Raw genomic sequence first — 72089 nt, forward strand, 5'->3', positions numbered from 1 at the left:
GCATTAAAAAAAAGTTTGAAAATTGTTTTGACATGTAATGGGGGGGGAAGGGATTGGAAAGGAGGGTAGTAGGAAAATGTGAAAGGAATTCAAAAGCTTACAAAAGGATTTTGTAATGTAATTAAGGAAAAAATGTTTGGAGTCATTAAAAAAATAAACTTAAAAAACATAACTGGAGAAAAATAATGCATTATTTTTAAAAATAGCTTTCTTCTTCCATTTTAGAACGTTGAATTGACTACTCCAAACCAAACCTAGGCTTTGACTTAACCAGGACTTTAGATAACTGTCACATATATCCCCATTTAGACTTGTCCTTACTTCCCTTAATCACTGGTAAGCCTCTGTCACCATTCCATTAGTGAAATTTCTTCCCAATTAGAAGTTTTATCCTAAAGCAATTTGAGAGTATTATTCTAGACTAATCATGTCTTCCTATCAACCTATAAAGTTTATGAGAGCCCACATAAATGAACTCAGACTGAACCAGCCCACCCCTCCTTTTCAAGGTTAGTGAAAAGGTCTTCTAATTGGGGACAAAACAGTCATCTTCAAATAAGGGATCTAGCTCAGAATTTGGAAAATTATTATTTTATCAATCTGGAGAAAATTAGAATTTTGGAAATATGCTATATAACTTGATGATATTTAACAACAAGGCCTTCCTCAGCATTGAACCAACTTAAATAGACTCTTCAATTTTTTAAAGCAATTCAGAAAAAGTATCATCGATTGGGAAATGGCTAAACAAGTTGTGGCAAATGAATGTGATGGTATATTATAGTGAATTAGAAAATGTGAAGAATTTAGAGATGCAGGGAAGATTGTATTAATTGAATCCCAGTGAAGGAAGCACAACTAGATAAACAAGGAATAGACCAGGTACAAAAGAGACAACTTCTGGGATGAGAACTTGCTCTTCAATAAAAACTGCTGGGAAAACTGAAAGATAGTATGTCGGAAACTAGGATTAGACCAACATCTCACACCCTTATCTAGAAAGGTCAAAATTGGTGCAGGATTTAGCCATAAAAGTTAATATTTAAGTAATTTAGGACAACAAGGAATAGTTTACCAGTCAGATCTATGGATCTGGGGAGCAGTTTATTTCCCAAAGAAGAGATAGAGAACATTATTAAAAAAAACTGGATAATTTTGATTAAATTAAAAAGTTTTTGCACAAACAAAATCACCGCAACCAAGATTAAAAGGAATGTAGTAAATTGGGAAACAATTTTTACAAAGAGTGTTTCTGACAAAGGACTCATTTCTAAAATATAGAAAGAAATGAGTCAAATTTATTTTTTTATAAAAAGTCATTCCCAATTGACAAATGGTCAAAGGATATGCAAGGGCAATTCTCAAATGAGAAAATCAAAGCTATCTATAGTCATGTGAAAAATTTCTCTAGATCATTATTGATTACAGAAATGAAAATTAAAATATCTCTGAGGCACCATTTTACTCCTCCTCAGATTGGCCAATGTGCCCAGAAAGGACAATGATTAATGTTGGAGGAGATGTGGGAAAGCTGGGACAGTTAGTGGAGTTGTGAACTGATCCAACTTTCTGGAGAGCAATTCCAAACTATGCCCAAAGAGTAATGAAAATGTGCAACCCCTTCCATCCAGCAATACTGGATCTATACCCTGAAGAGATCATGGATAAGGGTAAAAATCCCACAAAAATATACATAGCAGCTCTGTTTGTAGTAGCAAAGAAATGGAAACTGAGGGAATGTTCATCAATTGGGAAATGGTTGAACAAATTGTGGCATATGTATGTGACAGAACACTCATGTTTTATAAGAAATCATGAGGGATGGGATTTCAGAAAAACCTGGAAAGACTTATATGAATTGATGCTGAGTGAGATGAGCAGAACAATTTGGGGGGATCTGTGATGGAGAATATCATCTGTATTCAGAAAAGGAACTGCAGAGTGCAAAGACCAAAGATTATCTTCAATTTTTAAAAATTATCATATGTATTACATAATCTTACTATCTCTAATGTTTTCTTTCTTCCTTTTATATCTGATTCTTCTATCACCGCATTCAATTTTGACCTATGCATATCATGGATACAAATATAAAGATTATATTGGATTGCCTTCTGTTGCGGGGGGGAAGAAAGGGAAGGAGGTAGAAAAAAATTGTAAAACAAAACTTTGAAAAAAAATGATTGGTAGAAACTACCATTTTGTGATTGGAAAACAATTCATTTATATAATAAAAAAATAAAAGTTTAAAAAAAGAATACAAAGACTATATTAATTTAAATTAGAACCACTTTTAACACCCCACCCCACTCCTCTAAAAAACCCTAAATTTGCCACTTTGTAACTTTGACCTGCAGCTATTGCTTCTACTCACTGAGGAAACCAAAGAGAGCAAGTTAAATCTGGCTTTCACATGACAGCCCTCCAAATAATTGAACCCAATTAAAATGTAGCCCCTGGGTCTCTTCTTTCCTTCAGTCTTCAGATGGCAAGATCTTAAGACCCATTACAATCCTGACTGCTCTTCTCTGCATATTCTCCAGTTTATCAATATCCCTCTTAGATTGCAGATTCCGAAGTGACCATGACCTTAGAGATGAAATCTGACAAGGACAAAGTGCAGAAGGATTCTCATTTCCTAATACCTGAAAGTTATTCCTTTGGACTCAGATGACTTGAATTTGAGTCCTGACTTGAATAAACCAGTCTCTTAAACTTTCTGTATGTGCTTCATTTGTAAAGTGAAAGGATTGTACAGTTGATCCTCAAAGTTATTTCCATATTTATGTATGGATTTATGTATATATACATGTAAACACATTTATACCCAAACATGGATGCATGCCTAAACATGTTCATGTCTAAATATGCATACATACATGTATTGGTATGCATGGATGAATGTTTGGACTGCATGTGTAGATACATATGCACATGCAGGCGTGCAAACAAATGTGGATATATATAAATACCAAATGTGCATAGGTATACTCTAAATATTTATATGCCATACAGATAGATATATATGCACATGCACACATGTGTATTTGTGTATTTCTGTGGTGTTATCATAACCCAGGATTCTACTGGCGTCTTTTTGGACTCTTTTTTTCCACAACATTTACCAAGAATGTTTTCATTAATCAAGAATGAAAGTTGGAAGTCTGCCAGACAGCTTCCAGAAAACCAAAGTCTTTGGGTTCCAGGGGAATATGGTTGCAGATCTAAGAAGAAGATGAGACAATGGAAAGAGAAGTTTGGATATGTCAGATTGTCATCAGTTTGTCACCAGAAAATCACATACAGGTGATTTGTCCAGCTTTGCTAGAGTATCATAGTGCCTAATAGATATAGAGGGGAACCACATTCATTAGGTCAAGGACTCCCACAGCATCCAGGTCTTTACCAGAAATGAGAAGAAACCATTCTGGAAAAGGCAGTGAGGATTTTTTTTTCTTGGGTTTTTGCAAGGCAATGGGGTTACACTTGCCCAAGTCCACACAGCTAGGTAATTATTAAGTGTCTGAGGATGGATTTGAACTCAGGTACTCCTGACTCCAGGGCCTGTGCTCTATCCACCTCACCACCTAGCTGTCCCAGTGAGGATGTCTTTGTACAGCATTCCCCTGCCCATATTGACATAATGTGCAAGTCATGCCATCATTCATGTGATGTCATAGTCCTTTTGATTACAAAGAACTACTACTACTGCTGCATTGTTGACCTATCTTTAAATAATTTTTCCATTTAATCTCTCACTCTCTCTGTCTCTCTCTCTCTCTCCTCTCTCTCATGCCTCCCTCTTCTTTCATTTGTAATGCTGATATTTATGCCCAAGGATAAAACTTGACAGTTATCTCTATTTCATCTCAGTCCAATACTTTAGCCCATAAAGATCATTTTGAATCCTGATTCTTGTCATGTAGCATGTTAGAAATCCCTCCTAGTTCAGTGTTATCTATAAATCTGATGAGCATGCTATCTATGGCTTTATAGATGTCTGCATATATATATATATATATATATGAATATATATAATATGTATACACAATGTGAGTAGAAGTTAATGATAAGGGTAAGGGAAGGTACTGGCATCTGGGAGGAACATAAAAGTATATGTATAGCCATTGAAAACAATAACAATAATAAAAACACTTAATATAAGTGATTTGATCCTCACAACAATCATGAAACTTAGGAGGTTTTATTATTCTCATTTTACATATGAGGAAAATGAGATAAGCAGAGATTAAATGACCTGCCCAGGATCACACAGTTAGTAAGTGCTGGAAGCTGATTTGGACCTCCTGACTCCAGAAACAACACGCTATCTCCTCTGTACCATCCACTTATCCTGAAGTTGGCTCTTAAACTGAGTTTGGAAAGAACAAGGAATTTTTTTAGAGGTAGAGAAAGGAGGGAAGAAAGGGCTGGAGGAAAGTCAGAGCAAAACCATAGAGATTAAAGATAGTGTTTTGTGTGGAATGGCTGTACCATAATGCTGCTAGAACAAAAAGTATATATAAGAATAGAAAGGTCAGATCAAACCTGGCTGTCAAAGGCACTGAAAGAAAGTCAAAGAGTGGAAGTTCTATTTGATACTCATGTCAGTAGGAGTCACTGCAGTTCATTGAATAGGGGTGTGACATGACCAGATCTGTGCTTTAGGAAGATGACTTTGGCAGTTCTATGGAAGAATTGGAGCAGGAAGACACCTGAAGCAGGGAGAACAATTAGGTTACTGGTGCCTCCAGGAGAGAGGTCATAAGAACCTAACTTAGAATGGTAGCTGTGAAAGACCGGGTCTATCCAACCCTGACCACTTACGACATTTGTTTTGCTTGACTATACTCATTTTTCATTAAGGAGGACCTTTATTCTTGTGGGTAGACTAATGGGGACAAATAGAAGTGACAGGAATGCAAAAAAAGAAGGGGGAAGAACATCAACAAAACATTTTAAAAATAAACAGGAAAAAAAACTGAAATAGGTTCAAAAGAGGACAACCAAGCTGGAGGGTGTCAGTACTTTGATATTAAATTGAAAATGTACTTTAAAAAATTAAGCTATTTGCAATAGATATTTATAGTTTATGTTCAATCCTCTTTTTGTTCTTTTTTATGGAAATGTTCATGCTTGTTGCTGTTTGTCGCTTATAATAAAATAATTTTTATAGAAAATAACAAAAAAGGACAGATGAGGTAGAAACAAGATTTAACAACTGATAGATGGATAGATGGAGTAAGAGATGGTGAATAATGCTCCAGAATAATGCTCAGATTGTGAACTTGGAACATTGAGGGATAATAATGTCCACAAAAGAAATAGGGAAGTTCAGAAAAAGGATGATTTGAGCAATTGATGATGCAGAGCAGAATCTCAGGGAAGAGACTAAATTCATATTTATATCTCTGGGAGACATTCATAGATGATCATAAAAGTCCTGGGAGCTGAAAGGGTCATTATTGTCTTCAATTGTCTGAAGTACTGTCAAGAAAAAGGATTAACCTGGTGGGTCTTGACTCCAGATCAAATAACAAGCAATGGGTAGAAGATGGGAGAGAAAAAATTGGGCTTACCATTAGACAATGTTTTCTAACATTATCCAAAATCAAGCAATTATGAACTGTTTCGAATAGTTCACTGAAAAGTGAAAACTAGATGATCATTGATTGAGAATGGTGTAGGGGTGATTTCTGCCTGGGTCCAGGTTGGGCTAGGTAACATGTGAAGCTCCTTCCAACTCTAGATTCTTTGATTCTAAAACTTAATGGCAAAATCTAAATAAATGAGGAAATCAGGATGTTTTGAGACAGAGGCAAAAAAGGGAGGTGAAAAAGGAAGCAAATGCTAATAATTCCCTGGAGCTATTTAGCCTCTGGAATTTTGCCTGAAGGAAATACACTCAGATCTGGTATTGGTTAATTTGGAGGCTGAGAGACTAGTATGGCAGCAGTAATCAAGGGAACATGGAAAGAGTGCTAATGATTATAATGATAATCTATTCTGGTTATATGTTGCAGCAGATTGGGAGGATGAGAGAATATTAGAGAATGAATGTAAAGAATAAGAAAATAAGTATCTTTTGGAAGGGAGTTGGAGTCAATAGTTGAATACACAGGAAAAGTGAGTCACTCACTTAATTCGTTGGCAAAATGCAAATTAGGGAGCTTTGCTTGTGCTTTGAGCACTGTAAATATATATGTATATATATAATATATATATATATATATATATATATATATATATATATGTATGTATTTATATGAGTAAATTCCATAGGACTTTGATCTGGTTGCTTGTAATCCTACCAGTATGGACCATCAGAACAAAAAGGTAGTAAGATCATATTCTGTCCCATGTCTGAATTGTAGACTTTTGAGATTCTCTTGATTTCTTTTGAGTTTACAATGTTGATCAATTTTCTTTGAGTTTAAAATGTTGATCAATGGGGTATAATGGGACAATATGACAAAACTGACTACATTTAGATCTGGGAGATATCCACAGAGACAATAGTTAAACTCATATATACTAAATTTATCCTCTAGGCTAGTAAGCATGATGTAATTGAGAAAGTAATCCTATTTCTTTGATCATCATAACAGAATAGAACAAATACATATGACAAGGCAAAATTATTATGAAACTAGGCTCCATCTAATTTTCCTATTTATCTGGTTCAAGATCTAATAGGTGGCAGTATGACTCTATAAGTAATAATGATAATTATTTTTATTATTATAAGAATTTTAAAATAATAAAAAGAATTCAAGATTTATTTATATTCACAATAATCCTAGGAAATATTATCCACATTTTTTTGGTGAGATAACTGAGGCAAACAGGGGTTAAATGACTTGCCCAGGGTCATACAATGGGTAAGTAGCAGAGGACAGGTTTGAACTCAGTCTTTCTGACTCCAGTATAGCACCCCATCAACTTATTGCTTAATCTAGGCCTATGTAATATATGTAAATATAGTAAGTGTTAAGATATTTTCAGAAATATCCCCATCCTTTTTAAGTAACTGAAATATAAAGGGTATGCTCCCCAAGTTGGGCATGGTGTGACAGATGGGGTTGATCACTGAAAGTAACTTACTGAAAGTAAGGGAAGAGTTGGGACAGCCAAAGTGAAGAAAAAATTTTGTTCTAATCTTGCACCAAAGGATGGCATGCATACAATAAAAAATGAGATTCATTTTGTTGCTTAGCAGTTTTGAGAAACTTGGAGCACCATGAAGAATGACTTTAAGTTAGAAAGAGAATTTTTAAATGTCCTTTCCCATCCCCTCCAGCAGCCAAGAACAGTAGAACATGAAAACATTTGTTGAGGAGTCCTCAATAAGATAATCCCCCTATTTTTGAACCAGTGTAACCAGGAATGTGTGTCTATATCTTTGTGACTAATGGATTGCTTATTCAAGACCTTAAGTTGTCTTCCTCCTTTCAGTACAACTCTCTTCAAACAATACTGTGCTTGTAAGAGAAAGACCTTGGTCTCAATATACCCTAGAGTATCACCTGAGCAAAGTTTTCTCTAAGGGAGCTACAATGGGGGAGTCCCATTCCCGTCATGCAAGTCTGGAGACCTGAATTCTAGTTCTGCTTCTAACATCAGCTGGCTGTAGGATCTTGGGAAGACAGTTTGCTTCTGTGAGATATTTCCTTATCTGTATAATGAAGGGGGTGGCCTAAGTGATCCCTAAATTCCATCCTGCTCTATGATTCTCTCTCACAAGGAATTCATCAACTAAACAATTCGCCAAGCGACCTTTTTCACCATTAAAGGCCATTGGATTTCCACAGAGATATGGAACAAGAGAGGCATCTACTGGTCAATCCAAAAATTTACAGGCAGGTTTTTCTGTCTTGATAGAAAGTCAGTCTATTTGCCCAAGATTTGACTTTGGCAAGGCACCAGTTCTAATTTAATCTAATTTAATGAGAGATAATTTGCTTTATATTCCAAGTGTGCTTAATGTGAAAGATGGGATTGATCACTGAAAGTTTAGAAATTTGGTAATGATTAGGGTAATTTTCTTGTTTCTTCCACAATCAATCAATTGATATTGCCATTTCCATGTTGATGTTTCATTTCCCTTCCAGCATCCCTGTCTTTGTCTACAATTCACTTGCTCCTGCCCCAGTCCCATTATATGTTTTATATAAACTCACTTATGAACATTTTTTTCCTCCCAAAGAATTTGAGGGCAGGGTCTGTGACTTTCTTCTTTGAATACTCATTCACAAATCAGTTAATCAACAAACTATATTTAGCACTTTTCATGGGCCAGGTGGGTATAAGGAATATACAAAGAAAAGCAAAAAAGAATCCCTATCCTCAAGGAATCCACATTCTAATGGGGAAGGCAACATGTAACTAACTGAATACATCCAAGGAAACATACAGACTAGATGGAGGGTGATTTGAAAGGGGAAGGCACTAGCTGCTGGGCAAATCAGACCTCCTTCAGAACACAGGACTTGAGTCTTCAAGAAAGCCAAGGAAAACAGGTAGGAGAGGAGAGTAGGTAGAGGATTCCAATGCATGGGAGACAAAAAGGCAGTACAAAGAGATAGAGATGAAAACTGGGAAATGAGAGGTGAAATGAGAGACTCCAGAGTATTTAGATGGAAATAAGGTTTTAAAAGCTTGAAAGGTGGGAAGAGACTAAATTATGAAGAGCTTTAAATGTTAAAACAGGGGACTTGATATTTGATCTTGAAGGCCAATGGGGTACACTGAACAGAGTGTGACATGGTCAGACCTCCACATTAGAAAAATCCCCTTAGAAACTAAATAGAGAAGGATTGCAATGGGGAAAGATTTGAGGAAGAGAGACAATTTAGAAGGTTAAAGCACTATGTCTGGTACATGGCAAGAATTTTATAAATGCATATTGATTGATTGATTGATTAATGCATGCACTCACCAAGTAGGACTATCTAAATACTGAGCACCTCTCCCCGTCCCCAGTGGTCCCTACCACTGGTCCACATAATAATGTGACTGATAGTTCAAAAGATGGAGACAACTATTGACACTCTCTTTAAGAAACAGTCAACAAGTGACACAGTGAATAGAATACTGGCCCTAGAATACGGAAGAACTGAGTTCAAATCTAGCCTCAGACATTTACTAGGTATGTGACCTTGGACAAGTTACATCACATAACTTGAATTGCCTGCAAAGAAGATCATTCAAGCCAGAAAAGATACTGACAACAGAAAAAATTTAATTGCCTACTATATATCACATACTTAGGTAAGGAAAGAAAGTTCAAAGTAAGCCCACAAAACAATTTGGGATCATTAATGAAAAAGTAAGATGAGATTTTTGTCCCAAGAATCTTCACAGATATTTTCCATTTTTCATTGACTGTCTTCCAGTTTTACTCTTCTTCTTCTTCTTAGTGTCACTCTTTAACCATTTATTTTTTAGCTGTGCCCAACTCTCCATGATCCCATTTGGGATTTTCTTAGCAAAGATCTTACAGATGAGAAAACAGAGGCAAAATGGGTAAAATGACTTGCCCAGTATCTGGTTAACTGGCTAAGGTTGAATCTGAACTCCTGGAGATCCTAATGCCAGATCCAGCACTCAACTGTGACACCTAGCTGCTGCATCCAGGGTCACCTCCAGTCATCCTGATTCATATCTGGTCGCTGACCCCAGACAGCTCTGGAGGAGAAAGTGAGACTGGTGACTTAGCAAAGCATACCACTTACTCAAATCCAATTCATTTACATGTCAAGATTTCACCTCCCCGATGTTATGATCTTCTTCAAAAATGAAGGACAAGGGGTGACTAGGTGGGGCAGTGGATAAAGCACCAGACCTGGAGTCAGGAGTAGCTGGGTTCAAATCTGGCCTCAGACACTTAATAATTACCTAGCTGTGTGGCCTTGAGAAAGCCACTTAACCCCATTTGCCTTGCAAAACCCCCCAAAAAAATGAAGGACAAGGGGCGGCTGGGTGGCACAATAGATAGGGCACCAGCCCTGGAGCCAGGAATACCTGGGTTCAAATCCGACCTTAGACAATAATTACCTAGCCGTGTGACCTTGGGAAAGCCACTTAACCCCATTTGCCTTGCAAAAACCTAAAAAAAATGAAGGACTAACATGAAAACTGGATTTAGCCTGCAACAAAGAAAATTTGAACTGGGATATATGATTTGTTTTTTTGTTTTTAATTTAGATAACTATTATAATATAATTTATTTCCTTTGAATTGCAATTTTGATTTTTTTGTGCATTTAAAAACATGTTTCTAAGAAAGAACCCCTAAGTTTCAGCAGGTTTCAAAGGGGTCCATGACAAAAAATATTAAGAATCTTTGTGGTTCTGCTAAGGGTCCAAATGTATGTGGGGGATTATATACATACACACATACATACATATATATGTGTATACATTTATATGTATAAATATAATGGACATAGTTTTAAGTTAACTCTGAATTAATTTTCCATGACTTTCTTAAGTCCAGACAACCAACAAAATAATCATCAAGCCCTGATATGACATTTGCTAATTTCTGTGGTATAAATGCTCACATTGGAAGTTTAATAACTGGTTCTCTTGAGGTGGGCAGAGCTGACCCTGGCAGAACTGGAAGTAATGAGTAGAAGTTGGACAGGCAAAGTTCAACTTGATAGTAAGGAAAAGCTTCATAATGAGAGTTGTCTGAATGTGTAATGAGCCACTGGAGGGAATGATTGGGTTAATCCTCACTGGAGTTTTTTAAAGCAGATTCTGAATGACTGTTAATCTCAGCCATTGTGGGAGAGATTCCTTGTGGATTTTATGGCCTCTGAGGTCCCATCCAACTCTGGGATCATGTAATGAGGAGAAGAAAACTGAGAACCAGTCCCCCAAATTAATGACTTGGGATAAGTAGGATAGGGTGTCCACAAACAAAGTTGAGAGAGGGAATGTCCCAAGGTCAGCATAGGACTTAGTAGTGTTTACAATAAGATTGTTCTGGAAATTGTTCACTGGAGAGTTTCCACTTTTCTTCTCAACCTCCCTTTATCATTCCTGCCTATTTCAAAAGGTAGCACTCTGAAAATTCTTCATTTTCAACTAGCTAGGGGCTATAGACAATGGGTCACTGCATAAGCAAATAAGAGAATGATGAATGAGGATTTTTAAGCATATAGGAGTTCTTCAATTCAAGTCATGAAGCATGTATTAAGCACCTACTGTAGGCAAGTTACTAGAACTGCAAAAACTATGGTACAAACTTTAAACTTAGAATCTAGGTTCACAAATTATTAAATGCATGGTGTAAGAACTTGTGCTTTCATTAGTATTGGGCACTCCCAGTAGAGGAAACTCACTCCACCAATGCAGTAAGCAACTTTTTAGCAACTTATAGTCTCAGAGTTGCCTAAAACACTGAAAGTTTAGGTAACATACCCAAGGTTACACAGCCAGTGTATGCCAAGAAAAAGAGGAGTGCATCAGCAATGGAAGAGAATTGGATTTTTTCTGGATCATTTTTTAGTCTCTTTATGCATTTTCTACATTGTTTACTCAATTATCTATTTATCTCCTATATCTCAGCACAGTATCTGGCACGAAGTCTGACCCTTTAATTGACTGTGGCTATGCTTGGACCCTTCAATAGGAAATGGAAGCAATTTGTCAAAATAGCCACCACAGTTCAAGCTTTTTATCTGATGCAATCATTTTTGCTAAGAATCCACCCCATCACTCTCTCTGGGTGTTGGAGAACCTCTGACCTAATGGTTAAGTAGCAAAAGTATGAAATTTGAGTTCTGTACCCTAGACATCTTCGGAATCAAAAAGTCAGTAATGGGATGTGGTTAGCAAAGTCATTAAAGTGAATGGCAAAATAGGAGGAAAGATAGCCAGGGGCTCAAGTCTGGTGTTGCATGCATGGAACAAACCAGAATAAAAAGTCAGTGTATAGCTCTGTAAGAGACAATCAGAATAGGTCCTGCAAAAACAGGTGCTTTTTGACAATCCCAAGCAAATCTTACCTTGTTGTCCCTTCTTATTCATGAACAGATATTTGAATAGTACTTAACACTTGGTTTCACAGCTAGGATATACAGTAGTCAAAGTGATGGACCTGGCATGAACAACTGAGTTCAGATCTTGCCTCAGACACTTCCCAGCCTGTAACCCTTCTGAGCTTGTAACCCCTCTCTCTGCCTCAGTTTCCTCAACTGTGGAATATATATCATAGCAACACCTACCTACATACCTATCAGGTTTGTTGTAAGCATCAAATCAAATAACATTTGTACAGCACCTTGTCAACTTGAAATGCAATTTTACAAGAAACTTAAACAGGTTTGCTTTAATGAAGGTATTTCCTAAATTCCCCCTCCCCCCCAAAGGGTATGTTAAGCCAGATCCTTTTTTTAAAAATATTTGGCAGGATTTTTACTATAGTGTATACCATTGCAAAGAAATATTCTGTAAACGAAGTCCTCTCTCCATTCCTGATGATAGCCCATAATATGATCAGAGCAAATAATAATCAAATACTACCAATGGCATTCTCTGGTCTCTATCTTCAAAAAAAGAGGCATTTGATGGTATGAAAAGGGAACTTCAGGTGAGGTGGGGACAGAACTGAACTGTAATCAAAACTCTTCTCTTTTGTTCCACCATCAAGCAACAAGTGAAATTAATAAATATCTCAGGACTGTGCTAAGAGATATGAGAATTTTTTAAAAGTGATGTGACATTTCATAGGCTCCTTTAATGTTCTGACAATCTAGTCTGGGAGGGAAGAAGAAGGCAAAGATGAAGAAGAAGAAGGAGGAGGAGGGGGGAGGGGGAGGGGGAGGAGGAGAAGGAAGAAGAAGGAAGAGGAAGAAGAAAGAAGAAGAAGAAAGAGGAAGAAGAAAGAAGAAGATGAAAGAAGAAGAAAGAGGAAGATGAAGATGAAAGAAGAAGAAAGAGGAAGATGAAAGAAGAAAGAAGACAAAAGAAGAAGGAGGAGGAGGAAGAGAAAAAAGAAGATGATGATTATGATAAAGGAGAAGAAAAAGAAGAATGATGATGATGATAATGATAGAGGAGGAGGAGGAGGAGGAGGAGGAGGAAAAGAAGACCAATGTTTATATAGTATTTACTATATGCCAGGCACTGCATTAAGCATTTTACAATTATTATCTAATCTGATTTTTATAACCACCCTGGGAGGTAAACCAGATTATTATACCCACTTTACAGAAGAGAAAACTGAGGCTTTTAGACAAAGTTGAAGTGGACTTACCCAGGATAGCACAGTCAGTAAGGTCAGTAAGTGTCTAAAGCCAGATTTTAAAATGAGTTTTATCTAGAAGTCTGTGATCTTCAATCTAAGTAACAAAAATGTATGATACAAACAGTAATTGTTACACTTAGAAAAGGAAGAGACTTCTGTGACCTTCCAATCACACAAGTCTCAGAGTTGAAAGCGACTTCAGGAAACATCTAGGTACAACCAATACCTAGGGGGGAAGCCCTTTACAATACTCAGAATGAAGTATTAACTAAGAGACTTTCCTATGAAGAAGAACCCAATACTTCCTAGAGCATCCAATTCCATTTTTGAATAACTTAATCATTAGAATACTTTTCCTCATATTGAGTCTAAGCTGGTCTCTAAGTAACACACAAACAGTCACAAACACATAGACACACACAAACACACATAGACACACATAGACACACACACACATATACCCCAGTTTGTTAGTTCTGCCCTCAGAGGTCAAACAGAACCAACCAATCTCTGCTCTTGCATATGGGTACCCTCCTCTGATTGGCGCATTCCTGCCAGGGACCCGTTTTGTGAGGGACCCAAGCAATCTGTATTCATTCCTCTCTTTGTCTGCCTTGTCCCTCCCTACACCTTTTCACAATGTCATCTTCTTCCACTAGAATGTGGGCTCCTTGAAAGTCAGATCTCTCTTTTTGACTCGTCAGTGGTATTCCCAGAGGTTATCTGCCTGGCACAGATAAACCTTTAATAAATGCTCTATCCATGTATCTTTCTAATCTATCTATCCACCTACTTTCCAAATGGGAGACCGTTAAATACTTGAAGGCAACCATGATGTTCCCCTTAAGTCTTCTTTATTTCCTAAGGGACTGGTCCTGAGCAAGTTACTTAACCTCTCCCAGACTCAGAGTTCTCATAAAATTAGCATAATAATAGCACTCACCTCTCAAGGTTTAGAAGATTAAATGAGATATGACATATTGAGCATTATGCAAAGCTTAGTGTCCTATACATACTAACCATCAGTGGAGACTGTTGCCAATGCCCACTCCAAGTTAACATTGATCCATTAACTATTTGGAAGGTTCTGAGGCAAGGTTTCACAGAAGAGAGAACTGACCTAAGCCATGGAAGACTAGAGAAATGTTCACTCCCCCTACTCCCTTCTTCCTACCTCAGTCAAAAATTCCCTAATTTTTGTTGTGCTAATTGTCTTTAGTAAGATCAATGGTTATTCTAAAGAGATCAGCCCAACAATTCATATGGGAAAAAACTAAATTGTCCAGACTATCACATGAAAGGGAATGACCACCTAAAACTTCAAGACATTCACCCAAACAATCAAGTCAAGAAGTATTTAGCATTAATCACCTACTATGTGTCTGACACTATACTAAAGCCTGGTGATACAAAGAAAGGTTTCAGACAATGACAACAAACTAAAAAGAACCAGCACATAGGGATGGGAATGGTTTACATCATAAAGCTCTTTTTTCCCCCTTGTGAATTCAGAGCACTTCTTTTCTGTAGCTAATTTATCACAAAGATGCCAAGCATCAGCACTGTTTCACCCTCCTTCCCTCCTCCTTCTCCACTTACAAGTCTGGAATGTGATTTTGAACAATTTATCTGAGTTCTACTAGGACAAACAATGCCAACATCCTGTAGAGTTCATTGTATTGGGGCTTGACATGCAGAGAGGCCCATAAGAGGGCTAGTAACCAAGGATGCAGAGCAGTATTCCCAAGCCCTGAACTCTATCCCCAGAGTTGGCATCAATTTTCCCAATGACCCTTCATACTCTAGTTTCCCTATTTCCAAAATCAGGTCACAATCTGCCTACTGAGCCAGGGAATACACATTCCTTGAATACAGTCATAGCAGGAGCTGCCAACATCCCTTCCCATAACCTGTCCTTATGCTACACTGCAGGGGGAAATCATGCTCTCTAAGCCAAAAGCCTATAAGGCCATTGGCTCCAACTCCCATTTTCATGTCTCTTAAAGCCCAGGAGCTCACCCAGTCTGGGCATCCAGCCAGGCCAGCCTTGCTAATCAGTTCTGTAGTCAGCATCCACCCACACAAGTGGGATTTCAGGGTCACTGGGAAGTTGCCCTAACCCAGAAAAATCACTGTCATCACATCTCTTCTCTAGAAAGAATCTAATACTTGAGTGGGTCTTAGGTCCCATTCATGGGAGTACTCACTCCTTCCATCAGGACAGATCAAAAACTCATCTGTGTCTTCAACTACCACTAACTACTGTGTTGACCTTGGGCAAGTCAAACTCTCTGAATTTCAATTCTTCCACAAGAAGAAGCTGGATTAAATGATATCACCATCATGTAGTACCTCTTAGTAACTGATTTTGGGAAACTCATTCCATCTCTCTGGACCTCTACTTCCTCATATGTAAGATTAGGGAGATGAATTAAATGGGATCCAAAATAGTTCCTAACTCTTCTAGATCAGTGCTTCTAGATGTCTATGATTCTTATCCTATGGAATTTTTGTCAAAATTCTTTTTGAATTCATGTTATCCCTTGGCACTTCCACAAAAGATAAATGATGCCTTGGGAACTTCCATTATTTCTTCTTACATCTTATGAGCACCAGTACTGAACTACAGATATCTTATCCATTATCCCTAGCACTTCCTATGTGACTGGCTCACCTCCTTTCCCAATTATTCATTACCACAACAATATTCTTTAAGCCACATCTTGTATTTGGTTTTTGCATTTTATCTGTAACTGTTATGTAGTTATCCTTTGGGTCACCTACATTTTGAACCTTCAGAAACTATAATGTTCTAAGATTGGCAAACAACATCACTGAGTTTTTAAAAGTAAAGCTTAAACATAAAGAAACAACTTGGGATCATTAAAAGTACTACATAATGTCCCAAATCCAAACCAGCCTCCTCTCTTCTTCCTATTCAGTTTTGGACATTGCTCTTTACTAATTATTGTGCTTATCTAAGTTATAAGAACTTGCATATTAATTTAATTAATAGGCTGATCATTCAGATTCATGTAATAGTCTAGACAATTTAGTTTTTCCCATATGAATTGTTGGGTTGATTTCTCTGGAATAATCACTGATCTCACTGAAGACAACCTGTAACATTCCAGGGCTTGAAGCAATTAGCACAACATAATCTTCAAACAGAAGCATCTGGAAAACTTCATCATCTAGAAGAAATGCCTCTTTTCTTTTGGATCTTTTTCAGAGCAAGATCTATAAGATTAATAAATAGCTTTGATGATCATTGCCCTGTTTCATGCCTTGATTGATGTTAATAATCATCATTGAAGAGAATTATTTCTATAACATCTCTCAAGGAATCTTATATGATCTTAACATATCTGCAAGAATGAATATATGGGGGGCAGCTAGGTGGCATAGTAGATAGAGTACTAGCCCTGGAGTCAGGAGGACCTGAGTTCAAATCCGGCCTCATATACTTAATAATTGCCTAGCTGTGAGACCTTGGGCAAGTCTCTTAACTCCATTTTCTTGCAAAAACTAAGAAAAGGAATGAATATATGAATTATTGAATAAAATACATTTATTAAGGGCTTATCATGTTCCAGACCTTGTGCTATTTGCTGAGGATTCAGATATCTGGAGGAGAGTGGGGAAAATGTATCTGCTCTTAAGGAATTTATATGCTAAAAGGGAAGATGATAAAGTTAGTGAGAACACAGAGCAGTGGTCTGGTTTGGAAATGGCTAGAAATAAGACAAAGATTGACATTCATCACTCAGGACCCCAGTGCAGAGTACAACTTCCAACTGAAAAAGGATGAAAAGGGGCGACTAAGTAGCACAGTGGATAGAGCACCAACCCTAGAGTCAGGAATACCTGACTTCAAATCCAGTCTCAGACACAATAATTACCTAGCTGTGTGACCTTGGGCAAGCCACTTAACCCCATTGCCTTGCAAAAAAAGGATAAAAGATGAGAAGGCCAGCAAGAGGTAAGGAAGTGAGAGCTTCTAGGACTTCTTATTCTTAAGACTATGCTTTGTTCTGTGCAAGGATGTAGTCTCTGTGGATCATACTCATAAAGATATATAAAATGAGAAAACACATCTATTGGGTTGGTGGTCATTTATACTCTCAATTCCTTTTGGGGGGTTATTATATCATCTAATCTGTTGCAGGGTTGTTTTTTTTTCATTATTTTGTCATCTTTTCTTCTCCAAGATGTCTTATAAAAATAATCCCTCTGTGTTCTCATTTACTTAACACTTTATCATATGATCTTAATCTGGTCTATGGCAGCTTTTTTTTGGGGGGGGGGTTAAGGCAATGGTGTTAAGTGACTTTCCCAAGGTCACACAGCTTGTTAATTATTAAGCATCTGAGGCCAGATTTGAACTCAAGTATTCCTGACTCCAGGGCCAGTACTCTATCCACTGTGCCACCTAGCCACCCCTCAGACTTACTTTTACTTCTGTTACCCTTCTCTGTTTTGTAGAGCCCCACAATAAATAGAATTCAGTCATCCTTCCCAATATGTTTTACCAAATTATTTATAATATATAAGTATGTGATTTCTGAGACAATGTCTTTGATATCTTTGATTTTGAAATTCTCTGCCATATCCCCCCCCCCAACATATTTTTCACCATTCTCCTTATATTGAAGTCATCAAATATCAACTGTATATTGAATTGGTTTAGAGGATCTTATCAAATTCTTCATGGAGATTTTCTCCATCATTTTCTAAGATTTTGGCACTTAACCTACAACTGTCTTCATAACAGTCTTTTTACTTCTGCATATTATAAGCCCTTCAAGATGGGATGACTAAGTATCCCATGAGATGAAGATTATTGTTACCTTTGGGTGCAAATTAAAACTAATTTCATCATTTCCTTTGTCTAACTCTCCAAAGAGAACATTTGAATGCCCCTCACATTAAGCTAAAACTACATTTTCTTTTCTAATTTCCTTTATCAGGAGAATATCAGCATTAATTTAGTTTGTTTCTTCAAACTAGATGTCTATTCTTTGATTTAAGATTATATGTAAATGAAAACAATAGGGGAGAAGTCAAGATAGAATAAAGGTCAGAAATCCCAGACGGTCTCCCACAGAACACTCCAAATGACTTTAAATTATGACTCTAACCAAATTCTAGAGTAGCAGAACCCACAGAAAGATCGAGTGAAACAATTTTCCAGCCCAACTTGGAAGATCTGCAAGAAGGATCTGCTCCACTAGAGCTGAAAAGGGCCATAGTGCAACCCAGACCATGCTGACCACCAAAGCAAACCAGCTATAGCCATCCAGGAACAGCCTACAGGTCTCCTGGGTTCATAGCAATGGGGGCAGTTTCCAGACCTCTAGGCAAAGGGATTACCAAAGACAACTTGGAAGGTCAGCAGGAATATTATGCCACACCAGAGTGAGCATGGAGTCCAGGCCAGTACAGGTCTCAGAGCAACCCCACCCCAAGAACCTGAAACAGGCCTACAGAGCTACTCAGCAGCAGGTCAGGGGGAGACTGCAGAGGTCTCTCTGCTATTCCTGAGACAAGACTCTGTTGCTTTGCCCATACTCAGATCCAGGTCACAGTCTGGGGCCCTATACTGCCGTAGCAGAGCACAGACCCTCCTCATAGTCCCAGAGTAGAGGGGAGTGCTTGTGGTCATCCCCAGACCAGAGTACAGGCCAGGAGAGCAATCAGAGTCTCTCATAAGACCTTGAAGGAACTGAAATACTTAAATGTTAAATCAAGTCACAGGCTGGGGATATGAGCAAATAAAAGAAGAAAAAGAATTTGACCATAGAAAAATACTTTGGTCCCATGAAGGATCAAAATACACACTCATGATGACAAAGTCAAAGGTTCTGTATCCAAAGTCTCCAAGAAAAATAGGAATTTTGTTCTCTTGTTATCGAAGAGCCCAAAAAAAGATTTTTGAAAATTAGGGAGTTAGAGGAAAAATTGGGAAGAGAAATGAAAGTGATGCAGTAAAATTGTGAAAACTGAGTCAGTAGCTTGGTGAAGAAGATACAAAAATACACTAAAGAAAATAACATCTTAAAAACCAGTTAGGTCAAATGGGAAAAGCAGTTCAAAAGGTCAATAAGAAGAAGAATACCTTAAAAAGCAGAATCAGCCAGATGGAAAATGACATAAAAAAGCTCTCTGAAGAAAATAATTCCTTCAAATATAGAATGGAGATAAAGGGAAGCTGATAATTTTGTGAGAAATCAAGAAACAAGGGTGTTTAGGTGGCACAGTGGATAGAGCACCAGCCTGGGAGTCAGGAGTACCTGAGTTCAAATCTGGCCTCAGATACTTAATAATAATTACCTAGCTGTGTGATCTTAGGCAAGCCACTTAACCCCACTGCACTGAAAAATCTAAAAAAGAAAAGAAAAGAAAAGAAAAGAAATCAAGAAACAATAAACAAAACCAGGAGAGATAATTTAAAAATTACTGGGCTACCTGAAAGTCATGAGCAGGAAAAGAGCCTAGACTTCATTTTTCAAGAAATTCTCCATGAAAATTGCCCTGATATCCTAGAAGCAGAGGGTAAAATAGAAATTGAGGGAATACACCAATCACCTCCTGAAAGAGATTCCAAAATAAAAACTACCAGGAAAACAATAGTCAAATTCCAAGTCAAAAAGAAAATATTACAAGCAACCAGGAAAAAATATCCAAATATCATGAAATTACAGTCAGGATTATACAGGATTTAGCAGCACCTGTAGGACTTGGAATATGATATTCTGAAAGGCAAAACAAAACATTCTCTTTCAGGAGAAAAGATGGAGAGTCAGTGAAATAGGGGAATTTCAGACTTTCCTGTTGAAATGTCCAGAGCTGAACAGAAAGTTTGCTCAAGTACAGCCAGCACTCAAGTAAAGCATAGAGAGAATAGATGAGAAGGACAAATTATGAGGGATTTAATGATGTTGAACTCCATGTATTCCTGCATGGGAAGATGATACTGATAACTCCTATGAATCTTCTCATGCATTAGAACAATTAGAAGGAGCACAGGAGGGAGTTGAATATGAAGGCATAATATATTATAGAGATGGAGTTAATGGGTAAGAAAGGAATGTACTAGGAGTAAGGGAACAGAGTGGTAGAATGGGTTAAGATATCTTATGTAAAAGAGGCAAGAAAACGTTTTTTCAATGGAGTGAAAGGGGAGGATGTAAGGAAGGAATGAGTGAGCCTTCATTCTCATCCTAAGCAACTCAGAGAGGAAATAATGTACATACTCAATAGGGTTTTGAAATCTATCTTATTCTAGAGGGGGGGAAAAGAGAAAAGGGATGGGAGAAAGGGGAGGGGGGAGGCAAGGGGAGGGAAGGGGAGGGGAACTGTGCTATAGGTGATAAAAGAGAGAGAAGATCATGGGAGAGGACAGTCAGATATAACACACTTTAGAGGAAGGATAGGGTGAAATGAGAGAAAATAGAATAAATGGGGATGGGGAGGAACAGGATGGAGGGAAATACAGCTAGCAATAGCAATTGTGGGGAAAATATATTGAAGCAACTTCTCTAATGGACTTATAATAAAGAATGTGTTCCATCCCAAAGATAGAATTGACTGGTATATGAATACAGACTGAAGCACACTGTTGGGGTTTTTCTTCTCACACTTTATTTTTCTTAAAGTGTCTCTATCTTTTGGTGGGAGGGGTTATGTTTACTTTTACAATAAGAATATTGTAGTAATGTTAATAAGGAAAGAAAAAAAGAAAAGAAAAGAAAAATAATAAAAATACCTCTGGGATGGCTAAAGTTATAAATTTTATAAGTCATTTACAATTCTATGTTAAACCTGTTGCATACTAAAAGGGGGTTTAGTTTAATTGAGTTTATCAAGTCCTTCCAGTAATGGCAGGTTATTATGAGGGAAAAAGAGAATAAGCCTAAGTATTATAGATATCTCAATGGAGAGAATAAGAGGCATCAATGAAAGGAGCAAAGGAAATAGAAATTGGATTGTGAAAGAGCAAATCAAAATATATTTTGCCTCCAGTATCTAACCTAGAAAAGCTCAGCCCTCAGATATAGACCTAAGTAACTCTACCAAGACAGTGTGGTGAGATAGAAAATGCACTAACTTCTGGACCCATAAGATCTGGGATCAAATTGTGGTATGCCTATATGTTACTTTTGTGATCTTGAGAATGTTATCTAATAGCTTTCAGCCTCACCTTCCTAGCCTATAAAAATGAGAGAGTTGGGACCAGTAACTTCTAAGATCCCTTCCTACTCTAAATCTATGATCCCTTCTGTGATCCCTTTCTTTTCTCCCTATATAAACCTCCTCATAGCTTCTCTCAGCTTTGGGTATCTAGATAATGAGAATAATGTTGATGAAATCTTGGAGATTCTTAAAAGAAAAACCAGCATGACTGAGGAAAAAGTGATTCTTGGAAGTTTCTTGTTCTAGTTCTTGTTTTTGTCCTCCTCCTCTTCCTTTTCCTCTTTCTTCATCTTCTTCCTTCTTCATCTTCTTTCTTCTTTGTCTTTCTTTCTTTCTTCTGCCTTTTCTTCATCTTCTTCTTCTTCTTTTTTCTTCATTCTTCTGTTTTGCACAACTTAGTCACTCACCAACTTGATCCATGGATAATTATCATGAAAGCTTCAACTTGTTCTATGCCCAATTTAAGCTGGTTTGCTCCATCTTGGGAAGCCCATAGTTCCTAGAGGCTCACCATATTTGAATCTGACTCAGTACTACTGCAGCTCAGAATTTCTTAATTCAATTGATTCACAAGCTCCCAAGGCTTGTGTCAAGGACTACAATGTTTGTTATCACTCCAATGTGGAGTATTTTTTACCACTCCAATCAAGAAGGAGTGTTTCAATGACAATCTCTAGAAATATTAAATGTCAAAATTGAATAGTCATATAATCTAGGTAGGCGAATTTCTTGTCCAAAGTCACAAATCTACTTTCTGGCAGAGTCAGGACTCAAACTGAGGCCTCCTCAGTTCTCAGCAGCGCTCTTACCACTTTATCTTACCACCTCTAAAGCTGTATTTTCCTTGTTAGAATATTTAGCGAAACAAACCAATACTTTATCAGCAGGCCATGAAGGGACCAAGTCAGGCCTCATGCCTTTCACTTTGATTTTGCCCTTCATCTCTAAAACCAAATCCCCAAACTAATTGGAGATAATTACAGTGCTTATTCCAGAGAGTGAGTTTTTCTCTTTAAAGCAAAGAGGGAAACAAACGTAAAAGGATACTTCCAGTCGTGGTCAGAGGTGACTGCTCTAGAAGGCAAGTGGTAGAGTAAATTTGCCCCAGGGCTGAGCCAAGTTGTTGCTGGGAGGCATATCAGGCATGAGAAGGAAGCAAGCTTCATTAACTCCTTGATAAAAATCAAATCTACTAAAACATTTTTTTCTGGCATTTTCCCTGCTGCAGGCTCAGGAGCCTGGGTACATCAAAGTTGGCAAGGTTCCAGTTCAGAGCTGAGCAAGTAGCAGAGACATAGCAAGGGGTGTTTTTAATCTTCTGGAGACATAGCTCGTCAAAGTGTACCCTCCCCTCCTCAGCTTTATTCATCGCCAGCTTAATAGTGCAGGGGCTTGAAGGACAGATACCTCTATTTAAGAATAAGAAACCTCTGACATGCTAGAAAGGGTGAGCCAATGTAAAAGGACTAATGCTTATCAATGTTTCCCTACAACATGAATTAGATTCATGCCTCCCTCTTCTCCCCTTGCAAAATAGATAGATCTATGCCTCATTCTTGCCTCCTGTTTATCCTGGGACTCAATTGGTTTCAATCCTGATCATCTAAGTTCATAATAAGTCCTACCTAAATGGGGTCAGGACTCTCAGATTTGGTGGGCACTTTAGAATATGAAAGTCACTTTACCCCACTCTGATACTCTGCCATAATTGTCATATTGCCAAAATATTGCCATAAGGATACACTGACAACCAAGACCATCTACCAAAGCTGAAGCTATAATCCAGTGTATACCTTTTTGGGTATTCTTACTATATTAGGGCAAATTAAGCCTCCTTTTTGTTATCTGTTTAATGACCTTCCAATGCCTCATCTCATCCCAAAATTGAACCTGAACTAAGAGACTGCTGGCATTAGTCCCACCTCTAATAGCTAGCTAGCAAGCAATTGTCCATGTGTAGGACATGGAGCTAAAGATGGGAGAGGAATAAAGGTATACTTATTAAATATCTTATGCATACAAAACACTATGCTAGAGGCAGGGAAAGAAGAAGGAAGAAATTAGTGATAAGTTTAGTTAAAATACTGGCATTGGGCATGAGCAAAAAGATGGAGGACTAGACATTTTCATTGATACCTATAAACTCAGTCTTTCTAAAATAGAAATTGGGCACATAAAATAAAGCAACTTTAATTTTCTCCATGCTCTAGGACACCCAGAATCCAAAAGAAGGTTTAAAAAACATAAGGTGGAGGTATGGCTAGATGGCGCAGTGGATAGAGCACCAGCCCTGGAGTCAGGAGGACCTGAGTTCAAATCTGGCCTCAGACACTTAATAACTACCTAATTGTGTAGCCTTGGGCAAGCCACTTAACCCCACTGCCTTGGCAAAAAAAATAAAAAACAAAAAACATGAGATGATGCTCACTAAGCTCACTCAGTATCCCACACTACTTCCTATATTTCTTGCAGACCCAAGAACAGGACAGATAAGCTTACAACCAACTCCCAGTCTCCTTTCCTTCTCCCCATTTCTCTCCAGTACCATGAAGTCCAGGATACAATAGTCGATCAGTGGTGACAACCCCATAGCACCAAGATCATAGTATCATGAATCAGGGAATAATGACCTAGAATAGACAGAAAGAGAGGGTAGTTAATGAAGAGAGTAAGAGAAATCCTTTTTGTAATAGTATACAAGAAATAAAATGCAAAAAAAATAAACAGAACTACTTGAAGGAGAGAAAAGCAAAGAGGAATCTGCTCGGAAGGAAAAAAGAAAAAGGAGAAATATATAATTAGCTAAAAGCTTTGGGGGGGGGGAAGGAATTAAAAAACCCAAAAGGGATAACAAATCAGAACTGAGGAAAAGTGAACCGATGTGAACAGGGTCACATTAAAAAAAAAGAAAGTAAAATGGATAAAAGAATATAAAATTATGTTTAAAGCATAAAGGAGCAATCATAACTTAAAAAAGAACCCAATATTGGAGACTGATATACAAATGAGGTACCCCCAAATCACATAGAAGGTCCTCCAAACAAGATTGTCCTAAGATTCAGGATACTCTATGGGACTTTGCCTATTCTAAGTCATAATTCATATACCCCCACCAATGTGTTCACTTTTACCAGTCTCCACAGGAAACTGTAAATTTAAAGCAAAGGATTCAATACCATAAATAATAAAACAGCAAAACATTTTCTCCATAAGCCTTTGGCATTTTCTCCAACAAAATATATAAATCATTATTAAGAAGTGTTCTCATATGAGAGGAACATATTTAGAAAGGTGGACATATGGGGACCATAAGTGGTCGAGACATATGTGGAAGAACACATAGATAGTAAACATGTCTCCAAGATATATGTGAGGGGCATCTCACACCTCTAATGCTATAGAATCACTAATATCTTCTGATGATGTCCTCATGTTGCTTTCTTTATGTTGAATACGGTTTTTCAGACACATAATAGTAAGTTGTCTTACAGGTACCATGGTTACCATCAGGTACAATTCCAGTGAATATGAGATTTGAAGTTTTTCTCTGTCTCTAGCTTGACTTAACTGGAATCCCCAAATGAAGTGCTACTTCTTCCAAGGGGAAAAGTTGTCTCTACCATCATTTTTCTATCATAAGGCACAGAAGTTTTTGTTGTAATTGATTTCTGGGGGTTTTTATGCATTTTGTTATTTTTGTTTGGGGCAGGGTTGCTGTTGGTTTTGGTTTGTTTTTTTTGTTTCTGTTTTGTTCACTGAAAAATTTCCCCTAATCTGATAACTGCATGTTTTTAGAAAGGTCTAATACATGCAGTTATCAGATTAGGGGAAATTTTTCAGTGAATTTTTCTTCTTTCCATAATAGGGTTTATTTTTCTTAGTCTTATCTAGAATATAGATTTCTTATTTTATTGTTTGTTTGTTTAGAAAAAGCATATTTCTTGCCCAGCGGAACCTAGAACCAGAGTCACTCCAGTTTATGGTGACTTTGGGCTTGATCCTATTTTTTAGCCCTATTTCCTGGACACAAAGATCAAAATTTCTACCTCATTGGAGGAGGGGTAGATGGGAGGAGGGCTTAAACCTTCTGTTTCTTTTATGTCGGGGACTTGAGTGAAGACGCTCTGTCTGACAACTGCCCTGCTCTATAGTTATCAAGAGATGCCTGATGTAATGAAAGACTTGAGCGACTTGTGAAGAATCACACAGTCAGTATTTTTCAGAGGAAGTTTAAATTTAGCCTTCCTGTCTCTAAGACTGGTTCTTTAACCAGCATACCACCCTTAATCTCCTATAAAACTTTCTTCTTACCATTCTCTTCACTCTCATGGATAACCAACATACCAGCATTTCCTTGTGAATCACTCCCATGAATTATACCCACTAATGAAGAGAAGGGGAACAAGAATTAAAATCCTTATTTTTGCAAATAAAGAAAATTAAGAAAAAAGTAATGACATACATACTCACACAGTCAAGGACAAAGCAAGGAAAATAACCCAGGAATAATCAAGTCTGGCAACCTCTCTGGGCACTCACCCAACTAAGCAATTTTTTCACTGATTAGTTAGTTTATCCTATAGGGATATATTACATCTTTCCTCATAATTATAAGAGTACCTGAGGATTGTGGCTTCTTATACTGTTGCCTCTAAATCTCCCACCTCGTTTGCCCTCAATATCAATCAATGAGTTCACATAAATTAGTTTTTATAAGGGGATATTTACAGAGCCAATATAGCAGGGGTTAACAGTTACCAAAACATTCCCAAAACCAGGGGTACACAACCAAAAAGATTTTAAAAGAGAGAGGACATGTGAGCACTCCAAAAATCATGAGATCTTAGAGTTAGAGCTGGGAGGGATCATAGACTAACTCCCTCACATTACCAATTTAAAAAAAAAATAATGTGTAGGTAAATTATGTGACTTCCCTTTTGGCTTAAATTGAATATTGGAACAAAATGGGGCACTTGTAGGGCAAAGAAATTTAATAAAAGAAATTTACTTAGCCATCAGCAGGAGAAGGATATCCAGTAAGAATAGGTATTAAATATACTTTGAGTTGTTTAGCTAGATGACCATGAATTAAGGATCTGAGAGCAGGCCTGGAGCTTATTATGACTAATTTGTTTTCAAGCAATGAGTCTTTAGTTCTCTTGATTAGCCAATCAAGTTTTGAGGATGGTCTCAATACCTTTTAAGGAAAATAAGCTTAATTTTCCTGGAGGGGAGGCCTTAAGATTTTGCTCCTACCACATTTATCTAAAGTCACATAGTTCTAAATAGCAGTGCCAGGAAGCTTAGCACAATTTTCACTATGCCACACTGCATGAAACAGAGGAAAATAAAAGTGAAAATAAATAGAAGATTAAAGGAATGGAAGAAGGGAAAAAATAGGAGAGAGAAAGAAGGAAGGCATCTGGCCACTTAAACTAGACTATGACATAAAATACTCTGACATTAAACTGTAACAACATCTAAGCCTGGATTTTTCCCAAGTAAATAAGCAAATGGGGCATAGCCATGATGAAAGGGCATTGCATTCCCAAGGGAAATGAATTATTAGGAATTTTTTAAACTTGAAATTTAAATCTTGCTAACCACCACATTCCTACTCCTATTTATATAGTGAATTATTTTCAGAAGGGCTCAGGATGTCTTGCATATTACTATTATTAATACTCTCATATTTGCATAGAACTCTCTCCTAAGACGATAAAGCCTTTTCATAAGGACTGGCTATTTTATCTTCAGAATTTTTATTAGGAAAAAATATTACTAGGTTAATACAGTTTGATGAAAAAGTTCTTTGAGACATTTAAAATACATATCTCATTCTTATATTCCCATGACTTCAGGATTAATTTTCCATTCTGATTTCCTCTTTGTAAAACTGAAACATTAAATAATACCAGTGAAAATCAAATTTCTTAGTTCTACCTTGAACTATATCATCCTTTATTTAGTTAAGTGGTTAGTTAATTTAAGACTCAAAATATTGTTTTACATTGCAGATTCAAGTTTTTCTATTCTGCTCATTAATTTTGCTGTGCAGAACATAATTCCATTCTTAATATTCTCTTTTCTCTTTTGAACCATTCAAGAACATTATGCTGTGGTTCCATGTTATTATCAAATTCCACAGGATACTCTTTAAAGTGTCAGATCATTTTCCTTTGTGATTTTCTTTGGGTTTGGGGGGGTTGGGTTTTTTTTCAGTATTTATTTAGAGATGCATGATCTCACTAGATCTGGAGTTCACATTCCCTTTTGTTGCCAGATGTTTTCCTGTTGACTTGTCTACTTATGTTCAAGGTCTTTAAGATTTCCTCCTGCTGAAATCTGTGGTAATTTCAATCTCCCCACCCCTTATTTTCCCTGTCACTCACTTTCTGACTCCTTCCTCTCTGATTAGGATTTCCTTGAGAGTGGACCTCAAAACATCTCAGTCTCTTCTTATCCTGGGCAATTTATGGTATACTAGGCTGTGTTTCTGTCCCAGATGACTTAAACAAAAAAAAGAAAGAATTCAGAATCAGCCCCAGCTGGGTGATACATTTTTCCTCTCAGGCTTGGTGGAGTACTACACACACACACACACACACACACACACACACACAAACACTATCTTGTCCTTTTAATCTGTTTCACTCCATTTCATCCGCAGTCCTCTGACCCAGCATAGGCATTATAGATCCTATTTTCCCCAGCATCATCAGTTCAGAGGTTTGCTGCCCCAGTGTTTTAGGGTTGCAGCCCCTGGCAAGATTTTACTCCTGAGGGGCTATAAACACACTGACTGTCAAGACCCAAGTAAATTTATGCAGCCCAGAGACAGGAGTTCCATGGCACTAGAAAAAAAGGAGGGTGAAGATCAAGATGAAAGGGTTGTTATAAGCCTGAATTGTGTCCTTGAATCTGCTAGTGTAGCCTCCCTTGTACTGGTGGGAAAGATGAAGTACGGGCACTGATTGAATTCAAAGCCAGTGAGTGTCAGTTCATAATTCTGCTTTTGGTTTTTGTTTGGGGTTTTGTTTTGAGGGGAGAGGGGGGTCTACTTTCTTTTATTCTTCTTATTTTTATTTTATTTCTCCAATTCCATGCAAATGTGGTTTTCAACATTAATTTATTTACAAGTTTATGAGTTCCACATTTTTCTACCACCCTCTCTTTCCTTCTCCCTCCCCATGGTGGTGAACAATCTGGTAAAAGCTGCACATATGAAATCATGTTCAACAGGTTTCCATATCAGTTTTGTTGCGAAAGAGGAATTAGAACTGAGGGAGGAAAACATAAGTAAGAAAGAAAAAGCATAAAAGAAGTTTTAAAAAGTGGACATCATATTCTTTGCTCTGAATTCAGACTTCAAAGTGGGTTTTTTTCCTTCTGGCTGTGTATGGAATTTTCCATAACAGTTCTCTCAGGATTGTCTTTGATCACTGAACTGCTAAGGAGAACTTCATCCATCATAGTTGATCATTTCAAAATGTTAATGTGAACAATGTTCTCTTGGTCTTGTTCATTTCACTCAGCATCAGTTCTTGCAAGTCTTTCTACACAGGTCTCTAAAGCCTGGCTGCTCATGATTTTTTACAGAACAAGAGTACTCTATAATATTCATATACCATAATTTGTTCAGTCATTTCCCCAGTTTATGGGCATCCCCTCGATTTCCAATTCTTTGCCACTAAAAAAATAGCTGTTATTAATACTTTTGAACAAGTGGGATTTTTTCCATTTTTATGATCTCTTTGGGATTTCTGTATCAAAGGGCATGCACAGTTTTATTTCCCTTTGAGCATAGTTCCAGATTGCTCTCCAGAATGGCTGGATCAGTTCACAACACCACCAACAGGTCATGTGACCCAATTTTCAAGGGGTCTATCTTCTTTTGGATTCTAAATGTCCTAGACAAGGAAGATAGTTGTTACCTTTATTTTTGGCAAATAATTTCTGTTTTGAAGAAGTCTAAGAAGTTGTGGGAATCTAGTTCTTCATTTTGTTGCTCATATAACCCAGAAGTTCCTATCTAAGTTATTGGGGATATACAGAGATACATAAAACATAGTCCCTGTACTCAGGTAACAATATATTAGTAGGAATATACATTCACAAGCTTACCATAAGCATAGCTTAGGAAAGAATATGCTTAAGAAAAGTAATTTCTACTCACTGACAATCAGGAAGGTTTTATAGGTGGAAAAGCTCCTGAACTAAGCCTGGAAAAATGAGTAGAACTTCCCAGATGAAGGTAAAGAAGGTAATTCCAGTCAAGGGAATATCATGAATATGGACACCAAGGCAGGAAAAGACTGGATTCATAAGAGGGATGCTGAGTAGTCCTTCCCATGGTAAATATTTATCCTTATTTTGTTATATTGGTCATCCTTATTTTGCAAACATGAGGAGGTGAGAAAGAGTCCTGGTTGGCAAAATCCACTCATTATGGTATTAGAACATGAGCTCAAATCACTACACTACACTCAAAACACTACACTACACAAATTCACTGACCACCAAATTCCTCATTTCTAAAGTGAGGGAAATTGGTTATATAATATCTGAGGTCCTCTCTAGCTATAAGTAGTCTGGTTCAGCAGTCATCCCTTGCAATCTAATTGGATCTACAGAAATAACCCTGAAAAAATAGCATGTCATCTTCTCCATTCATCTTTTTTCTTATCGAGGAGGGTCTTACCATCCAGATTTCGACTTTTGCATAAATTAGGTCATTTTTTAATCTCAATTCTCACCTAGCTATTATTCATTGAATAGTTGTTACCTTTTTCCTTATCCAGGAGGGTCTTATCCTCCAGATGGATACTTTTGTAAATTACACCATCTTTTATTTCAGTTTTCATCTAGCCCTTACACATTGAAAGGATGTTGCTTCAGATAAACTGAGAACTAAGGAAAAGACCTTAATTTTTAAAAGGCCAAAGTTGCTCATCACATTCTGAGTCATCACCAATCATCTTGACTCTTGTCTTGCCACTGGACTCCAATGACACTGAAGGAGAGAGTGAGGCTGATGACTTTCTGGGGCTCCCTACCCCCTTGAACTCTAGAATTCCTAATTTCTTCCCAAAGTTACAAAAGGAAATGTTTTATTTCTGTCCCACTGACCATCAAGTTTCACATATATGCTACATTTCACATATATGCTTAAATGTACACAACTACATCCACATGTATTTGTCCCTATCTCTACATACACATAAATCTAAACATGGATATATGTGTCTATGTGTTCTTCTTTTGCATGTATGAAGCTAGCAATTATATATATATATATAATATATATATAAATATATAAACTAGTTTTTACTAGAACTTTAAGGTCTACAAAAATTTTACATGCATCATTTCACTTGATCTTCACAAGAACCCTGAATAATAGGTTCTATTCCCTTTTACAAAGGAGGAAACTGAGCCTGAGAGAGTGACTTGCCCAGGATCACACAGTAAATCTGAATTCAATTCTTCCTGACACCAATTCAGCATCCTATTTGTTTATAGACAGGTAGTGAAGAAAAGCACTGGAGCCAGGAAGAACTAAATTCAAATCAAGTCTAAGAAACTATAAGAACAAATCAAAGCTACCTACAGTCAAATGAAAAAATTCCCTAATCTAAAGAATATGATAAATATAATAATATAATAATTTATCAATTGGTGAATGGCTCTATTTCTATAAATTTGACTCTTCTATACCTAGTATACATTTGAAAAGTGAGGCCTTTCTTAGAGAAACTTACTATTTGCTATGACTCTTTGTTGTGGCACCTTTAACAAAATGTAGTTTAATTCAGTTTAATTTTAATTAGGTCTATTTCTGATTTTGTATTATATGAGATCATGTTTGCTATGCCTGATTTTCTTTTTTTATTTCAGCTAAAGCACATTAGATTCTGTTCCTTTGATTTTTAACTCTGAATATAGCTTTCTGTTTCAAGTGTGTCTCTCCTAAACAATATAGTTTTGGTTTTGGTTTTCTAATCCATTCTGCTATCTGCTTTTGTTTTATGGGTTAGCTCATCCCATTCAAAGTTACAATTATTATATATTTTTCTCCGTATATTTTTATTGTTTCTTCTCTTAAATTCTCTCTTCTTGATTCATTTTTCAAGTCATTTTTTCTAATATTTTGTGATTTTCCTATTTTTTAACTTTGGTTTTTTCTTGATATCTTGTGAAGTCATGCTTCCACTTGCCCAATTCTAATTTTTAAAGAGTTTTTTCTTTAGTAAAATTTTTCCTCTTTTTACTACCAAATATGTTTTTTAAAAATGCAATTTAATTTCCCCCCAATTACTTATAAAAAAAACAAGCTTTAATGTCCATTTTTTTATTTTGAGTTCCAAATTCCCTCCCTTCTTCCTACCTCCTTTCCCTTCATTGAGAAAGTAATTTATTTAATATAGGTTAAAATGTGTAGTCATGTAAAACATTACCCTACATGTTGGGAAAGTAAACATATCCCCCCCCCTTCCCCATAAAAAGAAAAACCTCAAGAAAAATAAATTAAAAAGAAGTGTACTTCAATCTGTATTGACACAATCAGCTCTGTCTTTGAGAATGGGTGAGCATTCTTTATCATAAATCCTTCAGAATTATCTTGGGTCACAGCACTTCTGAGAAAAGGAGAGTCATTCACAGTTGATCATCCTGCAATATTGCTGTTACTTTGTATATAGCATATTTCCCATTGAATATACTAATATAAGTCTTTCATGATTTACTGAGAGCATCCTATTCATCATTTTTATAGCATAATTGCATTCCATCCTAATTATATACCACAATTTGTTCAGCCATTCCCTAACTGTTGGGCATCTCCTCAATTTCCAGTTCTTTGGCACCAGAAAAAGAGTTTCTATAAATTTCCTTATACATATATGTTCTTTTCCTTCCTGTTCTTCATCTCTTCTGGAATATATAGATCTGGTAGCACCATTGCTAGTTCAAAAGGTAGGCATGATTTTATAGCCCTTTGGGCACATCCAAATTGCTTGAAAGAATTGTTTAATCCTTTCACAACTCCTCCAAAATTCCATTTTTCCCCTACATCACTTTCAACATTTGTCATTTTCTCTTTCTGGCCTATAAGGCAATCAAATAGGTATAAAATAGTACCTACCTCAGAATTATTCTCCAATTGTTTCTCCAATTAATAGTGTTAGTTCATTTTTTAATATGGCCATAGATAGCATTGATAAACTCACCTGACAACTGTTCATATCTTTTGATCATTATCAATTGAGGAATAGATCTTATTTTTTTTTTATAAATTTGACTCTGTTCTCTATACTTGAGAAATGAGAACTCTATCTGAGAACCTTTCTTCAATATTTTTCCCCCACAGTTACTATTTCTAACTGTATTTCCTTCTATTCTATGCCACCCATACCCATTTATATTTTCTCTTTTCATTCTTAAAAAAATATTTTGCATCTGACTACCCCATCCCAAAATCTTTCCTCCCTTCTATTACCTCTCCACTCTCCTCCCCCTTTCTCCCATTTCCTTTCCTTCCTATCTTCCTCTAGGATAAGATAAATTTCTATACCCAATTGAGTGTGTATGTTATTCTTTCTCTGAGTCAATTTTAATGAGAGTAAGGCTCACTCATTCTTTCTCAATTCCCCCCTCTCCTACTCCACTGCAAAATTTTTTTTCTTATCTCTTTTATGTAAATAACCTACCCAATTCTACCTCTACCTTTTCCTTTCTCCCAGTACATTCCTCTCCCATCCCTTAATTCCATTTTTTTAAATATATTATCCCTTCATATTCAACTCCCTTGTCTATATATGTTCCTTCTAACTGCCCTAATAAATGAGAAAGTTCATATGAGTTTTCAGTATTATCAGTAGGAATATAAGCAGTTCAACATCATTAATTTACCTTTCCTGTGTATCTTTTTATGCTTGAGTCTCATATTTGAAGATCAAATTTTCTATTCTGGTATTCTCATCAGAAATGGTTGAAAGTTTCCTATTTCATTGTATGTCCACCTTTTCCCCCTAAAAGAGTATGTTCAGTTTTGCTGAGTAGTTGATTCTTTGTTGTAATTCAAGATGTTTTGCCTCCCAGATTCCAAGCCCTACAATCCCTTAATGTAAAAGCTGATAAATCTTGTGTTATCCTAACTATGGCTCCATAATAATTGAGTTGTTTTTTTCTGGCTGCTTATAATATTTTCTCCTTGTCCTGGGAGTTCTGAAATTTGGCTATAATATTCCTGGCACTTTTCATTTGGGGATCTCTTTCAGGAGGTGATTGTAGATTGTTTCAATTTCTATTTTCCCCTCTGTTTCTAGAATATCAGGACAGTTTTCCTTCACAATTCTTTGAAAAATAGTGTCTAGGCTCTTTTTTGATCATATCTTTCAAGTAATCCAATAATTTTAAAATTATCTCTCTTGAATCATATTTTTCTTGGAGACTTTGGATGAAGAAGCTTTGACTTTTTTAATCTTCTTCTAAGTGTGTCTTTTGAGCTTCCTGATGACCATAGTAATTGTCTATGGTAAGATTTTTTTCCCTCTCCTATTGTTTGCTCATTTTCCATACTATAACTTGATTTTAACTCTTGTGTTAGGGCTCTGCTTCCAGCATGAAGGGTGCACTGTCCCAAGTTTTGGTGTGTTTTTTGCAGCTGTTTCCAGAGATACTTCTAGGGATCTGCAAGTTTTTAGTTCTTCCATGGTCTTATGATCTAAGGAGATTCTGTGCTCTGATCTGTGGGTGACTAGAAGCACTCTTTTTCTGCCCTGGAACTGTGAGGAGGGTCCTTGATCTGCTGCCACAGTAAGCTCTTTTTCTGGACCTGGGAACAAAGACTGATCCAAATATGAGTATGAACAAAGCAACAGAGTCCTGCCTCAGTGACAGCAAAAAGAGCCCTGTAATTTCCTTCTCCCTTGCTACCTATGGGCTTAGAGTTCTGGAAATAGTTCCTGCTGATTCAATGGCTCCTAAGGACTGCTGCTCCTGGTTTGCTGGGGTTGGTTTTGCACTGAGGTCTGAGACTGTGCTCCACTGACACTCTCGTGCAGCAGACATTTCTTGCTGATCTTCCAAGCTTTCCTTGGCAATCTCTGGGCTGAGAGGTCTGGAAACTGTGGCCACTGCCACTGATCAGTTGTCCCACTGTCTCTTCCTGGATTGCTGGGGCTAGTTCACTATAGCAAGATCCAGCTGCTTTGAGCTCTTCTCCCACTCTGGTGCAGCAGATCTTCCAAGTTGGTTTGGAATGGAAAATGGTTTCACTCAGTTGTTTTTTTTTTGTGAGTTCTGTCACTCTGGAATTTGGGGTTAGAGTCATTATTTAAAGGTATTTGGAGTGGTTTTGGAGAGAGCTTGGGCAAGTCCCTGCCTGAACTCTGCCATCTTGGCTTTGCCCCAAGTCTATTTTTAAGGTATTATTTTCTTCAGTACTTTTTGGGATGCCTCTTTTATCAGATTGCTAATTCTCTTTTCATAATTTTCTTGCACCCTCTCATTACTTTTCCCAATTTTGAGGGAACACTATCCCAAGCATTAGACTTTTTTTGTGCTGCAGGTTTCAGACCCTTTCTGAGGGGAGGGGCTCTACTAATTTTTGTTGTTTCCAAGACAGTGTAATATTGAAAGATGTAAGGTCACTTCTCCCTTGATCTGCACTCTGATCTTTTCCCAGGCTCTCAGTGCAAGTTAGGATTGGGAGAGCAAGTCCAGAAGGATACATTCTACATATGTATTGATTGTAATTCAGGGAAGAGGTGCAAGTAAATCTGTGCCCACTCTTTTCTGGCTCAGGACTCAGAGCCAAGATAGGCAAGAGACCCAGCTGTCCTTATTTTCTGTTTAAATGCCTTTGAATAAGCAGAAAGCTACAGCTGCTCATCAGAAAGAAGCTGTTTATATGAAAGACAATCTACTTCTGTCTCCCTTAGTTAGATGGCCAGGAGAAGATGATCAGGTGAGAAATCAGTTGGAAATGTAAAAAGACACAGCAAGAAGAGTCATTATTGAGGGTGTTCTAAGAAAGCTGCTGTGTTCTTTCCAATAGGTTTTTAATATACTCTGAATTTTAAAGAGATTTCTTCCCAGAAAGTCATTTATTTTAAGCCCCTCAAATTTAGACTGTTTTATGAACATTTTGAGGACAACTGATCAAGTTGGTGATAGGATTTTCTGAAAACCAAGGTCAGGGAGATAAATTGACTAGTAAAAATTCCTTGGATTATCTGATAAACTCTTCTGTTGTTGATGTGTAAAATGCGCCACTATCTTTCAGATGTTCTGTAGAAATTAATGATCTAATAATACCTATACTTGTGTAGGCTTTATTAGTGTGTAAGATATATTAGTTCATTTGTTCCTCAGACTATTCTGAGGTAGGATGTGGAGGAATCATTATTCTCATTTTACAGATGAAGAAATGAAGACTCAGGAGCCTTTCTCAATTTTAACAATGAGAAAGTAGGAGAGATGAGACTCGAAATCTCTCCTAGGATAAGCTAAAAGGGGCCTAAGAGTCAATCTAATAGGTTTTTTTTTTCATTTTAAAGGTGAGACAACTGAATCTTACAAAACTTAAATGACTTGCCAAGTTCTCCAAACCTCATAGTGCAATTCTGACTCCTACTCTTTCCATTAATTGCAAGAAAAGGAACAAATATAATCTGAATATCTTTAATGGTTTCTTAGGTGAATCTTTTATGGAGTACTGTTTTTTCCCTTCATATGTGAGGCCATGTTTGGCTTTAGTCCCATTTATATATTCAATTAGACAACTTTCATTGATGATTTAGTTGAGTTCATTCTAAGGAATAGACTTCTTAGAGTTCTGTGATGAAATGTTAATGGAGTTGATCCAGGCTAGTGAACTCTTGAATATTAATTACATATAAGGACTCTGGCTGGGTTGCCCAGCAGCAAAAGCATCCTGGATTTAGAGTCAAGAACACCTGAGCTCAAATCCTACCTCAAATACTTACTATGTGACCCTGGGCAAGTCACTCTTAAGCAAATTTCCTCATCTGTTAAAAAGAGGATAGTAATAGCATCTTATCACAGGGTTGCTTTATGGATCAAATGAGATAACAGATGCTCTGTAAAATTTAAAGTACTATAAAATTCTAGCTGTTATTTTTTCATTATTATTTTTTAATCCAATGTATATGAAAGGTAGGGATATTTCTTGTTAATTATTTTGTTGTGTTTGATTAACTATCTTTTGCCTTGAATTAATATGGCATCTCATTGGTCTGGTAATAACCAATAACTGATGGGAATTCATAAGCTGTGGTTTTGAGGTGCCTAATGACACACAGTTAAGTACCTCAAATTGGCTGTTGATTTCTGGAAAGGCTTGTATGAGGGGGATATAAATAAAATGATACAGATAAAAACGTCAAATACCACACAGTGCTGAGGACAAATTCCTGGAGCACTCCACTAGAGATCTCTCTCTAAATTAACATCAGGAGACAATACGGTCTAGTTCAGAAAGAGACCTAGATCTGAGACAGAGGACCTAGATGTGAATCTTGACTATGACTCACGTGACTTTGGGTAAGTCATTTCCTTTCTCTGAATTTATTTCCTTATATATTAAATGAGTATATTGGAAATAGTCAATCATTAAGATCCATCCACTTCTAAATCCTATGACCAATCAATAAATACCCAATGAAATTGATTTTAATTTAGAATTAAGAAATTCCAAATTCACTGTTCTCTGAAATTTCATGATTTTGTAATCTCAAAAAGAACCCACATGATAATTTGTTCTTATATTTAAAGTAACATTTCATGGTATCTGATTGATTTTAAAAAAAAATTGAACCTCAGTATCATTCTGCCTCTATCACTTCCTATTATTTGTGCTATTGGTCAAATAATTTCACTTTTCTGGACCTCAGTTTCCTCATGCATAAAATGAGGAGGATTGAACAAGGTGGTCTCAGGATCCTTTCCAGATCTAAGGCTCTTATCTGAGTACTGGTCTTATTCTTTGTTAACACAAGTCAAGCCAAGTCAAGGGTTTTCAATGCTCAATAGACCATTCAAGGCAAGATTATGAAATGCAAAATTAATATATAAAAACTGAATGCCTTTCCAATAACAGGCATAATATGTTCTTGGTTGACAAAAAGTCTCCTAGGTAGTAAATGGTAAGCAACTTGGAACAAAATATATATGTCATCCCTGGCCAAAAGATCTCCTCTTACCTACAAGCTATGGACCAGAGATATTTCAAAGAGAAACCTTGTTTCTTCTTTTAGCTTGATTAGTCAACTTTTTTAAAAAGCATAAAATTTTTGTATGTTTTTCATTTAATTGAATTTTCATTGTAAAAAAAGTTTCCTTGAAAGCAATAAAATAATGAGAACTACTAAAATAATACTACAAGCATGCACATTGTTGGGGACAGCTATCTGGGATAAGTCAGTAAAATGTCCCTTATTTAGAATAATTTTAGGAAAAAGGTCAATCTGAATAATTGAAAAGGTTCAAACTGCAGAATTAAAAAAATAAAATTTATTATTTGTAAGTACATGGTAGAACTAATAACTCAAAAAATGGTGCCAAAGATGGTTATGTACCTCTTTTTTTCTTGGTTTATTTTTTTTTGACTTTTGTAAGGCAGTGGGGTTAAGTGACTTGCCCAAGGTCACATACCTAGGTAATCATTAAGTGTCTGAGGCCAAATTTGAACTCAGGTTCTCCTGACTCCAGGGCTGGTGCTCTATCCAGTGCACCACCTAGCTGCCCCATGAACCTCTTTTAATTCACTTAATCTCATTAGCTGTTTCTGATTTGTAAAATGAAAGTGGGGCTCTTTATTCAGTCTGTGTTTCTACAGTCATCTAGACTGACTTGTATAAATTTGTATCATTTGTAACTAACATGTTCCTGAAAGATGGTTTAAAATATTTTTTCCTTAGGTAAGTTAAGCATTTCCCTGATGTCATAATTGCATTGTTAAATGGTTAAACCATCCTCCCTTCCTCTTCCCAGCCCCTTTATCCCCAGGCCAAATAGGCAAATTAAAATAAACATTGACATGATCAATATTTGAATCATCATGAATTCTGAATAGATGGAGTCCATTTTTTTCTTTTTTTGACTAGACCTTTGATTTCATTTGTGTTGGGAGTTTATAGAGATTTCCTTTAACAGTGCAAATTGATACCTTTTCTGCAATTTATTGTCTTAGAGAGTTGACTGAAAAGCTAAGTGACTTACTTGGGATGTGTCAAAAGTTGGACTTGATCTTCAGTCCCCTTGGCTCTGAGACCAACTCTCTTTCCATTATATCAAGCCATCTCTCTCCAGTCGAAATGAGCAAGCCTTTATTGTATCTGTGACCAGATATCAAGAATCAAATGTAAAGGAAGAGTACAACCTTAAATCAGGTTACATACTAAGAGGGACACATAATAATGGCTTTTAAGGTAGTCTACATTCTAACTGGCAGAAGGATAAATAGAAGACAAAATAGCTAATGCTAACTTCTTTCTGGAACTTTAAGATTTATGAAGCACTCTACATATCTTATATCATTTGATCTTCACAACATTAGAGAGACATTAATATTGTCCCCATTTTACAGATTAAGGCACTGAGTCTGAGATAGGTTATGACTTGCCCCAGGATCACAGAGTCTGAGTCTGAGACTGGACTTGAACTCTGATCTTCCTGACTCCAAGTTCAGCATGATCAGTCGCTTAACTGCCTCAATCAAGAATCAGAGGCCACAGTGATCATCTATGGACTGCAGAAGTGGTCCTCCCCATTTCCTTTGTTCTTTAATTGTTCCTCCCAATTTGGATCTGAAAAGTTGTTTGAAGAGGCTTTCCTATTTATCCTGCTGAATGATCTTATTTATAGAGTTTTTCCATAAAAGTTCAAGGCCTCCAGTCAAGCTTTTTTTACCTCTAGTTGTTTGACTTAATGATGATGACTTGAGTTGGAGGACTTCTTTTCTCTTTCCTGAGCAAGTATGTTAACTGCCTTATTGACCTTTCTCTTGTAGCTTTTATTCACCAAATGGCATTTTCTCTGACTAATTTCAAAAAGAGTAATTTTCTCCCAAAAGCTGACAGTGTCAATTAACTGTTTTGATCCATGGAGAATTTATGAGTTTTTTCCAGTTGGGCTAATTGCTTATTCAAAGTCTTTAATTGTTCCCTGGCTAATTTCTTTCTCCAAAAGGCAACTAAACAAGCCTTCCTGCCTATTACCAATCTTGGCAGCCTCCCAAAGTAAACAAGAGTTGACATCTGGTGTATGGAAAGAGCTGGGTGCTAGGAATGTACTCACTAACAGAAGGTTTCTTACCATTTCTTTGATGCTGTCCAGAATTTTCTCTACCCATCTGGAGCATTCAATCTTCTCTTCTTGTCACCAGCTCTCCAAACAAGACCCAGTGTGGAGTCTTGAGCCATTAGGTGAGATGAGCTGCTGGGGGAAGAAGAAAAGATCTATGTCAATGGTGCTATCACCAGGAGTGAATATTCCTGGTTAAATGGATTGAGTAAGTCGGTATGGATTTCTTTTGAATGATCCTTCAGTTATTTCTGCATGTGGGTGCATGCCTATGTGAGTGTGTGTGTGAGTATAATGTATGATCAAAGGAATTCCCTCATTTGTTGGATTTCACCTCTTTTCATGGAGCAAAGAGTATACACTAACTCCTCCTATTGGTTCACATGCTCTGGCTCCTTGCTAAATAAAGTGTATACATGACTGGTATGGTTCATTGGTTGCTCTGATGTGAGAGCCACATTGAAGTTGATGGGTGACCAAATCAGAAGAAATTGCCACTTAATAGGTGATCCGGGTTTTTCAAAGTTCTACCTGCTATTTTGAGCAGGTTATTTGGGATTCTACCAGTTCTCCCATGGACTTCCAGCTAGGTTGGGAATTTCTCTCCTCTTACCTTCAAAAGGGCCATGGTAACTCTGAGCACTTGAGATCAATTCTGTTTTTTTAAGTGTCCGCGAGACAGAACTTTGAGTACCTAACTGATCCCTTCTAAGTTTGTGTTTCTTTTCATGAACAAGTAACCGAACATCAATCCTAAGAGATGGATTCCAGTGGTGGTGATAAACTTGTGAGTTTGAAAGTTTTTGAGTTCCTGAGAAGGTATCAGATGGTCACCAGGAGATAATTCCCAAAATGCTATCATTTTTCAGAGTAGAAGATGATCACAACTGGTAGAAAACTTTGGCTGAAAACGCAAAGTTAAAGGTACAGAAGATCTGGGCAGTGTTGAATTTTAAAAAAAAATTTATAAAGTTTTCCTTAAAAGTTCAAGAACTCTAGTCAAGCTGTTTTATAACTCATTGTTTGACTTAATCAAGATGACTGCTTTTCTCTTTTCTGAGTAATGATTTTATATGCCTTATTGACCTCTGTAGCTAATCTCCCAGGAGAGTATAATGGGTGTGTTGATTATTTGTTCATGCACAATTATGAACCTTTTGTGTTTTAAGTTTTAGTTTGGGAGTGAAGGAAATATTTAGCTGTCCTATACCTGATGTATTTCTTACAGTATGGATTGTGTGACCCTAGGCAGGTTACAAACACTATAAACAAGTTTCTTAATCATAAGTTACAGAGAAGACACTAATCTAAATTAGCAGAGAGAGTTTTCTTTTTAGGGACTTTCTTAAAACAATCAAATAATAGGCCTATAGTTTATAAAACAGAACACACACACACACATATACACACACACACACACACACACACACACACACACACATATATATACATATATATACATATATATATGTATATATATATATATACATATATATATATGTATATATCAGAACATTGAGAACTTTTACTACAAGGGATCCTTAACTCTTCCAGGATATGCTTTGTCTAGAGAGAGCCATCATTGGTAGGAGGGAAGAGGGATAGATACATAGGAATTTTCAGCATTTCCTCTACCCATGCAGACCTCAATCTTTCTAAGCCTTAGTCATTTGAATGATGTGTACATTAAAGATGTGATCCTTTCCCTCCCCTTAAACCCACTTCATTCATTATTTGCCCAGGTAATCTTCTGGTGATGAGCTTCTTTCAACTTTGGTTTGTGCTCAGATGAGCTCATACCTCAAACTTTCCAGCTTAGTATGATGTTCTTGATCTTGGGCCTTCACTGACATTTGTTAATAAAGTTCAATCATTTCTACTTCATAAAGAGGCATTGGAGAAAGATTTTGATGAAGAAGTCCTCCATTGTTTCACTGAAGCAATTTTAAAGTATTCCCAATATTAAAAAAAAGTAAATTTCATTCATTTCTTCTATATTGCATTAATCATGCCCTTGTCATTTTTGTTCTAAAAATGGAGCCTAGGTTTATGAAAAATATGGAGCCCATATTTCTCAGGTCAAAAGTTTAGCAGGTAGAGTATGATTTTAGGGATGGAATTTCTGGTTTAAATATATCATAGATGTAATATGGAAACCTTTAGTGTATCACACTATCCAACTTTCTAGATTGATTTCACATCACTCCCTTTCATTCGCCTTATATTTGAGCCAAACTGATCTCCTTGGATTTGACATATGGATCATTCCTTCTCCTACCTCTTTAGTTTTGCACAGGCTTTTTACTCCTTATGCTTTTTAATGGTCTTCCTTCAGAGGTGTTGTGAGGTTACATGGAGAAAATGGATGTAAAACACTCGGCAAACTTTAAAGTGTTATAAATACTGTAATCATAAGGACAGTTATTGTTATTATAGTCACAAGATCTTTAGTAATGATTTCATTTTCTAAACCTTTTACTGAACTCTTGCTGATCATAACCAAAACTTATAGAACAATACAAGGGTGGTAAATGTTTAACAACCAGCTCTACAAAAAAAATTAATATCCACATCACTTACTTGAAAGTTTAATCTACGTTATTAACATCTTCCCCATCACTTTCCTAAGTCTAAACAATAACAGAATAATAAAGCCCTGATTTGTAACATTTGTCAGCTTCTGAGAGGATTGTGTTTTATCTTTCTTTGCATCTCCAGTTCTCAACACAATGCCTAGCTCAAAGCAGATTCTTAATAAATATTTATTGAACAATTAACTAAATGCCCACATTGTAAATTTTACATCTCATATTAACCATAGCAAGCTGGTTCCAGCATACTACAGAGTTGTAACATCCATGTGGGAAGAAATAATTCCTTGATATATTGACATTTTAGGGGATGTGGGAGGATCAAAGAATTGTGAAGAAGAGAGTACAGCCCTGATCTGGCACTCATCACTTTGTTCTTTCATATTATATGTCCTTGGACAGCTCATTGAAATGAGCCTCAATTTCTATATTTTATTACACAGGAATATGGTAAAAATGAATTAAAAATGGAGGTTTTCTGGGACTGAGAGGAGAAAAACTTCTAGAAATTTCAAGATCCATATAAGGAAGAGCTGAACAGTGAGAATAATTATAGAATTGGCAAGGGAGATTCAGGATTTCTTATGGTTGACTTTTAACTTTCTTCTATTTTGATCTAACTATAGGATTTACAAGGAGAATGCAAAGTGATTTGTATAGATACTTATACAAAAAAGAGTTCAAAAAAACTCTACATCTTATGTCTTTATCCTAATCCCCCAACTTTGACTGCCTCAGGAAATCAAAGTTGCATCTTCCCAGGGTGATAGCTATCTCCAGACACAGATGACCTGTGGATATTAGAGGCTGTTCCGTTTCATCCTGAGGTAAAAACATAACTAGAGTCACTGACAAATACACCAACTGAGGGAAAGGAGATCTCTGGTACCTTTGAATATACTAGTCATAAGGAAATCAAAAGAGCTTACTATAATACAGTTCAGGAATGAACATGCTAAGGAAAAGTTATTTCTATTTACTGCTATTCAGGAAGGTTTTATAGGGGGAAGAGGCACCTGGGCTGAGCTTAGAAGAATGAGTACAACTTTCCCAGATGAAAGTGAGAAAGGCAATTCCAGTCCAGGGAAGGAATATGGACCCCAAGGCAGGAAAGCATTGAATTCATAAGAGGGATGCTGAGTAGTATAGTTTGACTGAAAAATAGTCCATAAAAAGAAGAGAACCTGATTTGACAGGAAAGGTTGGCTAGTCATAGATCATAGTCTCTTTCAAATACTATGTAGAGAAATTTGAGTATAATTTAATAGATAATAGGGGATTTTGAAAGGGAATTGGGATGAGTAAAGGTTTGCTAGAACCTGGAGTGACTATCTACCTCACGTGTGAATATCCTTCCCTCTAAGTTTCTCTGTGTGTATATGTATGTGTGTGTGCTTGTATGTATGTATATTTATTTATAAATATTTCTCCATATATATGTAAAATAGTGAAATAAAAAAAACTCCATCTCCTTCTACAATAAAGGAGTCCTTCTAATAAGTGGAAATGGGAGATAATATGTAGAAGGAAAAGAATGGTCAAGTAGAGCTAAACAGGAGAAGAGAATTGATTCAGCAGGTCAATTTGCCTCTATTTTGTTCTCATTTTTAATATTATTAAGGGAATAAGCTTTAGGAATTCTTATAATATTTTTGTAGATAATTTGAAAAGGAAAGGAAGGGAAAGAAAGGCAGATTGAAGCAGAGTAGCTTGGGGGAAGAATGGAATAAACATTTATATGATACTAAATGCCAGAACTTCTGCTAAATGTTTTACAAATAATTATCTCATTTGATCTTCACAAGAACTCTAACAGGTAGGTGCTGTTATAATTTCATTTTACAGTCAAGTAAACTGAGACACAGAGCCAATTGATAAATGATCAAAGGATATAATAATCACTGTTATTTAGAGAAAGATAAATTAAAACAACTGAGATCCCACGTCATATCTATTAGAAATAACAAAAGCTAGAAAGGATAAGGAGGAAACATGTATGTTAATGAATTATTAGTGAAGTAGTGAATTGATTCAACCATTATGTAGAACAATTTGAAACTAGGCCCAAAAATCTATAAAGCCATACATATACTTTGTCCCCCAACAATATCACTACTAGGTCTGAATCCCAAAAAGATAAAAGAAAAATGTAAAGGATTTACATGTACAAAAATATTTAAGGCAGTTGTTTTTATGGTGGCAAAGAATTCAAAACTGAAGAGATGCTCATCATTTGGGGAATGGCTGAACAAGTTCTGGTATATGACTACTATGGAGTACTATTGTGCCATAGAAAATGATGAGAGTGATGATTTCAGGAGAATATGATAAGACCTCTAGGAACTGATGCAAAGTGAAGTGAGAAGAACTGGGACATCATTATACAGAGTCACAAAAATGTTGTAAAGACAAACTATTCTTACCAATACAATGATTCAAGACAATTCCAAAAGACTCATGATGAAAAAATGCTATCCACCTCTAGAGAGAAAACTGATGAACTCTGAGTACAAATTGAAGTATAATCTTCATATTAATTTTCTTGCATTTTTAAAAATATGACTGATATGGAAATGTTTTTCATAATTTTACATCTACACTTGATAAATATTTTGCCTTATCAGTGGGTGGGTGGGTCAAGAAAATTTGAAACTCAAAATTTTAAAAGAATGTGTAAAATAAGTGATAATTTTTTATTATTCATTTTTCCAATTATATGTAAAGATCATTTTAGCATTCATTTTTGAAAAGTTTCCTCCCCCCAACCCAAGGGCAGCAATTAATTTGATATAAGTTAAACATAAACAATCATGTTACACTTATTTCCATTTTAGTCATACTATGAAAGAACAATCAGGAAAAAAAGAGTAAATCATGAGAAAGAAGAAAGCAAAAAAAAATTTTTTTAAGATGAAAAGATGCTTTTATCTGCATTTGGATTCCATGGTTTTTCCTCTGGTTATCAATAGTATTTTTCATCACAAGTTTTTTAGGATTGTCTTTGATTGCAGTATTGCTGAGAAGAGATGCCTATCATAGTTGATCATCTTAAAATGTTGCTGTTAAGGCATGCAATGTTCTCCTGGTTCTGCTCACTTCACTTATCATCAGTTCATGTAAGTTTTTCCAAGGTTTTCTGAAATCTGCCTGCTCATCTTGTCTTATTGAGCAATAATATTCCATTATATTCATATTCTACAACTTGTTTAGTCATTCCCCAACTAATGGGCATTCCCTCAATTTCCAATTCTTTGCCAACATAGAAAGAGGTGCTATGAATATTCTTGTTCATGTAGGTCTTTTCCCCCTTTTATGATTTCTTTAGGATAATGATGATATTTGTCCTTCATTCTCAAAGAAGACCATCACATCAGGGAGGTGATGCCATGACAGGCACATAAATTGGATCTGAGTGAGAAGGTATTGTGCTAAGTCACCAGTCTCACTTTCTTCTCCAGTGCTATCTAGCTAGAATGAACAGAAATGGATGAAAACAACTGGAGATAGCCCTGGATGGAAGGCAATCAGGTTAAATGATTTGTCCAAAGTCACACAACTGGCAAATGTCAAGTGTCTGGGACCAGTTTTGAATTCAGGTTCCCCTGATTCCAGGGCTAGATGAAAGAGAATGCACAGTCTTATTACCCTTTGGGCATAGTTCCAAATTGCTCAACAGAATGATTGAATCAGTTCACAATTCCACCAGTGCAATAATCCAAGTTTTCCCATATCCTTCCAATATTTATCATTTCCCTTTTCTGTCATATTAGAAAACGTGAGGGGTGGCTAGGTGAGGGGGGTGGCTGGGGGGGGGGGGGTGGCGTAGTGGCATAGTAGATAAAGCACTGGCCCTGAAGTCAGGAGTACCTGGGTTCAAATCTGGTCTCAGACACTTAATAATTACCTGTGTGGCCTTGGGCAAGCCACTTAACCCCATTTGCCTTGCAAAAAAAAAAAAACTAAAAAAAAAAACCCTGAAAGGTGTGAGGTGATACCTCAGAGTTGTTTTCATTTGCATTAATAATGACATTGAGCATTTTTATATGAATTTTTTCATATGACAGTTTTTAATTTCTTCATCTGAAAACTTTTCATACAAATAAAATCAGATCTAAACATCTGGAAAAATATCAGTTGCTCATGGGTAGGCCAAGCTAATATAATAAAAATGACAATTTTACCTAAATTAATCTACTTATTTAATGCCATACCAAATCAAATGGCCCAAAAATTATTATTTATAGAGCTAGAAAAATGATAATAATCTAGAAGAACAAAAGATCAAAGGAATAAATGAAAAACAAATGCAAAGGCCATACCAGGTCAAAAACTGTATTATAAAGCATCAGTTATCAAAACTATTTGGTATTGGTTAAGAAATAAAGTGGTAAATCAATGGAATAAGTTAGGTTCATAAGACACAATAGTTAAATAACTATACTAATCTACTGTTCAATAAACCCAAAGACTCCAGCTTCTGAGAGAAGAATTAATCGTTTAACAAAATCTTCCAGGAAAAATGGAAAATAATGGCAGAAACAATGCACGGACCAACATCCCACGGCCTATACAAAAATAAGGTTAAAAAGGATACATGATTTAGACATAAAGGATGATACCATAAGCCAATTAGAAATTCAAGGAATCATTTATCTGTCAGATCTATGGAGAGAAGAATTGAAAACTAAACAAGAGTTAGAAAACATGAAAGGCAAAATGGATAATTCTGCTTACATTAAATTGAAAATTTTTTTGCACAAAGCCAATACAACCAAGATTAGAAGGAAAGCAGAAATCTGGGAAATAATTTTTATAAACAATGTTTCTGATAAAGACCTTATTTCTAAAATTTATAAGAATACAAGTCATTCCCCAATTGAAAATTTTGAAAAAAGATATGAACAGGGAATTTTCAGATAGATAAATTAAAGTTATCATTAGTCATAAGGGAAAATTCTCTGTATTAATTAATTCTCTGTATTAATTAGATGAATGCAAATTAAAACAACTCTGAGGTACCACCTCACATCTATAAGAATGATTAATATGATAATTTTTTGATTTTATTTTTTTTAATTTATGTAATTAAACAAGTATTCCTGTATTGTAGTTTAATTTTTAAATATATCATTAAAATATTTAATTATAAATTCTATTTAAATTAATTAAATAATACATTTAAATTTAAAATATTTGCATTTTTAAAAAAGAAAATCAGATCTTTGTTTAAAAAATGCCTTCATGGGGTATCTAGTTGGTACGGTGGATAGAGTACTGGCCTTGAAGTGCAGAGGACCAGAGTTCAAATCTGGGCTCAGAAACAATAATTACCTCACTGTGTGACCTTGGGCAAGTTATTTAACACCATTGCCCTGCAAAAAACAAAAACAAAAAAAAAATGCCTTCATGTTCATTAGCCCATGTGCTCAGCATAAGGTCTATTATGAGCTAGGTAATATAAATTTTATCATTGAGAAAATCAAAATTCTGGCCAGTGAAGAAATTTGCCTATGCTTTCACAGCAAGAACGAGGCCATACCTAGAATCTTTCCAAAGTCTTCCTTTCACATCCAACCCATTTCCAAACAATGCCATGATTATACTCTTCTTTTCCATACTGTCTACTTCTCTTTTTGATATTGTCTTTCTCCATTAGACTCTAAGCTCCTTGAGAGCAAGGACTATTTTGCTTAATTGTATTTCTGTCCCAGCATTTAATACAATGACTGGCTCATAGCAATACTTAATAAATGTTTTTTCATCATTATTCATGATCATCATGCTGTATTTTCCTTTTTTTGAGACTACATCCAGAATTCTGGTCATTACTTTTTGGAAAAGACTGATTATCTAGAAAGTGTCCCAAGAATAGCAGCCAAGGTTGACAGGAGACCTTGAGTTCATACAATATGAGGAAAGGTTGAAAGAAAAGAGAATGTTTACGCTAGAGAAGACCATTCTCATTGTCTCCCATTATTTGAACAACTGTCATCAGTCTATTATGTTTGTTCTAATTTATCCCATGCTGAAGATCTAGGAGTAATGAGTAGGAATTTAAGAGACAAACTTAGACTAGATGCAAAACTCAAAAAAAAAAAAAAATAGAGCTTTGCAAGAGTACAATTCCCTCTTGGATCATTCCTGGATCATGTCATGGTGGCAAAGCTTGCATAACTCAATGAAACTATGAATGGTGCCATGAAGATTACCCAATGCAAACAGGTCAAAACAGGGAGCTCTGATAAAAGATGATCCCTGGATAAGGAAATGGCAAATTATTCCAGTATATTTTCCAAGAAAACTCCATGGACAGTATTAAAATAACAAAAGAAATGACACTGGAAGATAAGCCCCTCAATTTAAAATGTATCCAACATATTCCTGGGGAAAAGTGGAAGACAACTAGAAGTAATTCCAGAAAGAATGAAGCAGTTGGGTCAAAGTCTATATAGGAATCTCAACTGTGGATGGGTCTGGTAATGAAAAGAAAGTTCAATGCTGTAAATAATAATATGACATATTGAAATGTAAGATCAATGAACCATAATCATTTGGATATGACCTCATATGAGATGAAAAGATTAAATATCAACATCTTGGAAGTCAGTGAACTGAAATGATAGTTATGGGCAAATTTAATTTTGGTGATATTTACATATATTATTGTGGGCAAGAATCCTTAGGAAAAAAGGACTAACCCACAGAGTCAATAAAAGTGTGAGAAAAGCAATCCTGGTGTATAATTTCAAAAAATGACAGAATGATATCTGTTTGAATCCATGGCAAACTGTGGAACATCACAGTCCATGCTCAAAACACTGATACCAAGAGTTCAGAGTTGCTCAGTTCTATGAAGACCCACAACATCTTCTAAAGTCATCATAGGATGAATATCAAAAGATAATTAGAGGAGGCAACTTGGTGGTACAGTGACTAGAGCACTGACCCTGGAGTCAGGAGGACCTGAGTTCAAATCTAACCTCAGACACTTAATGATTACTTAGCTGCATGACCTTGGGCAAGTCACTTAACTCAAGTGCCTTATAAAGACAAAAAAAAGATAATTAGAATCACAGGAATGTTTGGACTTTGAATACAAAATGAAGGACAAAGACTAATAGAGTTTTATCAAGATAAGCAAACATTTTTTCAACAACCCAAAAGACAACTCTATAACTGGAATTCAGCAGATAGTTAATGTAGAAATAAGATTGATTTTTCTTTGCAACCAAAAGTAAAGAAGCTCTATACAGTCAAAACCTGGAGCTCACTGTGGCTCAGATCAAGAGCTTATTACAGCTATAAAAGATAGATGGGAGGGACAGCTAGGTGGTGCAGTAGATAGAACACCATCCCTGGAGTCAGGAGTACCTGAATTCGAATCTGGCCTCAGACACTTAATAATTGCCGACCTGTGTGACCTTGGGCAAGTCACTTAACCCCATTGTCTTAAATAAATAAATAAATAAAATTTTAAAAAGATAGATGGATGAGAGAAAAGACAAGAAGCAGGAACACCAGAGAGGTTGTTAACAATAGTCCAGGTAAAAGGTAAGAAGAATCTGATGGTGGCCAGCTGCCTGGAGAAGAGGAGACAGTTAGAAATTATAGTGGAGGTACAATCAATCAACAGGCTTGCAACTTCTTAGATGGTGGAGGGGGAAAAAGGATAAGAAAGGATCAAAGATGACTTAAAGATTCCAATCCTGGGTGACTGAATGGAAGAATGTCTATGACAAAAAAATGGGGAAGTTGCCAAAAGAATTAGACTTGAGGCAAAAGAAAACATGATGAATTTTACTTTGGACATGTTGACTTTGAGATGCCAGGATCATACAAATTAAGATAACAATAAACAGACTAGAAAAAAGGAGATAAATTAGCACTATATATATATATATATATATATATATATATGTGTGTGTGTGTGTGTGTGTGTGTGTGTGTGTGTGTACATATATATATATTATATATATATATATTTATATATATATATATATATAAAATTGGAAGTTATTGGCATAAAGATGAGAAGTAAAGCCATGAAAGTAAATGAGATTATCAGCAAAAGAGAATAATGAGAGAAGTGGAAAAGGACAAAACTTTAGAGTTTACATACATTTAAATAGTGAAAAGAGAAAGAAAAACCAGGAAATTTTAAAAGAATCTTGAAACAGACAGAGGGAGGTCTGGAAGGATAAGTTTCAGGAAAACCAAGAAAGAACAGATTATCCACAAATTCAGGATGTTCAATAGTTAAGTGCAGCAGGAAGATCATGGAGATTAAGAGCAAAGAAAAATCCACTGGATTTGGTAATCAATAAATTGTGGTGGGTTATAGTAGAAGATATTTTCAGTTAAATGGTAAGTACAGAAACTGTATTGCAAATGGGAGTGACTGACAAGGAAGTAGAGACAAATGGAGATGTAGAGAAAATATAAAAGTTGAGAGAGATTTAAAGTTACAGGATTCTCCATGGGAAGCACAGGAATGAATGAGGGCTACTGCATTGTCATCAAATGGCAGATGGATGCCTTCAAGGAGCACTTAAAGGAAAACATGTAAGAGGATGAAGATGAATTTCTCCAACACCACCTGACTCCAGCAATTTATCAATTAGCTGCAAAGCCAAAGGACCAGAGAATCTATATAAAATCTTAAAGTCTCTTACAGATTGTTTTTCCAAGTCCTTATTTAACAAATGAGAAATGTAAAAACCCTGAGAAATGTCAATCAATAAGCAATCATTAAACACTTAATATATTACTGGCATTGCGCTATGCAATGAAAGGCATAAGTATGGTCAAGGAGCTCAAATCTAATGCAAGAGATGTATTTGGAGATGTATATATATACATATATACATATATATATATATATATATAAACATAAATGGGAGATAATCTCAGAAGATAAGCAAAAAGAGTAGGGGATAGGGAAGAAGAGGCATGATACCAGGAAAGGCCTCTTACAGAAGATGGAATTTAAGTTGAATTTTAAAGGAAAAGGGGAAAGGGACAGAATTCTAAGCATGAAGAACAGCCAATAAAAATTCTAAATTTAGGATATGGGATATCATGTGAAGAATGATAAAAAGACCAGTACAGTTGGATATTAAAGTTCATGGATGGGAATAAACTAGAAAGGGAAGCAGTTGGTGAAGGACTTTAAAAACAACAAAAAAAGAGGTTTAAATTTTCTTTCCAGAAGATGATAGGAATCCCTCAAAGTTTATTGAATGGAGGGAAGAGATGACATAGTCAGACTTGTGTTTTTTAAATAAGATCAATTTGACAGTTGAGGAGGGAATGGATTGGGGTAGGGAGTCATTTGAAGGAGGATCAAGTGCAGACTATTGCAATAGTCCAGGTCTGAGGTGTTGAAGACCTGTACTAGAATGCTTGTGGTGTCAGAAGAAAAAAGGAGGCGTATATGAAAGATCTGATGAAGGTAAAATCAACAGCATTTAACAACAGATTGGATGTGACTAATGAACTGATCAGAAAAAAAAATGTTATGAATTGTTCAAGGTCACACTGACAGCCAAATCAAGTGTTCTCTCAATCCTAATTACCTAAGAATAACATCTAGGTATATGAGCAGTTTCCCTGTTTTCTTTTTCTTCAAAAATCTAAGATGAATTAAAATCTAGGACTATTCCTCCCATTTTTGATAACTCTTAAGTGTCCAAGAATGATAATTTTCCACATGAATGAAGCTGGAGAGACATCTAGTGGTTCCTTGAAGAAATGGAATCATTCTAAACATTTCCCATTTTTTTTCTAAAAGTTACTTTTTAAAAATATTTTTATTTAAAGAAGCACTTAATTCTACAAAACAACCATGAAGTTAGGGAAATGCGAGTCTATAATGATCCCTTTTAGTCATAGAGAGTAACTGAAAACCTATGGACAGCCAGTATGTTGGACCAAATTCATTAAACAATATTAATATTATCCAACCATTAAACCACAATTCTGGCTAATGATATTTATTTCAATGGAAATATAGTGATAGTTAGAGTTTCAGATATGGAGTCAATGAACATGAGTTAAGAGTCCTTAACAAACCCTGAAATTCATCTAAATCAATTAACTATTCTGGGTCTCAGTTACCTCATCAATAATACAGAGATAATGATACCTATCTTGCCTGTACACAGGACTGTTATGAGACTTTGTGCAAATGAGTCTCAGTTTGCACACTGTAAAATAAGTATAATAGCATCTACTCTACAAGGTTGTTCTGAGGATTAACTGAGAATGGATATAAAAACATTCTTTACAAATCTTAATGTTTTATTAATAAATGAGCTATTTTTATCATTAAGAGATAATCTTTAAAAATCCTACATCACACAAATAAAAATGCAAGGAAATGGGACTTTTTAGATAGGTTCCCTTGGATAAAACAGACATGAAGAGTATGGTAGAATAAAACAAGAGCAACTTCCTACCCTAAAAATGCAGTCAATGTGCCAATGGGGCCCTTGTTCCCTCACCTGATAAGGAATGAAAGCTCTATTCTTAATAAGGTAGCTTAATATAGAGTTCCAAGTGTTCTGTTATCAGCCCTCCTTGACTTGGGCTACTCTGACTCTATGAAATCAGCTTCCCTTGTGGTGTGCTGGTAAATGTTCAACAATCAGTTCTCCAGAAGAAGAAAAATGTACACTGACACACTTTTAAGTTTAATTATTAACATGTTTCCATCAAGTTCTGATTTCTAGCTTTTTCTGATTTCTGAGACTTAAATGTTCATTCTGAGAACTTAACAGTTGACCCTTTGTCCACCCCTGCATGCCCCCATCTTCACCTGACAAAAGAGAATGGTGATTCCAAGATTCTGAGAAAATGGAGAATTCTGGGATTCAGCAGAAAGAAGGATAGTTCTCCAATGAAATGGTCATCTCAAAAGGAAACTGAGCCAAGAACTTGGAAATTCCCCAATAAATAACCCATCCTTAAAAATTCCTATCATATTTTATAAAGTACATAGTCTGGGAAAGTTTTATTTAACTCCTAAAATGAAGAGTAGACCTGATTAAATGCCCTGAAATTTGTCTAGTCCAATGAAATCTGACTAGGGATTTGTTATGGGGTAAAGAGAATTAGATATGGAGTGAAAGGACTTGGTTTCCCATTCACTCTATTATTACTGGCTATGTAATTGTTGACCCCTTAAAAGCTGAATCTCATTTTCCTCCTCTGGAAAATGAAGGGATTGGGTTAGCAGATATCATCTCTGAAGTCCCCAGTATGGAATTTTCTCTGTCTACAACAAGTTCTGCCTTGGCTCAATGGCTGAAGGGGTGGTGAAGGGCAGAGGGTGAAGAACATTAATCTCTCACCCCAGCATGCAGCTATTTCTTCCAGCTCCCAACTGCACAGCACTGACAGATGGTTCATTACTTCTCAGTAAAAACACCTCTGATCTTTCTATGCCATCTCCCCTGTGCAAGTAGGTAAACACCTCTAAAGTCTTTATCTTCTTCCTAGTTGCCATCACTGTTGCCTGCAAATGCTTCCATATTTCTGTCTGTCTCTGTCTCTCTGTCTCTCTGTCTCTGTCTCTGTCTCTCTCTCTCTCTCTCTCTCTCTCTCTCTCTCTCTCTCTCCTATATATGTGTATATATATGGGGCTGACTCTTTTAAAAAATTTATTAATAAATATAAGAGCAAAGAGAGTCTCTGTCCTCAGGAGTATTCTAAAAGGAAGAACAACATATAAAAAGATAGATAGCTATAGATGATGATGATAGATGATAGATAGATAATAGATAGACAGACAGATGGATATATGTATTATGAATATATATGTCTATTATGTATGTTTGTATATGTGTATGTATATATAAGAGTGGTTATCAAAAAGGGACATTTTTTGTTCAGAAAACTGATGTTGTACTTCATTCTCAAAGAAGACCATGACATCAGGGGAGGTGATGCCATGACAAGCACATGAATTGGATTTGAGTGAGGGGAGAGCTGAGCTAAGTCACCAGCTTCATTTTCTCCTCCAGAGACAGGTACAGTGACCATATACAAATCAGGACAACTGGAAGTAACCCTGGATATGGGGCAATCAGGGTTAAGTGACTTGCCCAAGGCAATTAGGACACTAGCCTTGCAGTCAGGAAGATGAGAGTTCAAATCCAGCCTCAGATACTGAAAAAATTACATATGTATGTATATATGTATATATATATATATATACATATATATATGTATATATATATATATGTAAGAGTGGTAGCCAGAAGAAAGGTGTTTGTGGTAGCAATGACTGGAGAGCCCAAGTAAAGGTAAGCACTGCCAAGAGTATTTCCCAATGTGCCATCCACTGTCCCAGTAATCCCTCCCTTACCATAGTGCAACACAGTTAAGCAAAGTCGACAAAGTAATAATGTCTCTGTTGAAGTCATAGATTGATGGCAGACTTCTCACATCTGGAATCTCAGTCGGGTTGTGTTAGTCATAGGTTTCTAGATACCTTCCTTTATCCCGAAACATGACTTAGTGAATAGCCAAGATTCTCAATCAAATTCCAACAAGTAACAAGAAAAATATTATCATCATTTCTGATGGAAGGAGTATGCCATATGATGAATTATTCTTCTGCCCTGTTCTGAATGTTCCCAGCATATTTAACAAGATGTATCTGAAGCATTCTGGCTAGAGATCTACTTAGGTGTGCTTAGGCATGTTCCTAGACAGAATCATAACTAAGAATTCTGACACTTGGGACAACAGATTTCTTTGAGTGTGGGTAACTTCTATTGGGCTTGGTCCTGAGTTGAAGAGGTTAAGCCAATAAGAGAATAGAGTTTATAAAGAGAATATTATTTTGTGGACAAAACTTACTGGGAAAGAGAAAAATTGACCCAAAGGACTACAGACAATTGCAAGGGTTAGATAGAGCGAAACTTTAAAGAAGTGAGCAATTGTGGCAGAGGGAGGGTCTAAAAGTTGCAGCAGAGGAAGGAATATATCCACTCTTTCTCCAAGCCCTGAGTGTCAGATGGCATGAAAGAAGCAGCAACCATATTGGAAAGAATACCAAGAAATGTGGTGACTTTTGTCTTCAAGTAAAAGTTAGGTTTCAGTAAGTATGAGAAGATGGAAGAAAAGTGAAAAGAAAAGAATGAAAACATTTTTATTAGCAATTGTGGATACAAAAGGATATGTTGATAAGTAAAAACAAAATATATTACAAATTGGAGAGGGCTAGGACTGAAGCTTATTAGAAGATATTAGAAGAAGTAGCAGGAAAAGAAGGTTTTCAAGGAAGGGGGGCAGATTAATGGGAAAGGAGAATCTGACTGACTGAAGTCACTGAGGATAAAGGGAATGGCTTGTTTTCAGCCCGGATTTCCACTCCATTGACATCACCTTCCCAACTGTTCTATACTAGTTATAACTTTAATCTTAAATCTGCTAGATCAAATACTTCTATTTTTATTTTTAGGTTTTGCAAAGCAAATGGGGCTAAGTGGCTTGCCCAAGGCCACACAGCTAGGTAATTATTAAGTGTCTGAGACCGGATTTGAACTCAGGCACTCCTGACTCCAGGGCCAGTGCTCTATCCACTGTGCCACCTAGTTGCCCCCAGATCAAATACTTCTAAGAAACTTGCTTTAGAGTCTCAACCCTGCTTTGACCCAATCTCTGACATGAGTTGAGGGAGAGGAGGAAAGAGGGTGAAGGGAGGAAAAGAGAATACTTCTTCCCTACTTCAATAGTGAGAACTATATCTCCATGCAATCCCTACAGGGGTTGAGAAAATGGCAGTCCCAGAAAATAGCAAGGGAGTAACTTATTGACAATTTGAATGTGGAGTAGTGATTCAGAACTCTGTAACATACTTTTGCTAAAGGTACATTTTTCTGAAGGATATCTCAGACTTTCTAAACCAGAAGCCCTGCCCCTATTGAATTATAGATCTCCTTTACCCTTTTTAATATATCACTATGGTCTCTAAATTGTGAGGCCTATTCAACAGGATATCTGCCTCCATGTCTCTTCAAAGGGCACCATGTAACTGGTGAAGGCAGTCATCTATTTCTATTTCATAGTAACCAATATTGCTCTCTTTGGTCTTTAGACAAATGGGTTGACATTTACCCATACCAAGGATTGTGCTTTGTACATGTTAAAGACCTGTGTCCCCCACACCACTTTGGAGACAACCCAGTTTGGATCTTATTAGATTATATCTTCCACAGTATCTTAGGGAAAGAGAGTTGCATTTATTGGAAGATAAGCATGAATGGCAAATTCAAGGATGAAACATATGGAGTATGCCATAGTATCTTTCTGAGGAGAGAGGTTTTAAAAAGATGAGACTAGACAATAGAAAAACAGGATTATAGTTATTGACTCTAGTATATCAGGAGCAATGTAACCAGAAGAGACAGAAACATTTCTAAGATAAAGATAAAGTCCCCAGTCCCATACCTTTAGAGGACACAATCATTAAAGCCAACCCTGTGGAGCAGTCAAGGTTCCCATTATCATGAATGCTATGTACTGATATGTCTGGCACACTGGCAGGGTCACACCTCCAATCCCAAGAACTTCACTGATAATTCTGGTTAGAGAGATTTTAGTTGCTTGTGATTCTTTATAGCAATATATCCACAGACAAGATTATAAGAGGATGTGCAATGGTGGAATAGTTCTTCCATCAATCTCTAAGTGGGGGCAGCTAGGTGGCACAGTAGATAGAGCATTGGCCCTGCAGTCAGGAGGATCTTAGTTCAAATCTGGCCTTAGACACTTAATAATTGCCTAACTGTGTGACCTTGGGCAAGTCATTTAACCCTACTGCCTTGCAAAATGCAAACAAACAAACAAAAAGCCTTACCATCTCTCTAGTTTCTTAATTGCAACATAGAACCAAGAAACAGCTTGGTGGAACAGTTTGTCAACTCCCATTATCCCATCCTCCTTAAACTATGGTATAGGGAAGGTCATGCTTTGGAAATGGGTAAGAAGAGGGTAGAAGATTTGCATTTTATTCCTTGCTATTTTTCTCCAATTTCCATTGTTCATAAAGGATACATTTTTATCACCATCTCTGAGGTCATATAATTAAAAAAAAAGAAAAATTTCTTTTAAGGAAGAAATTCAGAGGGGACTTTGGGTTTGTGAGCATTAATTAGGGAAGCTCAAACTAAAAGGAGGCTTTAATGTGTGAGTTTAGGTAGAAGACATTGCATAAATATAACTTAAAACATTGGGTTGACAATCTACTTCAGATCCTGAAATTTCAATTTATGAATAAAATAATAAACTTCAGACTGTCAAATGCCATAGACCACTAATATCAACTATTTTTGACTGTCCATATCTCTGTGTAATACAAAGGGATTATTGGATGGGCAAAAACTCATATATATGTTCTTTTGGGAATGTGTATATATTTCTCTCTGCACATGCGTGTGTGTGTGTGTGTGTGTATAATACAGTCATCTAGGTCATTGAAGGTTTGGCCTCATTTCTCAGTCCAACATTCTGCTTTATATAATCCATCGTGCTTCCTTGCATAGTAATGCATTTGATAAACTTTTTTTTTTGGTAGCTTGCAATTCCTAATAACAATATATCCACAGGCAAGATTATAAAAGGATTAGCAATGGTGGAATAATTCTTCCATCTATCTCTAAAAAGCACCATACTTGAAAAATGTCTGCAGCTCATAACATGTCTTTAGATGTGGCCAGGTATTAGAAATAACCTTCTCAAGATAGTGCTGTATGCCTGTTAAACCATTTAATATGTATTTTGCAACTCAGCTCCATTGGCACTCATCATTAGATACAGTCCAGCAGTCTGGAACTCTAAATCAATCAATCAACAAGCATTCACTAAACATCAGCTAAGTCCCAGGAAATTGTTTGAGGTCCTGGAAGTGTAATGACAAAAATGAAACCAGTCCCTGCTATCAAAGAACTTAATGAATATCAGAGATAGGTAAGGATATACAGAATAAAAAGAAAGGAAATACAAGATATTGCAAGAAAAGTAAGGGCTACTACTTCAAAAAATCAGGAAAGATTTCCTAGGAACAAGATCGTGCTTGACCTGAATCTTAAAGAATTTGAGAAATTCTATAAGACAGAAAAACAAGGAGCTTTTTCAGCCATAGGAAATGGCCAATGGAAAGGCATAAGGATTGGTCAGAATAAGCATAAACAATAGCAACTAGTATGTATATATGTACATATATATATATATATGTACATATATATCACTTTATGGCTTACAAACTCTTTGCAAATATTATTCCATTTAATCCTCATAACAATTCTGAGAATTAAATGTTACTACCCACATTTTACAGATGAGGAAATTGAGTTAAACAGGGTTAAGTACTTTGCCCAGGGTCAAACAGCTAGATAGTGACTAAGATTGCATTTGTACTTCAACTTCTTCATATATACATATGTATAGATATATGTGTGTGTGTGTGTGTGTGTGTTTATGTATGTATTATCTCTTCTGAAACAAATACAATGGATTCCTCTTCATTTATCCTAGAGCATGAGTACTATATTAAATAAGAAGCCATTTCTTTATTTCACCCCTGGACGACAACACACCCAGCACAGGTCACTCTGTGCTTAACATAGTGCCTCACACACAGCAAGCACTTAAGTTGTTGTTTGTCCTTTGCTCTGGAAGAAAATCATGACATCCAGAAGGTAATGTGATGACTTGCAAGTGAATTGGATTTGAGGGAGGGGGTGTTGGACTAAATCACCAGCCTCAGTTTCTCCTCCAGAGTCATCTGGGTCCAGTAGTCAGATTTGGATCAGCACAGCTGGAGATGGTCCTGGATGCGAGGCAGTTGGAGGTAATTGACTTGCCCAAGGTCACACAGCTAGTAAGTGTTAAGTGTCCAAGACCCGATTTGAACTTGGGTCCTCCTGAGTCCAGGGCTGGTGCTCTATCCACCGCTCCACCTAGCTGCCCCTGAAACATTTAATAAATAAACAAATAACTGATACTAGATTCCCTGCTTGCAAGGATGTAATAGCCAGGCTCAGTTACTACAAATAGAGAAGATGCAAATATCAGAGATTGTCCTATGATGTGAAGGGCAATGGTGCTCTGAAAAAATCTTCTCTTTTGGCTTATAGCCTCTTCTTGGGAAATTACATGCATGGTTTGCTTCATTGAGAAAGGTAACTCATTTCCAGACAAATTACAGGAGGAAGAAGGGAAACAAAATAAAAATCTTGGAATAACAGGATGTTGACAATCAATGTGTTTGTGATTAATAATCTGTCCCTTCCTATTCCTAACAGGGGCAGGGAAGAAGTATATTGAGTCCTGAGAGCACAGGGCTGAAGTGAAGGTGACAGGATCTGGAAATAGAATGAGAGCAGTTTGGGATGTAGACAACAGAGTCATAACTAATATGTGGACCTGAATCCGATAGAGAGTAGGGAGGAAATGAGAGAGGGAAACAGTGTGGAGAGACAGACAGATGGACAGATGGAGACAGAGAGACAGAGACAGGCAGACAGAGGTTCAGAGCTAAACAAAAGATTCTATTATTTTTTACTTCCCAAAAATGAGAGGACAATCTGATTCCAAACCAACACTAAATAAATAGTTTTAGCAGCTTTTGGAATAAGGAAAGTTATGAGGGCTGGGAATAATATCACTGGGGTGATTAACATAGGTACTTCCCTTTCCCACTATCACCCATGGGTTTGAAAAAAAAAAATGATTCTCTCTGAGAGGTGGAGCTGAAGCAGTTGTCTAGTGAGGAAAATTATACCCAAGATGTCTGAGGGGAGAGATGGAAAGACCCAAACATGGGTGGGGACCAGTAAGAGGGAGTAATTAGTTCTCCTTACCAGACTCATAATATCTAACTCACATACCACTGCTAGTCTTGAATAAGTCCCACAGGAAAATAAAAATCCTTTGAGTGGTCCCAAGCAAGAGAAGTCTTACGGTAAAAACCACTCCACTAAATCCCACCTATGGGCCTGCTACTCCATAGAATTTAAAGGATGAGGCACATTTTATATCTCAACCCAACTTCTGATCTCTTCTAATGATGTTATTAGGACCATACTATTACTAGCTGGCACACCAGTTTATCAAACACAGTGAGTTTCATCTGTCTGAGCTATTTCTCTCATGCTAGAAGAAGGCAAAGCTTTCTAGAGTGCTATTGTCCCTGTTCCCTCCCTGGTCCTTCCCCCTCTTCATTCTTCAGTTCTTCCTTGCCACCAATTCTCCATGTGACTATATATATATATATATATATATATATATATATATATATATATATTGAGATCAATCCACTTTGTTTCTCCTAGCTACTTAAATGAAAGAAGAAACATAAAGGGAGAAATGCAAAATTAAGTCAGTCAATAAACACTTAAATGCCTAGTTTATGCCACTATACTAAGCAGTGGAAATACAAAGAAAGGGAAAAGACAGATCCTTCCCTCCCAAAACTCACAATGAAGGTCAAAGCAGTTTGCTTTCTGGAAAATAGTTTATAAAATAGAGGTAAAGGGTTCAGCAGAAACAAAAAGGAATACCACAGGGGGAAAAGTAGACTAATAGAAAGGAGTTTGAAAACACAGAAAGATTGTAGACACATCATGACTTTGTTCAGAACTAGACTTTTGGATAGGATACTGTGGCCAATGGGATTTGGGGTTGCCAATTAAAGATGGATAGCAAGGGTTACTGAAAAGCAAAGGAATTTGCATGCTGCCTGGGATTTTAAAACTGCTCAAGATTTTATTACAAATTACTACAAAGCATACAAGTCAAAACTCCTAGAAAAGCAATAAGCACTTTGAGGATAGGCTAGGTGACACCAGGGCCCATGCAAGGATGGGAGCACATGGCCTAGAAAAGGAGAGTGAGAGATGCAGACATACTGCAAGGTGAAAGGTAGAGTCAAGAAGAGACCAGAAGGCATGGCGCTACCCCTCAAATACACTTCTATAGTAGGCTGGACAAGGGGTGGTGCTTGGGGAGTGGTCTAGCACCTGGGTCAGGTATTCTCCAATGGGAAGCAATGTACTGGTCCTTCCTGTCCCAAGGTATGTGACCTCTAAATTCAACATGTCATTTTCTGTCACACCAGGATCCATGGGCACTGAGGACAAAAGGGGAAATGCCTCTCCTTTACAAGATCAAAACCAGGTAGAAGGTTGGAAGCCACGGGCTGGAAATGGGGAGACAGAATACAAATTTTACATTTGACAATGAAACAATAGGAGTCAATTTACATTTCAAGAGCAAAGAGTCTTCCACCCTTTAACAAGATTTAACAGCATTCAAGATTACAGAATTTGTTTCTGATTATAAATTTACATTCATAATTATCTGCATCAATACTACCAGCTGTAAGGGTTACATGCTCCCCATTTTCAGATCCCTGACCAGCTCCCTTCCCTCACCCCAGTCTAAGAGTGCTAGGAGAAGGGTACATTCATAGGATTATAAGAAGCTTGGAGTCCAACTGTTCTCCTCTCTCTTTTTACAAATGAGGAAACCAAGGTCAGAGAAGTCAAGTGTCCTGCTCAAACAATTAAGTAATTAAAACACCCAAGTCCTGCTTCCAAATCTAGAACTATATTTATTATACTATTCTTTAATAGAATCAGGCAAATTTCAGAGTCATTCTGAGACTCTTATTACTATAAAAAGGACAATAAATCCATTGAATTGAGTTAGGGTTGTATTTGGCAAAGATCAGAATATTTTAAACATTGGAGGGAAAAAGCCAAGCCTTTATGCTCTACACAGTTACAAGGAAGGGATCTTTATAATTACTAATTGGATTTGTATTTTTGCTAGCTACAGTACACTATTTGCAAATGATAAGTGAAACTATTCCAAATAAAATAATAGATTTATCATCATCTTGTGGTTTGAGTCAAGTTTAAGTTTTATCTGATTAAATGACATTCAATCAAAGCATGAATTTTATACAGCTAAAAATCAACTAGGGAGCCTAAATTAACTAAAGAGATACTACCTGCAATTCCACAGAGACAGACAGAGGTTCAGAACTGAACAAAAGATTCTATTCTTATTTTTATACTTCCCCAAAGTGAGAGGACAATTTGACTCCAAACCAATACTAAATAAATAAGGGATAGTCTTTTGATGTGAAATAATTTAACATCTATGTCTGTGATCCAGACTAACTCCTAGTATATGGTTCTAATTAGAATTGCCACCAGATGTGCCAGTACAATTTATCTGAAATGGTCAGAAAAGTTTCTTCTGGTGGCCTTTTTAGAACTGCTAAAAATATCATCTCTAAATTTCCATTCATCCTTATATTTTGTTTAATGGCTGCCTTTGGGGCTTTACCTCAGATTTTGTCATCTCATAGACATCAGTACAAGCCAATGTCTCAAAAAATATTTTCATATTTTGTGAATCATTTTTTAAAACACTATTTTAAAGCAAAGTTTAGTTGCAGACTTGAAAATAAGGGAGTTTTTTTTAGTATCTTTGGTTTGCTAAACAAAAATAATGTTCTTTTTGATGCAGCGCTTGCCTTAAAAATAAAAGATAAATTTTCTCTGCTGTACACACTAATGAAATGTGACCCTAGGAATATTAGAGTGGGGAAAAGAGCCTAGAGATGTAGTACAGCTGAAAAATTGTTGACCTGGGAATCAGAAAACAGTTCAAATTCTAACTGATACTATGTGTGACCTTGGATAATTCATCTAAGTTTTCTGAATCTCAATTTTCTCATCTCTAAAATGAAATTGTGGCAATTGGGCTGTATCACCTCTGAGGTCCCTTCCATCTTTAAATTTCAGATCCTAGGATCCTAGAATGTTCTCTGTTAATCTCATAGTTTTTTTTTTCCATTCCCCAGATCACAAAGCATTCAACAAGAAGTCTTTTTCTCTCTCAATTCCAAGGCCTCTCTTATTATATATTTATGTAGCTTGTTTGTATATAATGTATTTGTTTATGAAATGTGAGATCCATGAGGGCAAAGACTATCTTTTGCCTCTTTTTATATCCTGATACATAGTAGGCACATAATACTTAATAAATATTCATTGACTCACTCCAATATTCTTTCCAGTGCATCATTCTATTCCTCATTCCTCCTGTCTTGATAGGACCTTGACTTAACCCAATGAATAAAGCATTTAAAGATTAGCTCTCCTTTTCATTTCTTTCTACTCTTTTCTTTTCTTTCTTTTGTTATTGTTGTTGTTGATTCCTAAAGATGAAGAATTGAAGCACAGCGAATCATTTCAGGAAATAATCTGAAAGAGCTGTCTTCTGAAATTCAGTGAGAGTTGGTTACAATCTCATGAGTAAGTGAATGTCAATTATTTCATTTGAAAGCTAGAAGAATGTGGGAGAAAGTCCCCCAGAATTGATGCTCTGTCTCTCTTTCTCAGGAAAAATGTTTTACTTTGTAGCCCAGAACTGAAATTTTACAGAACACTTTAAAGACTTACTCATCTCCATATAAGTAAAAATTATATATGTATATGTATGATATTTAATAATAATAATAATGTTCATCCATTTTCAAAAAAGACCACAGCATCAGAGAGGTAATGTCATGGCAAGCACATGAACTTAATTGGATTGAGGGAGATGCTATGCTAAGTCACCAGCCTTACTTTCTTCTCCAGAATCACCTGGGTCCAGTAGCCAGATATGAATCAGAATGACTGGAGATGGCCCTGGATGTAAGACAACCAGGATTAAGGAACTTGCCCAAGGTCACACAACTAGTAAGAGTCAAACGTTTGAGTCAATATACATATATGTGTGTGTGTATAAAACTAAATATTAGATTAATGAAACAAACTAAAATTAAAATTTGATAATAGACAATTAGAGGATTTTTTTAAAAAATTCTTTCCATTTTAACTATCTTTGTTCCACCTTAAAAATGAAAACAGTATGGTAAATTAAAAAAGAACACTAGATTTCAAACTTAAAAAAAAAAAACCTTTCTTTTTCTGGACCTTAGTGTTTCTTCTGCAAAATGAAGGGAATGCAATGGAATCCTAGATTTTGGATGAGAGGGAACCTTAGAGATCATCTAGTTGAACTTTTGAATTTTAAAATTGGGAAACCAAGGTCAAAAAAAAGTGAGATGCCTAAAGTAATCCAGATAATAAATGACAGTTAGTATTTGAGCTTTGGCTGTCTGACTCTCTTTCCACTGTTCCATGAACTAAAATCACTTTTAAGGTATGCTAAGAGAACTAAGAGAAAAAAATTTATCTGAAGTAGACTCAGACTGGAACTATAGATTATGTCAAATTTCTAGCTGAAAATTGAAAATTTCAATCAAGTATCCAAATGTTCCTTAATGGCTAGATTTTAATGTTGAGTTGTGGGCAAGACAAGTATCTGACTGGTTGGCTGACATTTTAATATTTCAATTAAATGTTTAGATGTCAAGGTCACCTACACAATGTGGTTGTAGAAGGATCAGGGAAAGTATTCTTTTCTTCTCCAAAACAAAAATACCATAAACACCCAAAATCTATTTGACCATAACTTCTGAAACAATACTCAAGAGCTTTAGTCTCTTGACCACTATGGGCTTTGACCACTGTTAATATACAAATTCCCCTTAGTTCAACCCAACCAGTCATTCAGCCTTGTTATAGTGGAGAAAAATACTGCATTTGAAGTCAAAGTCCTAGGTCAGAAACCCATCCATTTACCACTGACCTTGGACAAATCATTAAAATTTCTCTTAAACTTTCTTCAACTGGAAAATGGGAAGAGTAATAATGCAGAACCTATCTCACAGGTCCAATGTGTTATGAACAATTGTTGCTTTTTTAAGGTGGTATGATGCAAGAAGAGGAGCAGACACTGCTCTCTAGACTTGAGTTATGGTCTGTGAATGAACTCAAGTTCTCTTTTTTCTGCCCTGAAATCAGGACCACAGTCTCAGTTCCCCTGTGACAGCAAACTCTATCTAATATGCTAATTTTCCTTCTCACCCTGAGACAAACTTGGGTCTGAATGTTGTATTGTATGTGGGCAATGCATCAGAGTCCTGCACCCAGTGTCAACAAAGGGACCCCTATAATCTCCTTCTGACCAGTTGTCTAGTCCCCTTAGTGTCTATGGGCTGAGAAGTCAGGAAACTGTCCCATCTCCCCCCACAAAACCAGCCTGCTGTTTGCTTACTAAGGCTATCCTGCCTCTGCTCCCCAGGATGCAGCCTATTGATAGCTCACCGGGTGTGGTCTGCCCTGGACTGTGTCTACTTTCATCCAGAGAGACAACCCTTTCCTGTTGAAAGGAAAGCTTACAGCTATACATGCATTTATATATTCTTATGATAAAACAATCTTTCCTCAACAGCAGGTCTGATAGTGTGAGACAGAATCCACTGGGGAGAAAATGGATTCATACTAAAGGGAGGACAGGGTTACCAGAAGTCAAACTTTGCTGACTTCACAATTTGATTCAGAACACAATTGCCACAAACTAAATTTCTGCCTTCTGTAAACTTAATGCCAAAATTCCTTACAGATTTGCTCTTGTTGCCTTGCAAACAGACCCTATACTTCACTCCCCTTCCTACCTCTGCCACAAATAGGGTCTATAGTTACAGACTATAAACAGTATCTCCCAAGGATACAATCTCCAAATCTTTTTTTATTTACTAACAGCTTGCATTTTTCAACCATAATAATACATTGTTCTGCATAAAGTATTTGCTCCAGAATATAACAGACAAATTAAAAATTTAGAATATTAACTAAAAATCACACTTCAAAAATTCCATTTAAAAAGGTGATATGTCATGCTGACAGAAAGGGATGAATTAAATATGAAGAATGAAAGATATATTTGGGGGAGATATACAATACAACATTCAGACCCAGGTTACAGTCTCAAGGTGAGAAGGAAAACTAGCACACTAGGGTTTGCAGTCAGAGGGAAGTCAAGACCCAGGTCTCAGTTCCAGACAGAAAAGAGTACTTGAGTTCATTCACAGACCATAGCACAAACCCAGAGAGCACCTCTCCTTATATCATACCACCTTAAAAAACTGAAAATTTTACAGATCTTTTAGAACTAGCTCTGAAAATAGCAGCTCCAAAAACAAACAAACAAACAAACAAACAAAAACAACAAAAAGCCCAATGAATCTTGAGACAGTGCTTCCTCCACCACAGGAGCAAAATCTAATCTTAACATAAAATTGGAAATCAAGAAAAAGACTGAAAAAATGAGCAAGCAACAAAAAAAACTTTGGGAAAGTGTGGAAAAGTTACTAAGGTAACTATGGAAAGAACAAAACACAAACTGAAAAAAGGACAACAATGTCAAAATGGCTTCAAAAAAACTGTGAATTGTATCAGGTTCAAAAAGAGCTTATGAAAGAGCTCAAAGAAGGATTTTTTTAATTAAATAAAAAAGTAGAGAAAAAATTAGGAAAATAAATGAGAGTGATACAAGAGAATCATAAAAAAGAGTCCTGGTTAGAAACCTAGGTGAAGGAAGTACAAAGAATAGGGAAAGAGGTACAAAACTTCAGCTCCTGAAAAAGAACAGGTAAAATGGAAAAGGAGTTCCAAAAGCTCACTGAAGAAATTAATTCTTTAAAATTCTTAATTGGTCATGTGGAAGCTAATGACACCATGAGGCATTAAGAAACAATGAAACTAAATAAAAAAATAGAAGAAAATATGAAATATTTTATTAGAAAAACAACTGACCTGTAGAATAGATTCAGTATAGATAAGAATTATTGGACTACCCTGAAAGTCAAATTAGGAAAAAAAGAACGTAGATATCATATTGCAAGAAATTATTAATAAAAACTGCCCTGATATCCTAGAACTAGAGCTAAAATTGAAAGAATCCACTGATCACCTCCTGAAAGAAATCCCAAAATGAAAATTCTCAAGAATATTGTAGCTGGGGTTGGGGCGGGGGGAGTGGCTAGATGACACAGTGGATAGAGCACCAGCCCTGGAATCAGGAGTACCTGAGTTCAAATCCAGTCTCAGACATTTAATAATTACCTAGCAAGCCACTTAACCCCATTTGCCTTCAAAAACCTAGGAAAAAAAGAATATCATAGCTAGGCTACTTCCGGCCAAGATGGCAGAGAGAAGACAGGCACTGCATTAAGTACTCCCTGTGTCCCCCTCAAAAATAACATGAAAGAAACCTCTTAAAAGAAACTCAATCAACAAAACCCAGAAAAAGTAGCTAGGAGAAGAACACCTACCAACAAGGATTGGGAGAGGGCTTCAATCACTCCAGAGAAAGCAACCAGCATCTCCTACTGGCTGTCCCTTGGAATTATTAAGCCAAGTGAACAAAGCCTCTGGGATCTTCAAAAGCAAACCTCTGAGCGCCAGCCCCCCCCCCAACACAAGGTCCTAGAAAAATGAAGAAAAACCATCAAAAGGGAGACCCATAGAGAAATACTTAGAAGGACCTGATTCTAACCCAGAGAGATCTAGCACTTCTGAGGAGAATATGAATTGGTCTCCAGCCCAGAATGACTTCCTTGAAGAAATCAGGAAGGTGTTTAAAAATTAATTAGAAAAGTTGGGAAAAGAAACTCAAGAGAAAATTAACACATTGCAACAAGAAAACAAAACATTGGAAAATACAATTGGACAAATACAAAAAGAAAATAATTCTCTCGAATCATCAACTGAACAAATGGAAAACTCCTTCAAAAATAGAATTGACTGATTGGAAAAGGATTTGCAAGTAAATGAAGAAAATTCTTCTCTTAATAAAAGAACACAATCTGTGGAAACTAATGACTTCATTAGACAACAAGATTCTGTTAAACAAAACCAAAAGATTGAAAAAATAGAAGAAAATGTAAAATACCTCATCAGCAAAACCACTGACCTCGAGAACCAATCAAGAAGGAACAATCTGAGAATTATGGGACTTCCTGAAAACATATAAGAGGGGGAAAAAAAGGTTGGACTTAATATTACAGGATTTAGTGATGGAAAACTGCCCTGATATCATGGAACCAGAGGGCAAAATTAGTTATTGAAAGAATACATCGATCCCCTCTGGAAAGAGATCCTAAAATGAAAACACCAAGAAATATTGTGGCCAAATTCCAGAACTATCAGATAAAAGAGAAAATCCTACAAGCAACCAGAAAGAAACAATTTAAATACCATGGAAACACAATAAGTATTGCACAGGACCCGACTGTATCAACATTTAGGGATTGAAGGGCCTGGAATGGGATATTCCAAAGAGCAAGGGATCTGGGAATGCAGCCAAGAATCCACTATCCTGCAAAGCTGAGCCTTCTCTTCCAGGGGAAAAGATGGACATTTAATGAACTGGGAGAATTCCAACATTTCCTGATGAAAAGACCAGAGCTAAAGAGAAAATTTGAACATCAAACAGGAGGCTCAAGAGACACATGAAAAGGTTTTTAAAAAAAGGTAAACTAATATTTTAGCTAAATTCCAGAGCTTTCAGGTAAAGGAAAAATATATAAGTAGCTAGAAACAAACAATGAAAATATCATGGAACCACAATCAGGATAACACAGGATTTAGCACCTACCTCCCAGTGTTATGAGGACTAAGTAAAATAATATTTGTAAAGCATTTTACAAGCTTTAAAACAGTATATAGATATTAGCTGTTATCTTTATATGTGCATATATCCATACATATATAAATTCAGTGCTTTAATGGAAAGAGTGTCAGGTCTGGAGTCAAGAAATCCTGAGTTCAAATTTAACTTCAGACACTGCATGACCTAGGCAAGTCACGTAATCTTTCTGTCTCAGTTTCCTAGAAAATGAAGAATAACAATAGCATCTACCTTTCAATGTTGTTGTGAGGATCAAATGAGGTCTTGTAAAGTGCTTACTATAATGCCTGCACATTAAGTTTTATAAGTATTATTATTTATAGGTATTATTAATTTTTTAGATGAAATCATTGGTATGATGAAGAAAACACATTTATATACATTTATATTTTAAATGTATTTGTATAGTTTATTATCTATATAACATTTCATCTAGGATATAGTTTCATAGTAGGTTATACAAATGTTAGCTATTATTTTTAAATGAAATCATAAGTGTTATAAAAACATATTTGTATTGATATTTTTATACATTTGTATATTTCATATTCTATATAACACTAACATGTTTCATCTAAAATCTATTTCTTTTGCATGTACACAATAACAGCTAACATTTATATAATATTTTAAATTTATAAAGCAATACATTATATATGTATACAATATAATATATAATATACAATATAATTATATATATATATATATGAAACCTGATTTGATAATTAAAACAACCCTGTGAGATAAGTAGGTATTATATGAGTATATTTTTACTCATTTTTCAGGTGAAGAAACTGAGACTAAGCAAGGTTAAGTGTTTTGGTTATGTTGAAACAACTATTAAATATCAGAAGCAGGATCCTAAAAAGGTTCCTCTGACTCCAAGTCCAATGCTCTTTCCACTCTACTACCCTTGCTATATCCATAACAAGGGTTCTTAGCCTAGAGTCCATACACTTATTTTAATGTTTTGATAACTGAAAATCCTATATATTTTAATTTTTGCATTTAAGGACATTATTCTGAGAAAAGATCCATCAAGTTTTACTAGTCTACGACTCATAAAAAGACTATAGAACCCCTGATCTACAGGAATATATTTGAGATGCAAGTCAACCAGTATGTATTAAGCAACATCTAGGCATTATACAAAGTGTCTGGCTATTGTTGGCTGTATCTTGTCAATCCGTGATCAAAGGTTCATTCTGTGATAGAGTTAACCATTTACCAGGCAGTCTTAGACATGATATTGCAAAGACAAAGACATTTCAAGATTTCATTTCCTGAAAGAAACCAGATTTCCTGGTCAACTAAAAACCATTTGCCACTTGAACTGTAGCCTGCAATTAATCAGTCCTTTACTTTTTAAAGAATTTCAAGACTAGCCAAGATGAGATAGACCCAACTCCAATCAAAGCTCTGGGAAGCTCAATCTTAGTCTCGAAAACACTTCAAACTACTTTAAGTAAAGTTTATCCAGTCAGGTCTTTTGAAGTGAAGGGGAAAGTTTTTGGCTGATAGGCAAAAGGACTAAATTTGACATCTGGGCAGCCTGAGTAAAATGATGCAAGAGCTCTACTTCCCCCAGGTAAGCACCTGGATCAATCTGTTTGGGATATCACTGTTCCCCAGTGGAGCATTTCCAAACAGTAAAGGAACTTCTCAAGCACAGAAGGTGTTTCATTTCTCATATGGAAGGAATGCTGAATTATCTCTGACCCTATAAATGTATGAGCAATGGATAATCCCCATAGCAGCCAAAGAACAGAGAAATTTCAAGTTATGAAAGAACCCTGTGCTGCTAATCCCTGATAATCCATCTCTACCATTACATTCCATTAACCTCATATTTTGCTTTATTTCTTTAATTAACTAGAAATTTTTTCTCTCCTCACCCCATTCCTAATTTAAAAGAAAAAATAAAAATAAAGCCTTTATATGTATATGTATAATTAAACAATATGTTTAATTAAACAAAAACACATAACCACATTAGCCATGTCCAAAAAAAGCACATCTCACTCTGCACTTTGAAACCATCACCTTTCTGTTAAGAGGAATGTGGTATGATGCACTGATTAGAATGTGAGTCTTTCAAAGATAAATCTTTATAAGGTAGTTATTGTATAAATTATATCCTGGTTCTGTTGACCCCACTTGGTATCAGAACATACAAATCTTCCCACATTTCTTTGAACTCATACTTTCATCATTGGTTTATGGTACAGGAGTATTCCATTACATTTATTTATAACCTCATTTGTTCAGTAAATGCCAAATTGATAGTCATTTCCTTCCTTAATTTCTAAAGAGCTGCTATAAATGACTGTACACATGGATCCTTTTCTTCTTACACCTCTTTGAAGCATCGGCCTAGAAATGGTACTGCTGACTTGCTGTTTAGTGAATTTTAATGAAGGTGATCAGCTAAATAAATGATAAAGTCACTTATTCTACCTGCTGAAGAAGCAGAAATGCTTTTAGCATTCTCTGAATTTCTGTACTCTAAGATAAAACCTGGGCTACTTATTTGTATTAAGGTTCTAATATTTTTATACTTTGAAAAAATCAGTACTGCTATTAATCAAAATTCTTTTATTTATGCATTTATAAGTTGCTATGGGAAAAAAATTTCCATCACCCTGTACACTTGTAATGACCTTTATCATACTTAAAGCGGTTCTAGTAAAGCAGTCTTAAACCTTTCCATCTTGGTACAATCAGTCATTGTAACAACATAACATTTTAAAGAAATCCAGATTTATCTCCATTCCACAATCAAGTAATGGAATATAGCTTTAATATATTGCTTGAAACTTAAATTAATTTAAATTTACAAAGCTTCTAGAGTTTCCTCTCATCTCCAGTTTTTTGAATATTTCTCCATTCCCCTTAATTTTTCAGAATTATCAGAAGTCACATCTATAAGTTCATTTAATATTGTAAGATGTAATTTCTCTGAACATAGAGAGCCAAACCCATTTTTAAATCTTTTATACAATTTTTTAATTAACACCTTTTTAAATTAATAGATCTCTGCCACTACTCTCCCCTTGAGAAAATTAAATAAACAAACCTAAAAAATAAATTCCTCTATACATAATTATATAA

This window comes from Macrotis lagotis, chromosome 1 (genome assembly GCF_037893015.1).
Source record: "Macrotis lagotis isolate mMagLag1 chromosome 1, bilby.v1.9.chrom.fasta, whole genome shotgun sequence".
NCBI lineage: Eukaryota > Metazoa > Chordata > Mammalia > Peramelemorphia > Peramelidae > Macrotis > Macrotis lagotis.